Source organism: Musca vetustissima, unplaced genomic scaffold (genome assembly GCF_032173495.1).
Source record: "Musca vetustissima isolate MV318-11 ecotype Yass unplaced genomic scaffold, APGP_CSIRO_Mvet_v1 utg2124, whole genome shotgun sequence".
Lineage (NCBI taxonomy): Eukaryota > Metazoa > Arthropoda > Insecta > Diptera > Muscidae > Musca > Musca vetustissima.
In genome coordinates, this window is record NW_026873524.1 from 17333 (window position 1) to 89421 (window position 72089).

The window sequence follows — 72089 nt, forward strand, 5'->3', positions numbered from 1 at the left end:
TTTTTTGTGAACTCCCAACATTTGTCCGATTGAGACAAAATTTTGCACACCGCACTGAATCAGGTTCAGATTGACGTCTGCGAAGTTTTGTTAAAACCGCTTCAGATTTAGATATAGCTCTCACATATAATTTCGTCCGATTTTTAGTGAATGATGCACCAAACTCCCAATATTTGTCCTATTGAGACAAAATTTTGCATAGCGAATGTTGAAATCGGTTCCGATTTTGATATAGGTCGTATATATATTTTCGCTATTTTCGCTATGTTTGTTCCATTTACACGAAATTTGGCATTAGGTCCATACATAAGCTAAAGCTAGAATCTTGAAATTTTATGTGAGGGTCATTCTTGTTCCAAATGCGGCAGATAAGGCTGGAGTTTTGAAAATTCGGACTAGAACAGTACGAAAAGTACAAAAAAGTACTAAATGTGGTATCATTTGTATTTGGCGAAAAAGTATTTAAATGTACTAAATTTGGTACAATTTCGTAGCATGTGAATGGAAAGAGCTTAAAACTTGAAAGTTGGAATGTGAATTATGGTTGAGAAGTAGGGACGATATAAGGAGATGGGTTTTTAAAGCGAAGTGTACTCATGTGTACGAAAAGTACTATATGGTACTATATTTGGTACAAATTTGATTTGGAGTTACAAATCGAGTTGGAATCCTGAAAATTGAAATAAACATTACAGTCGGAGTGTAAGATTGGGATATGTACGTAGTTTTGGATTTTTTTTTTTTACTTACGTGTACGAAAAGTACTAAATTTATAGTACAATTTCATTTGGTACAATTTGGATTTGGGTTAACCGATAGAGTTGGAACAATGAATCTAGAGTCAGCATCACTGTTGGGGTGTAGAATTGGGGTCATGACTCATTTTAAGAAATTAATACTTAGGTGTACTAAATGGTACTAAATTTGGTACAATTTGGAATTTAGGTGAACCAATAGAACTGAAACAATGTAATTTAGAGTCAGGATTCAGTTTAAGAAATTAATACATGTGGGTACTAAATGGTACTAAATTTGGTACAATTTGAATTTTAGCTGGAATCATGAAATTTTGAGAGTCAGGAATTTTTAGAAATTTGTGCTAATGTGTACTAAATTTGGTACAATTTCGATAGATTTGGAATCCTAAAACTTGGATTTAGGATCACTGTAGAGGTGTAGGATTGGTGTATGTAGGAAGTTTTGGAAATTGGTACTACTGCGTACCAAATTTGGCACAATTTGAATTGTGGGTGAACAGATAGAGTTGGAATCCTGAAACTTGGACTTAGGATCACTGTGGATGTGTAGGTTTGGGGTAAGTAAGAGGTTTCGGAAATTCGGGTACAATTTGAATTGTGGCTGAACTGAAAGAGTTGGAATACTGAAACTTGGACTTACTGTGGGGTGTAGGATTGGTGTAGTAGGAAGTTTTGGAAATTCGTACTACTGTGTACTAATTTTGGTACAATTAAAATTGTGAGTGAAGCGATAGAGTTGGAATCCTGAAACTTGGATTTAGGATCACTGTGGATGTGTAGGTTTGGAGTAAGTAAGAAGATTCGGAAATTCGTACTACTGCGTATGTGCTATACAACTTGAATTTTGGGTGAACCGACAGAGTTAGAATCCTGAAATTTGAATTTGGTATCATTGTGGGGGTGTAGGTTCGGGGAATGCTGGATGTTTTGTTGCGTAGTTAAGGTGGGTACTTATATGTTAATACATCTTTAAATATTTCCCATATTCACTAACGAAGTAGCGGACACTTCGCTAGTTACAATATAAATCGTCCTCAGGCGACTTCCATCATGCTTTCATTTTCCAGCTGCTGATTTTTTTATTTTTGATTTTAATATTTTTAATCTCATCATTAATGTCAACAATAATTGCATAATTATATTTTAAGTATTTCAAAAACAACAACATTTATGTCATTCTCCAATTGCCGATTATTTATTTTTTATATCGACCTGTTTTTTTTAATGAAGCTTTATTTATTACTACACCTCTGTACGGATTTTTTTCTGTTTGTTTTTTTTTTTTTTTTTTTTGATTCCAATTTGTTGACAATTTAAGTAATGATTATTTAATGATAATCTCTCTCCGTCTGTCAAACATTGAACATTGACGGGGTAACTGGTTTGAGAATTGTCTGGGACGCAAAACTCTTTCTAAACTGCTCTCTTTGCTCCCTTTCTCTTCACAAAAAATACATTTGAAAATCATTGAAAATAAAATTCCACAAGGGAAAAAACGTCTGGGTCGAATTTTATATACCATCCACCAGCTGAGATAGACATTGACAATATTTAAAATTAATCCGAAGTTTTGTGAATTTCGGTCGAGGAAAACAAATGAAATAAAAAAACTACGGGTTGGGAAAATTTGGCATTAAACAAAAATCGGATTAAATGTAAAATCGAACGAATACATATGAATATGTGGGAGCTATATCGATCTGAACCGATTTCCACGAAACTTAACACACATCATTCTAGACCTATTTCAGTACGGTACGCCAAATTTCGTGCAAATCGAAAGATATATAGGGACTTTACATTTACATAAAATCGGACGAAAATATATATGGGAGCTATATATAAATCTGAACCGATTTTCACGAAACTTTGCACACATCATTCTAGACTTAATTCAGTACGCTATGTCTAATTTCGTGCAAATCGAATGATATATAGGGACATTGGTAGACCATTTACATAAAATCGGACGAAAACATATACGGGAGCTATATCTAAATCTGGATCGATTTTCACGAAACTTTGCAGACATCAATCTAAACCTAATTCAAAAGTCTGGGCAAAATTTTGCCTCGATCGGACAAAGATTGGGAGTTTGGTTTATCATTCACCAAAAATCGGACGAAACTATATATGGGATCTATATCCAAATCTGATGCGATTTTAACAAAACTTCGCAGACATCAGTCTGAACAGTACGCTGTACAAAATATTGTCTCAATCGGACAAATATTGGGAGTTTGGTGCATCATTTACATAAAATCGGACGAAAATATATATGGGAGCTATATCTAAATCTGAACCGATTTTCAGGAAACTTAACACACATCATTCTACACCTAATTCATTACGCTGTGCCAAAATTTGTGCAAATCCAGAGATATATAGGGACTTTGGTGCACCATTTACAAAAAATCGGAGGAAAATATATATGTGAGCTATATCGAAATCTGAACCGTTTTTCCCGAATCTTATAACTCATCATTCTACACTCAATTCATTACGCTATGCCAAATTTCGTGTAAATCGAAGGATATAAAGGTGCACTATTTACCTAAAATCGGATGAAAATATACATGGGAGCTATATCTAATTCTGAACCGATTTTCACACACATCATTCAACTTTAACACACATCATTCAACCCTTGATTCAGTACGCTGTGCAAAATTTCGTGCAAATCCAGGGTTATATAGGGACTTTGGTGCATCATTTACATAAAATCGGAGAACATATATATGGGAGTTATATCTAAATCTGAAGCGATTTTTCCCAATTTTAATAGGTTTGTCCTTGGGTCAAATAAATTACCTATGCCAAATTTCATCCAAATCGGATCATAAATGCGGCCGGTAGTTTGTTCACAAAAATACATGGACGGACAGACGAACATGCGTAAATCGACTCAGAATGTTGTGCGTCAGAATTCTAAGCATATTCTCAAAAGGAAACATCAGTCTATCTCGTTTCCTTTTGCCTGTTACAAACATATGCACAAAGACATAATACCCTGTACCACAGTGTGGTAAAGAGTATAAAATTTTAAGTTTTTAGAAGAACCTTGAAAAAAATATTTTTATAAAATCAATGCCTTTGTAGGAGCCATAAAAAAATAAAAATCTACGCCTTTGTAGGACCCATGAAAAAAATCTACGCCTTTGTAGGACACATGAAAACAAAAATTATAAAATCTACGCCTTGTTTTAGTCCTTTAAAATTTACGCACCGTTTAGTCCTTAAAAAATCTACTCCTCATTTAAATCCTTAAAAAATCTACGCCTTGTTTTAGTAATTTTAAAATCTACGCCTTTGTAGGACACATGAAAAAAAAAAATTATAAAATCTACGCCTTGTTTTAGTCGTTTAAAATTTACGCGTTGTTTTAGTCCTTAAAAAATCTACTCCTTATTTAAATCGTTAAAAAATCTACGCCTTGTCTTGTACCTTAATCTGTTTTGGGCCTTAAAAAATATTTTAGAAAACAACTACGCCTTGTCATGGACCTTAAAAAATATTTTTAAAAAATCTATGGCTTGTTTTGGACTATAAATATATTTTTTAACATAAAAAGTAACATATTTTTTTTAAATTACTTTTTAAATCTACTTTTCAACCTTGTGATTATTTCGTACAAATTGAGACATTAATGCCTAATAGCAACTAATTATGTAAATATTTTGTTTTTTTTTTTTTAATTCGTTTGATTTCAATAAATAAATGTAAAAAATCACTACAATTTTTGAGATGAGATAAAGATAACACAACGACATCAGCAACAACAAAACGTATGAGTAATTTTTCTGTGTGTGTTGTTTTTGGCTCCAAATGAAGTTTTAAATACTCATACGCCCACATGAATATTTCTGACAACACATGATTTTGTTTTCTGGTGTTGTTGTTGTCATTTCAAATAGAAATTAAATAACTTGTTTTATTTTGTTGTGGTTGTAGTTGTTTTTTTTTTTCTTTTCCAAATGTCAATAGAAAACGAAACGAACACACACACACACACACACCGACACAACACATAATTTCAACCTTAAATGGTTAAGACAACCAGACAACACAAGACCACAGAGGCAGAGCAGACATTGTGACCGCCAAACACACAGACACAAGTTTAGAAAAAAAAAACAAATTGAATACACACACGCACAAGTGAGGGTATTAAAAAAATATTAATTTTAAAATACAAATTATTATTTATATTCATTTAAGAATAAATCAATGAGATAATTTCATAGTTGCCCTAAAAGATCTGCCAATTGTTATTGGAGAAAATGGGTTCTGATATATACATATATATATATATATAGTTTCATCCGATTTTATTTAAATGATGCCTCAAACTCCCAATATTTGTCCGATTGAGACAACATTTTGCACAGAGTACTGAATTAGGTCCATACTTATGTATGCGAAGTATTGTTAAAATCGGTTCAGATTTAGGTATAGCTCCCATATATAGTTTCATCCGATTTTATGTGAATGATGCACCAAGCTCCCAATATTTATTCGATAGGGACAAAATTTAGCACAGAGTACTGAATTAGGTCCAGACTAACGTCTGCGAAGTTTTGTTAAAATCGGTTCAGATTTAGATATAGCTCCCATATATAGTTTCGTCCGATTTTATGTAAATGATGCACCAAACTCCCAATATTTGTCCGATTGTGACAAAATTTTGCATAGCGCACTGAATCAAGTTCATTCTTATGTATGCGAAGTTTTGTTGGAATCGGTTTAGATTTAAATATAGCTCCCATACACCAAACTCCCTATATTTGTCCGATTGAGACAAAATTTTGCTCAGACTTTTGAATTAGGTTCAGATTGATGTCTGCGAAGTTTTGTTAAAATCGGTTCAGATTTGGATATAGCTCTCACATATAGTTTCGTCCGATTTTACGTAAATGGTGCACCAAACTCCAAATATTTGTCCGATTGTGACAAAATTTTGCATAGCGCACTGAATCAGGTCCATTCTTATGTATGCGAAGTTTTGTTGGAATCGGTTTAGATTTAGATATAGCTCCCATATATAGTTTCATCGATTTTATGTGAATATTTGTCCGATTGAGATAACATTTTGCACAGATTGATGTCTGCGAAGTTTTGTTAAAATCGGTTCAGATTTAGATAAAGCTCCCATATATAGTTTCTTCCGATTTTTTGGGATGATACACCAAACTTCCAATATTTGTTTGCCCGTTTGACATACAATTTTTCATTGATTACAGAATGGTATGTGTTTGGGTTTTGTGCAATAGTTTCAAATATCTATCTAGATAGCTTATTTAATTTCGCCCGATTGCATCTCAATGGTCTTCCTAAGATTCTATGTCTATTCCATCTACAGGATCTACAATATTAACATCTTTGTATGTTCCCAAAGTGGTGAAGGATATCATATGGTCGGAGCCCCGTCCGATATTTGAACTTTCCTTACAGGGTTTCTTCAAAAAGAAGCTCTAATTTTTCAGTAAAACCAATTTTTAAAATGCAAAAAATTTGTAATTTGAAAAAACGTCAATCCCTCACATAACCTTCAAAGCTTAAAATGCCTATTTTTTACATTACGTATTGAAAATCTGAACAGCAATACCATACCAATTTAAGAATAAAATATGTATTCAAAAAGCCTCCAAATAATTCAATTCATAATGTATACGTGCTGAAAACAATCATACGCCACTAAATCAAAATATAATTAATTTTTATTGTTAATGGTATTTTCACACATATCTGCGATTTTTCTTAAAATTTTAAAATATTACTAAAAAAATTTCAATTTTTACTCACCATTTTTCTTGGTTAATTAGTGCTACTCTGCTCACAAAAAATATATCCTTTTGATGGCGATGGGTATCCTCTGCTGCACGGATTTGTTGGGCTTTGATTTGCAAAAAAATTATTGCAATTCTTCTTTTATTTTATTTTTTTTTTCAATTCGCCACAAATTGCGTTTTTATAGTTTTCTTTTTTTTAATAAATCTCACAAATTTCTCTTCTTTATTAATTCGCTAACACAATTTTTTTCAAAATTCATTAATTTCTGTACATCTAATATGGAATAGAAAATTTTATTAAATGAAAAAATTCTTTTCAAAAATTTCAATTTTTTAATTGAAAAAAAAAATATTTTAATGACAAGTTTTTCTTTCGTTTCGTGTTTTTTTTCAGAACACCAATGAAAATCCCTTGGATACTGAGGCAATTGTTGAGGCTTTTCAAAACAAAGTATTTAACGCAATGGATGCCGAAAAACAACTGAATGCCGCCGACAACCACAACAGCGGCAACAACAAGTGTTTGGGGGAACCAAACCATTATATTAACAACAGCAACAACAACACGAATAATAATAACAACAACAACAGCGGCTTCCATGGTAAGTAAACAGAGAGTCTTGAAACGAGCAAAACCGAGCAAAAATACCACCAACAATCGTATAACCACAACCACAAAATGTAACCGCACTCTTTGTTAACACAAAAAACAACAATCCCCATACACAATAACAAAAACAACAACAATAAAAATCCCTCCCATGGGCAACGCTGCGCCACCCAATCTCTGTAACCCTGAGACAGGGGAGAATTACAATAATAACAATAATTGTTAGTAAGGTCATGTTTACATTATGGCGCTCTATTGTCCACATTACACACGCACACACACTTGCTTTCTCTCTCTGCTTAACAGAGTCTGAGCCTCTTCACATTACAGTTGGTTGTTGATAGTTTGCATGCATGTGTGTATGCATGCATGCAAACCCCAAATTAATGTCAAAGGGGGTGTTAAATTGGGTGCAGTTATGTCTCTCATGATGGCTGTGGCTCATCTCTCTCTCTCTCTCCCTTTATATTCCCTCTATCTCTCGGAGTGTTTGTGGTTAACCGCTTTTATGCAATTTACATTTCATTTCATTCACTGTTTAGTTGTTATTGTTGTTTCTTATTTTTATGTTATAGTTTTTGTTGTTTTCTGTTCTTAACAAGGTTATGGTTTTTTGTATTTCGTCTGGAAAAACGCGTAATAAACTGATATTTGTCACCCCACAATAAAGAGAGGAGAACCCCTCTTCTTCCTAAAAAGTAGAGATAAAAGAAAACAAGCCGCCTTACACTGTTGTTGTGTGTGCATAACGGTGAGAGATGTAAGAGATAGAGTGTGAGGGCGCGTGAAATTGTCTGTGTGTGCATTTTATTATTGTAATAGTCAAAGGAGTGTTCTTCCTCTGTGCTTCCGTTATATCAACAATTATTTTTGTTTTTTTTTCTATATTTCCCATAAAGGTAAGACGTAAAGTCATCTGTGGATATTCACGAGCAAATCCCTTGGGAAATTAACAAGAATAAAAAAATAGACTAAAACAACAACACCAACAAATTACAGCTGTAAACTGCAAAAGGTCATTGCGAAATTATAACCTTGAAGAGAGAATTATTTTGGGAGAGGAAAACTTTAATTTAATTTTTTTTAAATAAATTAAAAATGGAAAGATAAATGGCAAAATATGATAACATTGAAGAGGGGAATTTCGTTAATTTATAAATATTCAATGAAAAATTTTTTTCAAAAATTGAATATTCGATGGAAAATATTTTTAAAAATCCAAAAATATTCCATAAAAAATAGCTTTAAAAATCCAAAAATATTCGATAAAAATATTTTTAAACCAGTAAGGAAAGGTCAAAAGTCGTACGGAGCCGACTATATGATACCCTTCAACACTTTGAATACATACAAGATATGCTAATATATACAATATCCTGTAGATAGAACAGACATATAATCTTTGGAGGACCATTGAAATGGAATGGGGTGAAACTAAATGTGTGATCTATATAGATATTTGGACCAATCAATCTGAAATCTATGAAAAATTGTATGTCAATCGGATTCTTTTGTGTAACATTTGTATGAAATAGAGGAAAATAATGTATGTGGAGCTATATGCAAATCTGGACCTAGTCTCGTATATATGGGACAGACGTAGGCTCGTCGGTGCACCATTTACCAAAAATCGCACGAAACTATATATGGGAGCTCTATCTAAATCTGAAACGATTTTCACAAAACGTCGTTTACATTAATATGGACCTATCTCAATATGCTGTGCCAAATTTTGTATTAATCGGATAATCCGTTTGGTGTACCATTTACCTAAAAATTGGTATAGACGAGCTATATCCAAATCTAAACCGATTTTCCCAAAACTTCATATACATCAATGTGGACCTATTTTAATACGCTCTGCAAAATTTTGCTTCAATCTGAATAATATTGGAAGTTTGGTGCACCATCGGACGAAACTATATATGGGAGCTATATCTAAATCTGAAACGATTTCAACAAAACTTTACATATATCAATCAGGACCTAATTTAGTACGCTATGCAAAAATTTTGTCTCAATGTAGAAAATCGGACGAAAATATATATGGGAGCTATATGTAAATCAGAACCGATTTTCATGAAACTTGGCACACATCACTCCTGGCGCAATTAGTACGTTATGCAAAATTTCGTGCGAATCGAAATATATATAGGTACTTTGGTGCACCATTTACCTTAAATTGGACGAAAATATATATGGGAGCTATATCTAAATCTGAACCGATTTTCACGAAACCTAGCACACATCACTCTGGACTTAATTCCGTACGCTATGCAAAATTTCGTGCAAATCGAAAGATATATAGGTACTTTGGTGCACCATTTACCATAAATCGGACGAAAATATATATGGGAGCTATATCTAAATCTGAACCGATTTTTTCCCAATTTCAATAGGGTTCGTCCTTGGGCCAAACAGCTGAGCTGTACCAAATTTCATCCAAATCGGATTACCTGTACTTTGTTTACAATTTAACACCAACAGACGGACGGACATGCATAAATCGACTCAGAAAGTTTTTCTATGCATATTATCAAAAGGAACCATTGGTCTATCGAGTTTCAATTACAATAAATTTTTTAATGAATATTTTTCTACTTAAAGACTAATTTTCCAAAGGCCAGACAAGGCGTGGATTTTTTAAAGAATATTTTTTTCAAATTTTTTTTTTTTTTTTAAAGCCCCAAAATACTAAATGTTGTTTGCTTTATAGATTGATAAAGAGTGTGTACTAAAATAGATTGAACAATAAAAAATGACGTTATCTCACCTTGACTTTCAAAATGCAATTGTCCAGCAACAAATGAAAAAAAAATTCAACCCAACCATTGGAATTTCTATACACAATATCGACAAATTCTATAGACAAACGAGCTTGCACTTAAAGATAAAAATACAACAACAAATTTTATTAACCAATTAGACCGGACACGGCTGTCTGACTGACATACCTATGTAGCCCTCAATATGGGGGGAAAAAATAATAAAAACTTTAGAATGAAAAATTGAAGAGTTAACGACTTTAGTATGCAGGTGATTGTAATCATTGTGAGAAAAAATATTGAAAATTCCAAAAGTAGACTTTGAGTTTTTTAAATCTACTAAAATACGAAAATTTTTTGGGGTTGATATCAATGGCGAAAATATTGTCATAGTAATCATTGATAGAAAAAATATTGAAAATTCAAAAATTAACGCCTAGGGTAGGCTTTGAATTTTTTAATATTTGCCGAAATTTTTTTGGGGTTGATATCAGTGCGAAAATATTCTTGATTAAATTTCGCTATGGGTCTCCTGATGTTAAAACTTTGTATTTTTATTATTTGTGGCATACCCCTAATGATGGCATAGCCCAGTAGCCATGCCACGAATTAGGTCCATTAAAAATTGTCATTTTACAATTCACCAATAAATTATATATTTTATTGTTGTTGTTTTTTTTTAATTTTTTATTACTGTAATTATCAATATTGTTTACATATGGATTTTGCATCTGTCCCGCATTAAGTTAATATACGGCATTGTAATCTTTTTTCTATTTATTTTTATGTCTTCAGAATTATTTCTTTTTTTCGATGACAATTGTCGGATGAATTAGAATCGAGTGAGAGGGAAGAAACAGAAACAACAAATAATCCATTCCAATGATTATTTTCAATGAAATTAAAATGTTCTGACATTGCTTTGTCGTGCAGTGCAGAAATGAAATTAACCTCAAAAAAATAAAATAACAGATAATTTAATAAGAATAATAATAACAACAACAATAACAAAAATAAGCAAGAAACAACATCAACAACTGAAAAAAAGTATAATTGTGGAAAAAAAGACGAAATGTCTATACATTTTCAAATAGAATAAAGAAAAGCTGGCGAAAAAGTAGCACACACGCCGGCTGGCTGGCTGGCTGGCTGTTGGATGTCTGTCTGTCTTTCATCGTCGTGGTTTGCTGTCTGGCCATCACCACCATCATCCACATCTGGATGAAAGGCGGACGATCGCAACAATGATGTTTGCTGTGGATAAGCGTGATGATTGTCATAAGCCATGACGACAATTGGCGTGGGGGGGAGATAACTACGATCAACTTGATCATGATAATGATGGATAAAGATTTTTTGGATCTGTTTAGTATCCAAAAATTTGCCCAAGAGCCAAAAAATAGTCTTTAAAAAATCTACGCCTTGGGTAGGACTTGAAAAATTAGTCTTTAAAAAATCCACGCCTTGGGTAGCCTTTGAAAAATTAGTCTTTAAAAAATCCACGCCTTGGGTAGGACTTGAAATATTAGTCTTTAAAAAATCCACGCCTTGTTTGGCCTTTGAAAAATTAGTCTTTAAAAAATCCACGCCTTGTTTGGCCTTTGAAAAATTAGTCTTTAAAAAATCCACGCCTTGGGTAGCCTTTGAAAAATTAGTCTTTAAAAAATCCACGCCTTGGGTAGCCTTTGAAAAATTAGTCTTTAAAAAATCCACGCCTTGGGTAGGACTTGAAAAATTAGTCTTTATAAAATCCACGCCTTGTATAGACCATGAAAAATTAGTCTTTAAAAAATCCACGCCTTGGGTAGACCTTGAAAAAAAAATATTTAAAAAATCCACGCCTGGTGACAGATACAGAAGGAGCATTTTGAAGAACTTCTGGTATCAAATAGTAGCGGTGAAGAGGATACCCCAGAACCAATACTAGATGACGGTATAGGGTGTATACCACCTAGCCAAAATGAAGTCAGAATATCAATCAATCGGCTGAAGAATAATAAAGCAGCAGGTGCCGATGGGTTACAAGCCGAACTATTCAAGACTGATGGTCAGATGCTGGTAAGGAGCATGCACTAGCGGATAAGTACAATTTGGTTAGAAGAATGCATGCCCAATGATTGGAACCTCAGCATCCTTTGTCCCGTGTACAAATAACGGAGACAAGACGATATGTGCCAACTATTGAGGAATAAGTCTTCTAACCATCGCATATGAAGTGCTATTCAGCGTGCTGTGTGAACGACTGAAGCCAATGGTCAATGACATTATTGGACCATACCAATGCGGCCTGGCAATCTTTTTTAAAGCTCAGCTTATGGAACGAAAGTTCTATCACAAGCCAGCTAACACAACAAACAAACGCCTTGTATAGGCCTTGAAAAAAAAAATATTAAAAAAATCCACGTCTTGGTTAGCCTTTGAAAAATTAGTCTTTAAAAAATCCACGCCTTCTATAGGCCTTGAAAGAGTTTTTGTGGAAAAAACGTATCAAATTTTAAAATACTTTTTTAACAAAGCTACATTTTGGGGCAAATTTTTACCAGAATTCAATTTCGAAAAAATTGCAACCTAGATCAGTGATAAAATAATTATGATTTTTTATTAATTATTTAAAAAGGTGGCGCGGTTGATTAAATATTTGGGAGATTTATTTTAAAAAGCCATAAAAATTCCCAAGGAAAATCATTTAATTATTTCAAATTTTTTTCTATAAAGAAAAGCACTTGAAAATATTGAAAAAAACTGTCATTAAAATATTTTTTCTGTGATTTTTTTAAATACACATTTTTTTTGTAAGTAGATTTTGTTAATATCAATAATTATTTTTTTAATTCACTTTAGTTGTTTATGTATTAAAAAATTATATATAGTTAATAATAAATCGTATTAAAAAATTATATATATTTTTTAAAAGTTCACATTAATTTTTGTTTATTTTTTTATTGTTTAAAAACAAGTTTTTTTATTAATAATAAATCTCATTAAATTTTTTCCTACACTTCATTTAATTTTTTTTTTTTTTTTATTTTAGTTCATTAAAATGTTTTTTTTTCGTTTTTTATTTTGTTTTATTCACATTATTTCATTTAATATTAAATTTAAATCAACTTCATTTCATTACTTTATTTTATTTTTATTTCGTTCTTAATTTTTCAAACAGCTGAATTATTCAATGGTTATTCTAACTTGGACGATAATAATATTTCGACGTGTAAACCGTTGAAAGCCGCGACAACAACTAAAACGCAGCGCCAGCAAAACGAGCAACGACGACATGAAGAAACACGAACAGCAACAACGGTAGCAGTAGTAGCAGCAGCAGCAGCGCCAACAATAACACCAACTGCCATACGACATAAAACCAAAGCTGTTGTTTGTAAAGAAAACGACGGCGATGCCGGCAACATGAACAAACACAACAATCACGTTAATAATAATGATGATGACGACAGCCCCAACAATAACAATAATACTAATAACAACAACAATAACAATAGCAACCATATAAAGAGCAACAATACCACCAACACTCTTCGTCAGAGTAACAGTAAACACCAGTCAATACGACGAAATCAAACGAGGAGAATCAATGTTGTTGACAATAGCAACAACAACAACACCAACTACCACACGAATAATAGTCATAGCAATGGTAATGGTATTGGTAAACAACATCATCATCGGCAACAACAACAACACAGGGGGAGCAGCAATAACTCTCAAAAGAAAATTGCTGACTCAACTTCAACAATAGAAGAGAGAGAAACCTCAGAGAGAATAACCCAGAGAGCAGAGTACACAAAAATAAACAAATCAAATAAACATTTAATGAATGAAGTTAACATTGGAGATGAAGATCGACAAATTGAAGATAAAAAGGTGCAACAACAAGAAAATTGGCAAGAGCAACAACAGAAAAGACAAACAAACAAAAACTTTCAACATCGTAATGATGATGACAACTCATCATATTCTGTTATCGGCAATCGTTATATGATTAACATTTCACCATCCAGCTCGGATAGTGAGGCTGGTCATAATCCAAAATTGAAAACTAATCCCTCCTATTATCTGCAACCCAGACCCAGCAATAGGAGTAAGAAATCCTCCTCCTTATGCTCTCGAAGTTGTACAACACAAACAACACCAACTAGGCCACCCCCACCATTACCAAAATTGAGGAGCCGTAAAAAACGTCAACCCCTAACACCACCTGCTCCCTCAGTAACACCATCATCATCTCTTGGTCATTTGTCACAATCGCGGTGTCACATACCCCTGGAGGAATTGCAAATCCCCTTGACAGCCAATGCTTCGGATTTGCAGTCGATGCAAAACTATGAAACTTTTGAGCCACCCTTTATTGAGGATGATAGTGAAAATGGTTCAGAAATGGAATGCAATGACCGGGATGTTGTTAGTCAGGAGCGCCGACGAAGTGAGAGATCAGTAGCTACGTCGAAGAATTATGTGGATTTCCCACAGAAAAGGTAAGTGTGTGGAGAGAATTTTGTGTCTTAGACTAGAGCTGTTTAAAGAGTAAATGAAATAACTTATAAATAGAGAACGCAGAGAACGAGCTTATTATTGTTTATAAACAAAATTGTCATGGAATGAACCATGAGTTGTACCATCTATTCTCGGACATTGGCATTGTGAGACGTATTGAGCTGCAGCGAGGCATATAAACGCGAGCCAATTGATCGCTCACGCAGAAGGGAAGGGCCACGAATTAGATGGAATTATCAAGTGGAAGAGTACATTTCGGAAGACGGTCTTTCGAATTGGAAGAGCTTCACGCAAGACCGACCGAGCCTGGAAATCTTTTTTAAGCTCGTCTTATGGGACAAACGTTCTTTCACAAGCCAGCTAAGAATGTAAAAGATATCTAAATGTAAAAGCTATCTAGAGCTTCCATTCTGGTTGCTAAATTTCTGAACTGAACTATAGCATTTAGTAGTCCTCGCAGCATGGCAGATTGATAGGGTATGCGCTCTGAATTCCCCAGTATGCGTCCGTCGTGTGGATACTAGACCCACCTTTGCCGCTCTCAGTCGATAGATTCTCCTTTAACATTGGGTTCGTTTAGCTTTCTCTTTTTAGCTTTGCGGATTTGATATTCTCTTCTGGAGACCAAATCTTTTCTCCGCTTCCGAGAAAGTGGAGGGAAGGTCAGGCTTATTCTTATGGACGTTGATATGCTATGCGATCTGCATTTCCAGGATGCATCTGTCTTGTGGATATTAGAGCCACCTTTGCCACCCTAAGTCCATAGATTCTCGTGACAGTCTCCTTTAACTTTGATTCAGCGTTCTCTTGGTAGCGTAGAATTGGTAGCTAGTTTTTGTCTTAGCGGATTTTTTAACCTAATTGTCTTCTCCGAGAAAGTTGAATGAAGGTCAGGCGAATTCTTATGAACATCCGTCTGATGTATTTCTCTTGTTAATCCTGAACAGATAGTCGGGTCTTTCTTTTCGTGAGTTTGATAATGTCCTTGCTTACTTGCTCCACCATCTTATGAGCTTCCACCGGCGGTGACGGTTGGTCTATCATCGGTTGGTCGTTTCTCCGTTTCATCATGGTTTGTTTTCACCTTTGAGACCCAGATAGTTCCTTCTTTCTTGTCGTGAGCTCAACAAGGATATTGTCAATCCTTGTTGAGTTCTTCCGTCATCTTATGAGCATCCTCTGGCATTCTATGACTTTTGTGTTGGTCTAGCTTTAGTTACCCAACTCGGAATTTGTGTTCGTTTCATCGTGGTCAGTTTGCGCCTCTGAGCCCCCAGATAGCTGCATAAATTATTATGAAGATTTAATTATCCGCTCTCCAAGTACTGCAGGCTAAGGTCTTGAGACCTTATTCCTGTTCCTGACCTTATCGCAGGTGCGGAAGACATACAAATAATGTGACATCAAGAACATTTGCGGTTGGAATTATGGGTCCATTGACCTGTCTATGTGATAAACAGACCGTTGTCTTTGTATAGGATATTTTCATATTTTTCGCATCTGCTAGGTCATTGAGGTTTCGAGGCCGAATTATCCATAGTTTTCCTGATTCCTTATATCGTTCTCGATCTTTGTCAGCGGAGTCCAGTTTGCTTCGGCAAATGAATGAGCCCTATCTCGCAATATGTTCATGATTTGTCGGCTGGTAATTCTGGGGATCAGAATTAGGAGCATTTTGAAAAGCTTTTGGTATGAAATATTGGCGGTGGAGAAGATACCCCAGAATCAATAGTAGAAGGAAAAATTAAGTGAAAGTCGGTCTTGTGCGCATCTCATCCAATTTGAAAGACGATTTTCCGACATGTTCTCTTCTACTTGATATTTCCATCGGATTCGTGGCATTTTCCTTCTGTGTGAACCATCACTTTGCTCGCTTTTATATGCCTTATGAGCTGGGACATCTCCATCCATTATCTATCCGACTGACTATGTCGATGTCCGAGAATATATGGTACAACTCATGGTTCATTCGACGGCGTTATTCACCGTCGTCGCAGATCATCGGCCCATAGATCTTTCGGAGAAATTTTCTCTCAAACCCTCCATGAGCTGCCTCATCTGTTTGCGCGAGTATCCATGCTTCAGATCCATACAACAGCACGGATAATATCAGCGTCTTGTAGATTGTGCGTTTGGTCTTTCGAAAAGTGGCCTTGCTTTAGAGTTACTTACTAAGACCATAGTGGCATCTGTTGCCAAACACTATTCTCCTCCGGATTTCAAAGCTGATGTTATTAGTTTTGTTTATGGCGGTACTGAGGTATATAAAATCTTTCACTACCTCGAAGCTGTAGTTTTCAAGTTCCACAATTGGTCCAAGTCTACTAGACGTATTGCGCGTTGATACCATCAGCTTTGTCTTTTCGCCATTGCCAGTCCCACTTTGACAGACACATTCTCAAATCGTTCAAAGGTGGCTGTTACCGCCCGCAATGTTCGACCCATTATGTCGATGCCGTCGGCGTAGGAGACCTTTTCCATCAGGATGTTAAACCGGCCATACGCGCTTTATGTGGGTTAGCAAAATCTAACGTGTATTATAGGGATAAGTAAATCGACTTTTTTGTATTGAAAAGTCCATGGCCTATAAATAAGGTCACCAAGGGAGACCAGCTGATAATCGAAATGCATTATTGTGAATTGACTTCCATTATGAAAACGTAAACAAAGTCGAAATTTTTGACATTCGACTTGAGAAAAAACAGCTGTTTTCCGATTTCGATTGCTATATTGGTGACCTTATTAATAGATCTTGGAAAAGTCCATATAAAAAATTTAATTATTTGTTGATTTTCAAGATCGACTTTCGATTTTCTTCATAAATACTTGTTTTATTATTCTCACAAAGCGCTATTTGCTCAAAAATTACACATTCCAAAACTATATTTTATCTGGTGACAATAATTCATATAAAAAATCAATCTTTTAGCCGATTTTGCATCGGTCGCTAAAAGTTGAAAATCGATATTGGACAGGTTTGAAAAAATCGAAAGTTCGAAAAGTCGACTTTTTAGTAAAAGGCAAAAGCCGAAAGGTATAAAAGTCGACTTTTGCCATCGACTACGTATCCCTAGGGATACTCCAAACACAATAGACCTACAGATTGGTATCCGGAGACTTTGCTGAGTCCTGTTGGAATGTCCAATATATGCGGCCAAAATGTTTGCGTGCCCAAGCTTTAAAATACACCGGCTCGACAACGAATGTTTTCACATCGGAGAAAACCAAATTCGGCAGTTCACCACTTTCGACCAAGCGAAGCAACTCTTTAGATCTTTTGAGTTTATTTTCTTTCTGTTCCGGTGTAAGTTCTTGCAGAGATTTTCTCACAATATAAAAATTCAAATCTGCTAGCCGTAAAATTTACGCACACGTCTCTTTAGGGTTCGGTCTATCCAAAAATCATATGTCCAACTGGGGAACTTCTCCAATACACCGGCTATGTATGTAAATCATCCGACATATCTACAGTTCTGTCATAAAGTCAAAAAAATATTTGCAAAAATATTCGCATTTGCCGGCTGGCTATAAATTTGCACTGGCTGCTGCTGCCGGTAAAGGTGCTATTGATTAATAGTTGGTGTTGTTGTTGCTGTTATTGTTGGTAAGAGCTGGATCGGTTTTTTAGCTACATACATATATACACAAGCATACGACGTTTGCTCACCGTTTCTTTCCAGTTCAAAGTGTCGATGACATCATTTGAATTTTTTTGCTGTTGTTGATTTTTTTTTTATAATTTTTTTGCCAGCGTCTTTTTTTTTTTTTTTTTTTTTTGGAGTAGCAGCTGATTTTTTTCTTTGGTTTTGTGTTTGTTGCTATCGCTGCTGAAACGTTTTTGGTGTTTTAGTTTATTTATTATTAGTTATTATTTTTTTTTAATTTTTATTTGTTAATAATGACTGAAGTGGAGAAATAGAAAACTTTTTTTTTAATTTTGTGTACGAAGTTTGGTGGCGATTACTGTTGGTATTTTTGTTGTTGCTTTGTGGAATAATTTTTTGTTTGGGGAAAACAAAATATTTACTTGAAATTAGCAAAGTGCCAAAACGAGGAAACAACAACAACAATTGCAAATCCATTAATATTTATTTTATTTATTTAATTTTTTTAATATTTGTAGAAGATCGGCAATTTAATTGCCTAGTATTTAACAGTAGCTGCTGAGATACACACAAAAATATATAGTTCGTTATGTTTAGTAAATTCTCCTTAAAAATATCGCGACAAAACACCAAGCCAAAAAATTAAATTTCCAACATTTACGTTGGGCGCCATTTTTTCCAAAGTGTTTTAATTTGTGGAAAATACCACAAATAAATAAAGAAATCCAGCTTGAAAAATAATTAATATCTTCATTGCAAAGTGCAAAATCATCACAAATTAACAATTTGTCATCCGCTAATCGTTTTGATTGTAAAATAAAAATAATATATTTCCTTTCAACTATTAATTAATTGCACAAATAGTTGATTAATTAAAGTCGTGACCGTACACAGCCGAGGAATGACAAGCTAATTGAGGGGCAAAACAAAGTTGTTAATTACAACTGGAAGAATTACAAAAATGTCATAGGAAGCGACATACTCCTCCAAATCGAACAGATTAGATGTGGGAAAATTGGTACTGGCAGATGTCCACGATTATATAGTGATTAATATTGAAATTCAATCTAGGATGTAATAAAAAAAATACCTACCACATTGGGCGCCATTTATTTTTCACTTGAAGGGTGTATGAAACTATATAGACAATTTTGAAAAAACCGTACAAAATATTACACATAAATTGAGCTCTTGTCGTGTTCATGTGGCGAACATAGATTTTCGTATAATATATTTAGCAAATGTTTTGCACAAAATCGCTTGCGTAAAGGTGTTCGAAATATGTTCGAACAGATCTTATTTTTAGTTTTATTTGGTTTCATTATCTCTTCCACTTGATTTTTCCATCGGATTCGTGGCCTTCTCCTTCTGCGTGAACCATCACTTGGCTCGCTTTTATATACCTTTTGAGCTGGGGCATCTTCATCCATTATTACAACATAGCCTAGCCAACGTAGTCGCTGCAGCTCGATACGTCTGACTATGTCGATGTCCGAGAATAGATGTTACAACTCATGGTTCAATCGATGGCGATATTCACCGTCAACGCAGATCGGCCCATATATCTTACTTACTTACTTAGCTGGCTTGTGACAGAACTTACGTTCCATAAGCAAAGCTTAGAAAAGATTTCCAGGTGCGTCGGTCTTTTGCGCAGTTTTTCCAATTTGAAAGACAATTTTCGGGTATATTGCCTTCGACTTGATCTTTCCAACGTATTCTTGGCCTTCCCCTTCTGCGTGAACCATCACTTGGTTCGCTTTTATATGCCTTTTAAACTGGGTCATCTTCATCCATCCTCAGAACATGGCCTAGCCAAACGTAGTAGCTGCAGCCCGATATATCTGACAATGCCGATGTCCGAGAATATATGGTATAGCTCATGGTTCATTCGACGACGATATTCACCGTCAACGCAGATCTCCCCGTAGATCTTTCGGAGAATTTTTCTCTCAAACACTCCAAGAGCAGCCTCACCCTCATGCGCAAGTACCCATCCTTCAGATCCATACAACAGCACGGGTAATATCAGTGTCTTGTAGAGTGTGAATTTTGTCTGACGGGTGGTTGGCCTTGTTTCAAAACTGCTTACGTAGACCATTGTAGCATCTGTTGGCCAACACTCCGAATTTCAAAACTGATGTCATTAGTTTTATTTATGCCGGTACCAAGGTATATAAAATCTTTGACTGTCTCGAAGCTGTAGTTTTCAAGTTCCACAGTTGGTCCGAGTCTACTGAACGTCTTGTGCGTTTATACCATCAGCTTGGTCTTCTGTTTCCACTTTGCCAGGCTCCTTCTCAATTTCTTCAAAGGTGGATGTTACCGCTCTCAGTGTTCGACCCATTATGTCGATGTCATCGGCGTAGGCGAGTAACATGTGTTGTTTGGTGTACAGAGGTCCATTTCTGTTCACTTTTGCCCCTCGTATGACCTTTTCCAGCAGGATGTAAAAAAGATCACACGACAAACTATCACCTTGTCTGAATCCTCGTTCGGTATTGAAAGGCTCCGATAGGACCATTCCGACTTTAACTGCTGATCTTGTGCCAGTTAAAGTTATCCTGCATAGACGTTGATGAGATGACTCCTGATCTCATCACTTGGTGACCGTTTCCATTTTCCTCAGTCTCCGTCTGAATCGTCCCTAATCCTTCAACTTTCTTAACATATGCGTCTATATTTCCTACTTCTTTATCTAAAATTTGAAAACAAATTTTAAGAAAATGAAACCTTCTTGCGAGCTTGCTATTCGCAGGAAATTTTACTAGATATTCTAGATACCTAGTCTCTATTTCAAGAAATCTGAATATGCAAACTCTCGCATTGCTAAGAATAGCATTCTGTATATCTTCCTCCAACTCACACAATGAACGATCTAGTGTACTAACTAGCTCGTCTATTCTCATTGTCGATAGGAGGATTATGTCCTTAGTTTGACATATCTCTAATGAACTTAAACTGTTCAACGTAGCTACTTCTACTAGTTGTGGAGCCTCTAAGGGGACAAATATACCCCTCTTCCACAGACCTAATTCTATTTCGTCGAATGCATATCGTACTCCTAAACCGAATACGATATGTTCGTATGAAACTTTTCCCATACGATGGAGCTTCACCTCATTATCTAAAAATTCCCTCTTTGCTTCTATGAAGGAATCTGCTAATCTTACACAATTCTCTAAAAATTCTCCTGCCACACGTTTTTGAGCAATTTTGCTCAGTTTTAAATGAATAGAGACGATATATTCGCCCAACATTCTTTGATGTTGAATGAATTGCTCAAAATTCATTTTTACGACTATATGTCTGCCTTCTTTTGAAAAGAATCTATGATCACGAGATAAAAACAGTCTTTCTTCGACTGCCTATTCCCTTATAACTATTTTGTCGGGTAAACCTTACGCAGTACCTTTCACTACGCATTTACCTCGACTAAGAAAGGAAAACGACTACCACTGCCTTTGCTTCAGCAGTGCGCCTATTCCAAAACAATACGTGTAGACTTAGCACGGTTTGCCTTCACCTGCATATCTAACACGTTACTAGCACTTCACAATAGACCTCCCAATAGACCTAACGCAGTTCTTTCTTTACTACGCATCTATTGTTTTGCTTCGCGATAAACTAAACGTATTTTTCCTCTTATACGCGCCTATCACGTCCCTAACACTGTGTGACAAAACCGATTTTATTTTTTTTCTTTACGGCCTATCACTTCACTAAATACTACGCGATAACCAACGTAGTTTGTCCTTTACTACGCGCCTACCACGTCTTTTATTACGCGCCTATCACGTCTTTTATTACGCGCCTATCACGTCAGGGTCACCAAATGATGAGATGACTCCTGATCTCATCACAAATGTGCGACAGGAGAAATTGGAGAAAAAAGAAACGCACGGTGTTGACGGTTCCGTGGTTCGAGGTGAACTCATTTTATTTCTAATATTTTCTTAACTCTAAACCTACATTTTAATACATAGAAGTACAATGCATTTCAAATACATACATTGAATGTGTAAATAGATTTGGGTTTGGACACATTTATGGTCTTTATTTACGATCACCCAAAAATACACACAGACAACAAATTATGTAAAATGCATTCTTATGCGCGCCGTGTGCAGCAATCTTATCTCTATTTACCAACGCACTATTGACGTTCCACTTGAGACCTGCACACACACCATGCGTGAGAGTCATAAATAGCATATTTTATGATCTACATTATAAATAGAATCTTAGAAAACAACTATTTCCATTTGACTACCTGACTCCAAAATGACGTACAGTTCACTAAACTGTACAGACGTATTAATTTTGCAGGAATGCCGAACGCAGACATAGCTTTAAACTCCTCTGAACGGATAGGGCTGTCGAATGCGGCTTTATAGTCGACGAATAGATGGAATGTGTCGATGTGTTTTTCGTGGTTTTTTCCAGGGCAGAGTGAAAATCTGGTCAATGGCGGATTTGCCAGGTCTGAAGCCGCATTGGTATGGTCCAATAATTTCATTGACCATTGGCTTCAGTCGTTCACACAGTACGCTGGATAGCACTTTATATGCGATGGAAAGAAGACTTATTCCTCTATAGTTGGCACATATTATTCCTCTATAGTTGGCACATACCGGATACACTTGTCTCCTTTTTTGTGCACGGGACACAGGATGCTGATTCCTCTAGCCAAATTGCACTAATCATACATGCTCCTGACCATCATCTGTCCACCAATCTTGAAAAGTTCGGTTTGTTACCCATCTGTACCTGCTGCTTTATTATTCTTCAGCCGATTAATTGCTATTCTGATCTCATCTTGGCCAGTTGATATACACTCTATACCATCATCTCTTATTGGTTTGGAATATCTTCTTCACCGCTACTATATGATACCAGATAATTTTCAAAATGCTCCCTCCAGATCCTCAGCACGCTGTCTGTATCTGTCACCAGGTTTCCTACTTCATCTCTACAGGAGGATGTGCCTGCCTTCGGTTTGGTGTTTTACCCGTTGGTAGAATTTTCGGACTTCATTACATCTCGATTTGCTTACGTTCACGTTTTTCTTGTTCTATTTTCTGAAAATACGTTTATCCTCTCTCATTTTCTCCATCGCATTACGTGTTGCTACTCCATCGCATTACGTGTTGATACTTTACACGACCTATTATCTTTACCAAGCCTAGATCTAGTTCGAAGGTAGGACCCATTGGTCCACTCCTTCTGGCACCTCCCCCAAAAAGGGTCAAAATTTATAAATTCATTATCATACAAATAGAATGTCTGCTTTGAACCAAACTTTGCACAACAATTTATCTTTACCAAACCTAGATCAAATCCGAAAGTAAAACCCGTCGGCTCTCTCCTTCTGGTACCTCCCCCACAAAGGGTAAATATTTTCTAAACTATTAATTTTAATTTGAAGCTAATTGACTAACCGATTTTATCAAAGTTTACATCCGAAACCTATTTGGTTATATGTCTTTATATGAAGCGAACAGTGAAACCTGTGCTTAATTTCGTAGATCTCCGCAAACTATAGACTGAGGGATTCACTACGTTCCGCAACGTTTTTCGCATTAATAATTCCAAATTTATTGAGGTTACACTCTTTATTCATGCTTTATAGTTTACTATTTCATGCGCCTAAATATAGGCAATAAATAAAAATTATCTTTTCTCTGGTATTTTCCAAACAATTGTCTATTTTCGCAAAATTTGCATTACTATGGTGATGTGCAAAAAATAACGTGACTGATGGAACTAAAAATCTCCTACACTCAACAGAAATCCGTTTTCTCGAATACGAAATATCCAAAGAATAATCCAATAAAAATATAACCACAAAAAAATTTATGTTTTTACTGGGTGTCATGATAAAGTGATTTATTTCCTACCATTTTTATTTGTAAATTTTATTCGAAATATGCCAAATCACACAATTTTCAAAATATTTAATTGTTTTATCCTTGCAAAATTATCTTCTTTGTTTTTTCTCAATTTTTTAATGCAAAACATGAATCAAAATTAATGTTCCATAATCGATTATTTTCGATAGGTTTCTCCATTTGGCATAGACTAAGTTTGATCAATAAAAATGTAATTTTATGCCTTTACTTTTAATGAACTTGTTATCCCCCACCTTCAATGCCTTTTTGCACTTTAGAAAAAATAACATGTGTAAACCTCACATAACTCACACTATTGTAACGGAGAAAATAAATTACAACACCTCACACTCTTCATCTTGCATTCTCTCTCTCTCCTACTCACCCTATCGCCATGATGTTTCAAAATAACGCCAAATGACAACAGTTTTCTATTTCCGTTCATTGTGATTTAAATTTTATACTCATGTAATTTCCTCTCTCTCTCCCTCTCCCACTCTCACTTTTGTAACAGTTAACCGGGTTATTGGGCGATTCAAAAATGTTTTTTTGTTTGTATGTGTCTGACAATGAATGTTGTGTCACATTAACCTTGTATATGTTTCAAATAAAATATTTTCAAAAGTTCTGTTTCTATGCCATATACTGGGAGAAATTTTGTTAAAATATTATTTTCAAATTTTAAAAAACAATACAAAAAATGGATGAGAACATATAAAGATATATTTGCCCCACGCTATGTTTGTTATCCTCTTCATTGGCTGCCGTTTTTATTTGTATGTTTTTATTTTTTGGTTGTCAAAGGCTATGTTTGTTATCCTCTTCATTGGCTGCCGTTTTTATTATTTTTTGGTTGTCAAAGGGGTCCTCATCATTTAAATTAGAACATATTTTTAATTCAACGAAATTTATTATTTAAATTTTATTTCAAGGACATTTTTTTGATAGAGATTCCAACATGGATAAACATTGTGTGGCATTATCATACAGCTATTAATAGCACAATATAATGATAAATATGCGTATAATCCGAGGCAATTTTTTGTGTGAGGTTTTTTTGCATGAAATGTCACGCAACTATTTTTTGCGCCATTTGTGTCTGCTGGTGACATGATGTGATATCACTGCCTGGCACTGCAATGTAAAACATTGACAAAGAGAGAGAGAGAGTGTGTGTGTGTGTCAAAGAATAAATGATGTTGTGTGTTAATGAAATTCATGAACAAAACTAAAGCATACTTTTAGGCGTTTTTAAAACATGAGGGAATTATTTGCAGGGAAATGAATTATTATTTGCCAAAATTAAAGGGAAATTCCATAATAATATGACATTAGAATGATTCGAAAAAATTTCATTGCTAAAAATATAGTTTATTATTAGTTTAGATCGAAAGAAATATTATCGCAAAAATTTGTTTCAAAAGTGCACGCTTATTATGATGGTTTGAAATAAAGATCATTGTAGAAAATATTGCTTTAAAATCCACGGATATTAAGAGGGGTCGAAAAAATATAGTTGCAAAAAATCCACACTTATTGTGGTGGACCGAAAAAATAGCTTCAGAAATATTCTATTAATTATTCACATTAATAGGATGGATACAAAAATTAGCTTCAAAATTTTTCTTTTAAAAATTCACGCGTATAGGGGTGGATCGAAAAAAATGCCTTCAAAAATATTATTTTGAAAAAAGAGTATTTGGATTTGAATTGGATCGAACAAATTAGATTCAAAAATATTAAAATTTAAAAATCCACGCATATTAGGATGGGACGAACAAAATTATTCCTTATAAAAAATATTTTTCAAAAACTCCATTCATATTGGAATGGGTCGAAAAAATTATGTTTGTAGAAAAAATATATTTCGAAAAAAATATTATTCTATGATAAACACATTTTAAAATTAAAAAAAAAAAATCAACGCTTTTTGGCGTGGGTCGAAACGAAATATTATTGTAAAAATTATTGTTGAAAAAATCCATTTTTATTAGGGTGGACTGAAACAAATTTTATCAAAAATATATATTTACAAAAAAATCTTAATAGGATGGATCGAAAAAATATTCTTTTAAAAAATATTGTTTCAAAAAATTACGCTTATTAAGATGGTTAGAAAAATAGATTATATTGTTTGAAATATATATTGTTCAAAACCCCATGCCGAAAAGGCCGAAAATAAATATATTTAAAAAAACTCGCCTATTGGGATGGGTCGAAAATAAAATTAGGATGGGCATTAGGATGGATCAACAAATATTGTTAAAAAAACAAAGGCCCAAAAAAGGCTTTAAAAATTAATTCATTAGGATGGATCGGAAAAAAGTTCCTTGCATTAAATATTTTTTATACACGATTATTAGGATGGTTCGTAAAAAATTGTCCTGTAGTAAATACGTTTCAAAGAAGTCTAAGTTTATTTGGGTGGATTGAGACAGTGTATTGACTTATGGTCGAGACAAAAACAAAGGTTTTTGTTGTGATACATAACATTATTATTGCATCATGAACGTACCCATGGCACAATGAATGCAGCTGATGTCTTGAATAACTGTCAAAGTGGGTAATTTCTACTTGAATTCGGTGTGCAGTGTTGCCAACCATTTGAAATATTATATGGAAAATTTTGACAGATAATCGAGACAAAAACGAATGATGTCTTGATTAACTGTCAAAGTTAATCTACTTGAATTCGATGTGCAATGCTGCCAACTTTTTGAAATATTATAAGGAAAACTTTGACAGATACTCGAGACAAAAACAAATGTTTTTGTTTTGATACATCACCTTATTATTGCATCATTTACACCGAACATGTTTTACAGAAATCGTCATTTATTTGATGACCTTTAATGCTGATTTATAATCATCGGTGTAAATGCGACCTAAGATTTAAAGAGTTGCTGTGAAAATACCCGAAATTTTATTTTGGTTGAAAATTTAAGAAACAGCTGATTTTTCTGCTTTTCATTTTCGAAGGGTATATTTTTTGTAAACAAACAACAGCTGACATCCATTTATATCAACTGGAAGTAAATATAAATCATTGAGATTTATTTCTAGGTTTAGTAAAGAACGATTGCATGTTAACCTGTTTTATTTTATACGTTGTCAATTCCATTGTATACATGCCAAATAAATCCTCATAGAGTAGATTAATCCGGTAAAAAGTTCTAATGTAAATGCCGCTTTAAAATTAAACATATTTGGATTTTTTAAAATTGTTGTTTATATAACGTAATTAATTAAAATAATTTAAATCTTAAATCTTCATTTTTTTCTAGTTTTATTGAAAATAACCTAATATCGCTGTTTCTACATTTTTTAATTTCAGTTCCATACCGCTCTACCTAAATAAATCACCCTACACCACATCTGACAATACTCCGCGACGTTTGCGACCCGTACCAGCAAAAGAATTACAAAAATTACAACCAAAACCATCGCCCAAATTGATAACGGAACAGCTAGCCCAATCAATTTCATTCAAAGAGAATCAATCTCCAGCGACAGAGAGAAACGCCAAAGCGAATGATTCAAAAATTGATCATCGTTACGAAAAATGTATACAAAAACGAAATGAATTTTTAAAATCATGTGAGAAAAATCGTTTCTATAAAAATCCCAATTTCAGCGAACCATGGAAGGTTTTCGCAACGTAAGTACTTATGTATGATTAAATATTAAAAACCGATATTACCCGTTTTATGAAAATACGTAATTTATTTAACTTAGAATCAAAGGAATTGACAATATAAATTACGTGTTTTGTTAAAAGCATTATAGTTTAAGGAATACGGTTATTTGACTTATTAAGACATCAGTACAGAGTTGCATTTTTCATGTTTACTCCAACTTATTCCACCTCTTTTATTATATAATTCTAATTTCGTTTTCTTTTCAGAATATCGGAACGTTTATTAGATGAAGCCCTTCATGATATTGAAAATGATTTCACTGCGGGTGTTACGAAATTTGTTGATGATTTTTTGGAATTGGAGATTAAAAGCTGAACTTTTACATTCACCATTGCAGTATATATACATAAGATATTTTAATAATTTTATATATTTTTTATAAAACATTTTTCTTTTTGAAAATAATAATAAAAAATTATTAACGAAATTCTGTATAAATATGATATTTATAGACATAACGCATATGCCATGTTTACAAGGTACAGGGTATTTTATAAATATATATCTGACCATCGAGTAATTTAATTTACGACTACAGAATTGATTTCGACAATATTTCGGTGCTTTGCAGTGATCTTCGACTTATAGATAATTCATAAGACGACTTATATACGCCTATGATCGTCTTCTTCTTAAAACATATATAAATATGTATTTATAAAGTAAATCTAATCAATTCTATTAAATATTACTAGAAAAACATGATATTTTACTTGATTACTACGTTCAAATGCATGGATGTTCAATGTGAACTAACTTGAACTAGTTCCCTCCGTTCATTTTAGTGAATCCGAAATATGATCAACTGTAGTTCATTTCTGCCATTTCTCTTTCTATACATTGTTATTCTTGGACCTCATACATCACATACTCATTCGTAAACAACATATGATTATCGGCCATTTTGTTTCGTGCTAATCATTCTCTGCCGTGTCTGCCTATTCTTGTCTTCGCTTGGCTTGGCATTGTCGGCGCATTTACATTTGTCAACTCAATCAAGCAGCGGCGTTTCAAGTTTTTTCTTTTAAAAAATACCGAATTAAATAAATAAAATAAACAAAATACTGACGAATTTAACATAGAAATCGAATAAATAATGTCTGAAGATGGAGAATATGAGGCACACGAAGATAATACAAATTACAAAGCCATCAGGTAAGTCTGTGAATCTGGCAAAGCCTCTCCAAAGATTGTGAAATATTCCCGCTTATTTTGTTGTTGTTTTTCCATATTTTTAGTTGTGAAAAAATCCCCGAACTTTTTCTCGATAAACTGGTGGCCAAGAAATATTTCAGTAAATTTGGTAAAATCAGCCGTTTTATATTGAAGCCCAAACGTCTCAGCTGCACGGTGGAATATGAAACTGAAGAAGATGCGGAAAAGGCCTACATGGAAGCCGGTGAATTTAATGGCATTGAATTTGAGGTCAATTATGCCGAAAACAAGCCACCCCAGGTCCAGAGCACTGAAGAATGGGTAGATCCTGATGTTCAGTCTGAGTTAGATGCCATGAATCCTAGCCATCGTGGATTTGGCAGCTCGACAGCAAGTGGTAGCAGCAGTGGCTCAGGTGTTGCAAGATCAATTTTCAGTTTACCATCAGCAGCAGGAGCAGCTGCTGGGAAAGTATCATCGCTACCCCGCCAAATAAAACCACCAGCAACAAGTAGCATAACATTACCTCTGGCTAAGCCATTGAAAATGTCCGCAAATCGTACGGATTCTCCACAACCGGAGTTGCCAAAAATTGACGCCTCAGTTCGTAGTGAACTGGAAGCAATACTAAGACGACCGGCCTTTACCGATGAAGACAAATATCGTGTGTTGGATGCTCGCGATAAACTAATACGTTTGACAACTGTCCGCCAGACAGATTATAAAAAGGCCGTTGCAACGAAGGGTACCTGCCCGGATATGTGTCCCGAAAAGGAGCGTCTGATGAGAGAGTTTCAGAGACAGGTGAGGTTGACATATATTTTTTTAATTAAAGGCCTTTAAAGAATCCTCTGTAAGGTCTTCTTTTTATAGAAGGGCTTTAAAGGTCTTCTGTCTATAGAAGGAATTCTTCCTAGAGAAAGGTCTTCTTTCTATAGAAGGCCTCTTAAAGGCCTTTTTTTTAGAGAAGACCTTTAATAGTTCCTCTGTCTATAGAAAGCTTTGAGAGTATTTTTGCTAGCCTCAACAAAGATTTGTATTTTTTTAAATATTGTTTTAAGGTCCTAAGAAGTTCTTGTATATCTAAGAAAATGTTTTAAGGGACTATTTATTATTTTATTTTTACCTTTTCAGGTTTCCACATTCGAAATGACTGAAGACGAGAGTTCACAATCAACCATCTGCCACAAAAAAGCAATTAAGGAATATTCCCGCAGTAGTGCCGATCAAGAAGTACCCCTCTCGCATGAATTACGTTCCGAGTCGGTGCTACAAATGACCATGTTATATCTGATGCATCGTATAATGGATCTCTGTGATGATCCACAAACTTCACTCGGTGATTGGTTTCATTTTGTATGGGATCGTACACGTTCGATACGTAAAGATATAACACAACAAGAACTGTGTTCCCTGGGTGCGGTCCAGTTGGTAGAACAATGTGCCCGTTTTCATATACATTGTGCTGCCCGCCTGGTAGCCGAAGATCCTTCAGTATTCGATAAGAAAATTAATGCTGAAAATCTAACCAAATGTTTGCAGACATTAAAATATATGTATCATGATTTACGTATCAAAGGTGTTGCGTGTCCACGTGAAGCGGAATTTCGTTCGTATATTATTCTGCTAAATTTGGGTGATTCGAATTTCTTGTGGGAATTGAAACAACTGCCCGAGGCAATACAACAATCAGCGGAAATTAAGCGAGCAATTTCATTTTATAATGCCCTACAGAATAATAATTATGTGAGATTTTTCTCAATGATACGTTCGGAGCGCACATCATATTTAGAGGCATGTATCCTCTTGGGTTATTTTAATCGATTGCGTCTAAGGGCCATGGAGGTTATAATCAAATCACACAATTGGCGTAAGAATGATGTCTTTTTGCCTTTGTCGTATTTGTCTCAAGTCTTGGGATTTGATGATGAGGCAGCAGCCATAAATTTCTTTGGTTATCATGGTCTGCAATGTGATGAGTCTGATGATCGTGTGCTATTGGAGCGGCTGCAAATGCCCGATATGGAATATTCCATGGAAAGGGCTTTGAAGGTGGGTAGATATTTGAATACCTTATTTTTTTGTAATTCTAATAAATTTTGCTTTCCCTTTAGCTCGTGGAATCCAAACGTTTGGTCTCGGTGGGTGAATGTATCTGCGGTGAACCTTTGCCTTCGGCCAAGACCTTTGAAAATCATCAAACCCACAGCAGTTTCGATGCCAATGGTCTATTGCGCACTGATGCCTGGTCAGCCATGGATCAGTTGCGCGGTGAAGAGGCCCAAAAGAAATTGGAAGAAAGGCAACAAACTAAGCAAGCAATATCTATAAACACTACCACGGTAGCATCATCAGGATTCCTCAAACCTTCAGATAACATTTTCAAAATGCCTCAAGCTTCTCCTCCCATTTCGCCCAAGCAAGTCTTAAGGAAACCCACACAGGAAGCAGCAGAACCACCCCCAGCCACAAAATCAATTTTTGCCTCTGTGGTTAACAATGAAGATAGTCGCAGCTCCTCACCTGGAGGTTTTAAATTTGGTGGTAATATTTTTGGCAACACTGCCCCAGTCACAACTACTTCAACAACGGCCACAAGTTTTAGGCCAGTGCAAGAATCATCTACATCGATTTTCAAATTACCCTCTAGCTCCTCAACAGCTCCGCAAGGCTCTACAAATTTATTTCAATCAAATATATTTAAGCCGGCTGCCGAAAAAACTACTGCTGTGGCGGGAAATATTTTTGGTGGTTTTAAGGCCACAACGGACAACAAGAAACCTTTGATATCCTCCGTATCATCATCTGCAGGTGCAAGTATTTTTGGTAGTGCTGCCAAAGAGACAGCCAATATTTTCCAGCAACAACAACCTCCCAAAAATGCAACTCCCTTTCAAACGGATAACGTTTTTCAACATTTCCAAAGTAAACCACAAATGTCAATATTTGGCGAAGCTTCTGCGAATACCTTTAAGGACTCCTCATCATTTGTGGCACAAAAACCATCCCTCCTCTCCACCACCAGCACATCAGCCGCCCAAGAAATGGAACAACGTAAATTACAACTTGAACGTGAACATGAATTAAAACAAAAACAATTGGAAGAGGAGCGACGAAAACTAAAAGAACTCGAAGAGAAACGTTTGCGGGAAAAACAAGAAAAAGAACAACAGCGACAAAGGGAATTGGAAAGACAACGTCGGGAACAGTTACGGCAAACTTGTCTACAAAAAGCCAATGAAGATTGCCACACCCTTATTGCCGAGGTGTTACAAGAAGAATTGGAGGAACTTGCTCGCAACGAATTACATAAATATCAAACGGTACAAAAGGCCTCACAGCTACAATTGGAGAACCTCCTGGGAGATGTTGTACAATCCCTGGTGGAGGACATTGCCCATGAAGAATATGCGGTGATGTGTTATGATCAATTGTTGCTAAATCGTTATTTCAATCGCTGGCTAATGCATTTACGCAAAAAGCGGGAGCAACGTAAACTTATGGAAAGTACTCCAATATGGGTGACCACCAATACCCGATCCCAATTTGCAAATGCCTTGGAACATCCATGTAAAGAAACCAACTTGGAAATGATAAAACGTTATCGTTTGGGTCAGCCGTGTGATTTCAAGCAGCTTATGCGTTTGGGTGACCAGGCACCAATGGCTGAGGTGCATCACAGCAAACCGCTGTGTTTATTCACCCTGGTTGGGCGGCATTTGTTGTCGAAGCAAAATGTCACCCCTGCTGGGTTGGTGCAGCAAAGGCAATATTTTAAATTTTTAATAAGTATACCCTCAGACAAAGAGGAACTGCCAGGCTTCGAGGCCTTTTGCAATAAATGGCTATTCAAGCACATACGAAAGGCCCAACTGGAGACGGGACCATTTGTACATGGCCTGGAGAACAATATGGCCTTGTGTGTACGCAAATTAAGTGGCATATATCCACACAATGAACAGGGAGATGAAATGCGTACGGAAGGTGATCACAGTGATGGCGTGGTGTTCATTATTAGCGGTGAAGAGTTCAACTCAAGGGCACGCAGACGCCTCTATAATTTACTTAAGAATTCGAAGAATTACAAAAAGATACCCCTCGCCATAATTGCCTACAATTGCCTCATGAAAAAGGAGTTGGTGGCGGAAATGTTAGATCTCGAAACCCTGGAGGATGAGGATATGGTGTGTAAATACAAAATCATTGGACATGGAGTGTCTCGAAAGGATTTCAGTTTTCGCAAAGCCATAAAGGATGCCATAGATTTCATTACCGTAGAAAGTTATAAGGAGAATTGTCAAGATACCCAAGCCTTGGCCATGGAAAATGTACTCAGTTTCTTGGATGCCTCACTGGGGGAGGAAATATTCTATCGATGGCAGGAATCGGCCAGAAATAATCCAGTATTTCAAAAAATCTGTCAGCAACCCCAACATGTTGAGGGCATTTATCACAAGGCCCTGGAGCAATTGATACAAATTACCCAAGAAGATTTCAGTGAAATGCCAGAATTTCCCGAAGAACTAAAAGAATTTGTGCCACAACATAATCACATAAACATACCATTGGGTTTGGAATTCTTTCCCAGCAATTGGAAAGAGGACAATGCGAAGAAAATTCTATATAATTTTTTGAAAAAATTACAATTACCCCCGCTAAAGAAAATAGCACCCCAGCCACCCTCAAATCTAGAAGATTTGGAATTGTGGATATTAAATTATGCCTCCTTGTGTTTGCCACAGGATGATATCATGGCCACCAAAGTTGCCCATGAATCCATTTCAAATGTCATACAACAGCTGAGGCAATTGGCCATACCCCTAACCACGGACGAAAGATTAAAGTACCTTAACTATTTGACCATTATGAAACCCATAGTATTTGCCTATATCAATCAGAAGCTAAAAGAGTTCTGTGAAGAATTAAAATCCATTCCTGTCATTTACGTCCGAAGAGACCTCTACAATTATCAAACACAACCCTGGTGGCTTAATTATCAACCCTTGGATATGGTCAGTTATGATCACAACTGCCAAGAAGCAAATGATCTACAAGCGGAGAAGGATTCCCCACAAGATGATCACAAAGAAAATCAATTAACCACCCAACAGCTGGATGAAATTATAGCACGAGCTGAAAATGCTTCACGTAAAGTTGAAAATAATTTACTCAACGCCATTAAGGATCAGACGAAGAAAAAGAAAATCGCCAAACCGCCAGCGAAAAATCAAGAAAATCTACAGCTAAAACGTAACCTCGATGAGTCGTTGTACAAATTTGAATTGTCCAAGAAAATTGGTCAATACGACACCAGTTATATTGATAATTTGACACAGGACATTGACAATTCAATACATGAAGTTTTACACAGTGGTGGTGGCGATGATGATCAGGAGAATTCCTCACCTGAAGGTCCCAGAAAACGTAAACGTTTATCACCGCTGAAGAATCAAAATTGCAATTCGTCGATGGGCAAAGTTGATGATGTCATTGCCCGCGCCATGCAGTTAATACAAAAAGTTGATGCCATAGAAGATCGCCGCAAAAAAATTAATGTCTCACAAAAATTTCGTTGTGGAATTTAATTTACTTTATTGACTCTCTGGAAGGATTTTTGTTAAGTATCGATCGAATGCATTTGTGTGTTTTGTTTTCTTTATATATATTTTTTTATTTGTTGTATTATAGATTTTTTTCACTCGACGAAAATAAATGTAATTATATAAATTTTTTTGCAAAAAAAATATTATTGTTAAGAAGAAAAAAAACAATGTGTATTAATTTTAGTGATCGCAAACTTAAAAAACTCTCTGATTAGGAAAATGTGAGGCATATGAAAAGTGTTCCTTTACGGGCGACCTTAAAAGTGTCTAAATATGGTACTTAACTCTATGTTTCCGAAGTAGACGAATTGGGAAAAATTCAATATGAAAACATAAACAAAATTGAGTGGAATCACAAACATGTGGGACTCTGAGATTGGGATCAGAGAGGCATATAAAAAATATTCTTTCTCGGATTACAAAATGATTATACAGAGGCCATACACCTTTTGGAAAAAAGTTCAACGTAAGGGGTGCTGAACTCATTGGTTACTATGGGATATTTTCAGTACAGGGTTGTTGTAACAGTTCGGTTTGTGTGATGATGGGATATGGGTATTTTTGGTTATGATGGCGTGTGGGTTATTGGGCTATGTGTGTGTATGTGTAGATATTAGGATATATATGAATATATTATGTAGGAAGCTACAAAAATTGGGCCACTTCCACTGGTCTAACCCAGAGATCCACAGGGCGCAAATCTGTGGGCCTAACTGGGCAAGAAAATAGATGATTTGTGTCATGAGGAGTGCTGTGACAATTTGGGCACTGATCGCATATGCTGGAAATAATTCGTGATTGGTATTTATTTGGAATGGTGATCCAGCCAGATCTAAGTTGAGCTAGAGTTGTTCTAGTGGAACTGGGGAGGCGCTTTTCGGAGTCACTGATTGCTGGAAGATGTTTCTTAAGGACTTTATTTAGGCAATATCCGTCGTCGGCTTGATTCACCGCTCGAGTGTGCAGCTGTTTCAGACCTGACGCTATTGACAATCTGTTGAGGTCGGATGGTATGACGTCTTGGATGTCTGGGCGGAAGTGTCCTTCCGGATGTGTCGTGATGTACTGGCAGTATCCTTGTCTCCTCATGAAGATGATCCACGCTTGGCATCTTAACACATCCGGTAGCAATCCGTAGAGTACTATTTTGGTTCGTTTGAAGTTTGCGCCATTGGATGTCGCTGAGGAATGAAGTCCAAGCAGGGGCGGCATAGCTCAGTACAGAGCAGCTTTGTACGTCATGATGAGCGTCTCTTTATCCTTTATCCCAGGAGGTACCTGTCAGAGCTTTCAGGACTTTGTTTTTGCTTAGGACTTTTCCTTTGACATAGGCGCTGTTCAAACCATCAGTACAGGATATTATGTCATTGTGGATATGTTTGTAACAGCGAAAGGAAATGAGAATATGAATAGAATCACTTTTTGAGTCGATTTATGCATGTCCTTCCGTCCATCAGTTGATGTTAAATTATAGAGAAAGTACTGGTCGCATTTTATTTATTTTTATTTATTTTATTTATTTATATTTTATTTTGTAAAGAAAAGCCTAAAGGCCAATAAGATTTACAATATGCATGAACTTATAGTACCTACTCCAGATTATGACAATATTAATTTACATAGATATATTTACCATATAATTACAATTAAAAATATATAATAATAATAATTAATTTTTTGTAGATAATAAATAATTTTATAAAGCAGAAAAAAATTAGTTCTCAGTTTAATTGAAGATTCCGCAAAATGCGCTTCCGAAAGGTTGAAATAGATGTGCAAAAAGTTTTTAAGTTATTGGGAAGGGCATTAAAGAGACGGGAAACCCTAACCCGAAATGACTTATCCATCCTTCCAACTAAACGAGGTATTAGAAGGCTTGTAGTCCGAGTAGAACGTGCAAATGTAAACGAATTAACAAGAAAGTTAGGACATTGGAATTTAACAATTTTATAAAAAAGTAAGAGGCATCGAATATTAACAAATTCATCAAATGTGCATCCCAAAAAGTCTCTTGTTAGAGGCGTAATATGAGAGAAGCGTTTGGAAGAATAGAGGTAACGCATTGCGTTGTTGAACGCCTTGTGAACGAGCTTCATTCTCGTCATAGTTGTGCCAGAAAAGATTTCAATGCCGTAGAGTATGTTTGGCATAACTAATGAATGAATTAATAACTTTTTAATATGATTTGGTAAGCATTTATAATCCGATTTTGATGAAATTTAGTGCAGTTCATTTATTTGGTCCAAGGACGAACCTTATAATTTCGCCGATTTAAAAGAAATGGTGCGCCAAAGTCCCTATATATCTTTCGATTTGCACGAAATTTGGCATGTCGTACTGAATTGAGTGTAGAATGATGTGTGTTGAGTTTAGTGAAAATCGGTTCAGATTTAGATATAGCTCCCATATATATTTTCGTCCGATTTAAGGTAAATGTTGTACCAAAATCCCTATATATCTTTCGATTTGCACGAAATTTGGCATGGCGTACTGAATTGAGTGTAGAATGATGTGTGTTGAGTTTAGGGAAAATCGGTTCAGATTTAGATATAGCTCCCACATATATTTTCGTCCGATTTAAGGTAAATGTTGTACCAAAATCCATATATATCTTTCGATTTGCACGAAATTTGGCATAGCGAACTGAATTGGGTCTAAAATTATGTACGTTAAGTTTTAAGAATATCGGTTTAGATTTAGATATAGATATATTTTCGTCCGATTTAATGTAAATGGTGCATCAATGTCCCTTTATATTTTCGATTTGCACGAAATTTGGCATATCGTACTGAATTGAGTCTAGAATGATGTGTGTTACATGCGTGGATTTTTTAAAAATAAATTGTACAATAAAGACCAGTGACCTATCCATTGTTTCCTTAATAGCTACACGCCTCGGGTAATTCCTGAACGATCGCTAAATGTATTTACTCTAGAGAACTTTAAATTTCATCATATCATTAAAAGCCCATCAAAAAATAATCACTTCAAGAGGTTCGAAAAAAATCTATTTTTACTTTTCAATCGAATTTATCACAACAAATCACTCCGAAGATAATTTCATTAGATATGAGTCACTGTGAAAATCACAAATCGTATAACGCAATTTTTTGTCACAATAATAATAAAATGTGCAAAATTGTTGTTGTTTATCAGCATTAATTTGAAAAACATGTTTACAAATAAAGTGTGCCGTATGCATTTTTAATTAGAACAACAACAAATTGTTTGTGGTGGTCACGAGACAATTTTTGTTCTGTTACACACAGTGAGCGACTACAAAGAATTTTGCAGCACACTCTATGAATAATTTTTTAAACAATAAAATAGCAAAATATCTCTCTCAATAATAGAGATCGGGAGATCAAAGTCCAAAATACGAATTTAAAAATGCGTCACAAGTTGAATCACCTTAAGCGTATTTTTTGTATTTTATTTCTTTTGCAATTTGTCAAATGCAATGATGAAGAGAATCCTGACCCATTGATGAAAATAAAAAGAAGAAAATTGTATTTTGTTTGTTTTTTTTTTTTTTGGCAGATAACAACAGTGGATCGTCATCATGATGGATTGTGATGAAATTTTTGTAATGATATTTCAATGCAAAACATCACACCACATTAGCCTCCATTCTCTGATTTGTTTGGCACTCAAGTCAATATAATAAAAATCTGACTATTAACGGAATTTTCTCGCAATATCTTCAACTTTCCCAATGACTACGGATAGATGTTTGTTTGTGTGTGTTTGACCACTGTTGTTATCCTCTTTGTTTTATTTTCGTTTTGTTTTTGTTGTTATTTACAATATATAAATTTTCATTCTTTTCATTTCATGACAAAGAACAAAAAAAATTACAGATTTTTTTTTTTTTGGAAAATTAAAACAAAGGTTGTACACATTATTAACTACTAAAAAAAATTATCGTAAAAAAGCAGAGATGAAAAATAAAAAAATAAAATTTGTTTAACTAAAAAAAAAATAAAATATTTTTTTTTCAACAATAAAAATGTTAAAATTTAAATTATACACATCTATATATATATATTTTGTTTAATAATGATGAAGAAATTAAAACATTTCAATTCATAATTTAATGTATATCCTGAGGAACGCTGTATACAGATGGGAATGGTTAAATTCCCCCAAAATTGTTTTTTTCAGATTTCAAACCACATTTTAAATATGATGTTGAGCCTTGCATTGACGTAGCGCCTCATTGAAGCCTTCGCACAAAGTCAAATCCGATTGTCCCTGGGCACATTGCAAAAATTGTTTAATTTCCCAGCTGCAGGGTCCTTGTGGTTCATTGGGTTGAGCAGCACCACCATAGTATTGTTGTTGAGCTGGTGCAGCAGCAGCTGGAGCGGGAGCTGCAGCTTCTTTGTCACCACTGCCACTGAAGAGACTGGTAATACCATGACCTACGGCGTGGCCAACAGCTGAACCGACAGCAACACCACCAGCGGTAGCGGCCATCTGTTGGAACATAGAGGGTTGTTGGGGTGCACCTACAGCGGTGGGTGCAGCCTGCACGGGTGCTGGTGGCTGGGCTGGGGGAGCAGCACGGGCTGGCACATTTTGGGAGGGTGCAGGAGCGGGTGCACTTCTGTAATAAAGTAAAAAAGAAAATAATTATTAGTAAAGTTTTTAAAGACAGAATCAGAGGGAGAGATAATTCAAAGCTGATGGAATTGCGGTGTGGATATTTTATTATATTTCCAAAGGCCTAACAAAGGCGTGGATTTTTTTAAAGAATATTTTTCAAGGGTCTAACAAAGGCGTGGATTTTTTAAAGAATATTTTTTCAAGGGTTTAACAAAGGCGTGGAAAAAATACAAAATATTTGTTAAGGGTCTAACAAAGGCCTGGATTTTTTTAAGAATATTTTTTTCAAGGGTCTAACAAAGACGTAGATTTTTTAAAGGGCTCCTTCAAAGAGCAACCAATGACTATCACTGATCCTGCCATGAGGATCAGATTTGTCAATGATTGCCGCTAGAAGGACTTCTTCAGCGGCTACCTTGATCAATCTGTCATATGGCTTACGCTGTCTTTGGCTACGAACTTTGGAGTTCGCCTTTCCAGAGGAGGTTACTGCCTTCCCTGTACTTAGCTGTTTCTCCGCCGTTTGTTGTCCAGCGACAGCCGCATATGAGGTAGAAGAATCTGCCAGATGAGAAGTTATCGTCTTCTTGGGTGAGGGTTGCGGACCTTCTAAAGAGCGGATGCGCTTCACAGATTTGTTCTGTAGGGCGACATTTACTCCCCCAGAAGACGATGGTTCCTTGACTGACTTCCCCTTCTTCCTATTTCGACCACTAGTGGATCCACCCAAAGCATTAGCTTCACCTTTGTCGTTAGGCGCAGAATCACTCTTTGAGGCAGAGCCCTCCACACGTTGATCACCCTTATGGGTGATTCTTACTCGGGTTCGGCTTCGAACTGGGCTTCAGGTCAGAAGTCGGCTTAGCACCTTTGCCAGAGAAAGTGGGTTTCGCCGATTCTACCACTTTTTGCGAGTAGTAGGATTCGGGAGGGAGATCCTGTTCATCTCGAGTTCACGATGGAGAGCGTGCGGATAGATTCTTACCCTTGATGAGGTGTACCTCCCTCTCCGAGATCAAATTCGCGTCTCGCCCCATCAGCCAGAGACTGATTTTCATCAGTCTGGGCTGACAGGACTGTAGGTTTAGGACCTATGCCCATATCTCGCGAAGTATGAACTTCCCTCATCATACACTTTCAAATGCCCATATTTGGACAAAATAGAACTGTCGCAAGGCAAAATGCAATTAAGGGCTCAATTAGAATTGGGTCCAATGAAGAAGGACAGGAAAATACATTCCATAAATCATGGATCAAGACTTGAAATTGGCTGATTAAAATGTTCATTCACATTCCGATTTGTAGCAATTGAAATGTAAGAGACACATTATGGTTGGCAGGGGCGAATATGTAAACATTACCCCAAGAAGAAGGGTTGAAATAAAAGGGGGGTTTTCACAGAACATTCTTCAAAGTCCCACTAATTGATATATATTTTTTATAAGATTACAGTTGCTGTTTTCAGCACTAAATTTGATTATCATCATATCATGACCCCTTTCACTTCTCTCCGCCTCCTCTCACACAATAACAAAATGGTCAAACACAATCATGCAAAAAATAAAAGGTTATGTAACCCTCACCACACAATGGAAAATTTCATCATTTTTTGCAAATTATTTTCATTGGAAAATCTATGTTTAAGAACAGCACACATTTTCCGAACAATTGTTTTTGTCAACACACAAATCACGCCACTTGGAATTAATCCAAAAAATGCAATTCTAGCAGCTTCCTAGTTGTACTCCTCCACTGACGACATTTCACGGCATGTTTGATAATTTTCACAATTTTGCGTTTATCTTTTCTCCTCGAACTTACCTTCTTGAAGCTGGTGGGGGGCTTGCAGAACGTCCACGTCTAACCATTTTTGTTGAAATTTATTACTTCTTGGATTTATGGAAAACAATTAATTTTTTCTTTCTTTGATTCACTTGTTATCGCTTCACAGGTATTTTGTCGTTTGAATTCTTGCTTTGGTTTGTTGTTTCTAATTGGCAACACTCGTCGCTCTCGTGTTTATATAAAAGAAATTCGTTAATGTATTCTAATTGGCAACGCGCACACTCTCAATTTTACGAGAAAATTCCAATTGTAGATGCCAAAGTAATGGTGAAGATAATTTACGGCGTTGCAACTGTCAGTTGGTGTTGTAGTTATAGGCAACGTAACGTAAGGAAAATGTTATTGAGTAACTGTGATATTAAGGGATGTTATTAAGAGGCAGGTCCTCCTCCAGCTAGTCCACTTTCTATTAGAATAGAAGGTATAGGACCATACACCATATGAACGAGATTTTCTTATATTTTTCGTTTAGATCGATAAACACGTGGCAAGTTAAGCGAACACTTAACACAGCGCCATTTTGAAATTTGCTAGGCGTGATTAAATCTTTAAATGCGTTTTTCTTACGAGCCGTCCGAAGACGAACTGGTTCCTATCGTTGTAATACATTTATCTTGTGTTGTATTGCTTCCACTAGCTTGAGACCATGACACAATGAATAGGTAGTCCATTTTGAGCAGCTGATGTCTCGATTAACTGTCAAAGTGCGTAATTTCTACTTGAATCCAATGTGCAATGTTACCAACCATGTGAAATATTATAACGAAAATTTTGATAAATAGTCGAGACAAAAACTAAGGTTCTTGTTAAGGTGATTTATCAACCTTATTATTGCATCATGCTTGAGACTTAACTTTCAAGCAGAGGTCATGGTAATTTTCTAATAGAGGTGATGGCAGAGTGTCATGAAGAACCAAAGTAATACAACAGAATTCAGACATGCCAGAATGAGTGCGAAGATAATATCCATACATGTCATTGGGTGACTAATGTACAACAAACCGTTATGGTGGCTCGTATATATAATTTAGATTCAGTAAATAGAAGACTCCATATTACCAAAATTTATGACATTGGACCATTTACACAGTGTAATCCCCGCAAACGATCACCGGTCATGATTGACCACGCACGTTAGTATGATCATCTTCAGATGACGGTCGAGTAGTAACCAATGAATTTCACTGATCTAGCCATCTGGTACCATCTGTCGAGTTGTCGTTTCAGTCGTGACAGATTTCGAAATTTGCTGTGAGGGCTTACCACTACGCCCGACTTTTGTTTACCCCGTTTATTTCCTTGGACCATATTCACGGTGTAAATTCAGCAAACTGGTCATGATTAACCACGCGCATTATGATTATATTCTTCAGATGACGGCCAAGTTGTGACCAATGAATTTCACTGATCTGACCACTTGGTACCATCTGTCGAGTTGTCGTTTCAGTCGTGGCCGACTTCTAAATTTGCTGTGAGGGCTTACCACTACGTCCGACTTTGGGTTTCCCCGTGATAGCCTTTTGAGAAGATCCAGAAAGTTCCTACGAAGAGTCGTCAATAGGTACTACTTTCGTCTTCCCAATGACGGCCTTCCCATTATCCTTTTTTGCTACTACTTTCGATTAGTAAATGTTTCCTCGTAGCCGGTTGCAATTCCACTGTCAATCTCATCATTTTTATTGTCAAAGGCGTGGAGAATTGGATCTTGATCGGAACAGTATCCACATTAGTTGCTGATGCTGCCGCTGGCCCAACTTCTGCCTTCGGCCTCGTGTTTGTCACATGCTTCGATTTCCCTCTGTTGTCGACTTGGTGGAAATGCCGACAGAGGTAGACAGCGCACGGGTGGTAAAAATTCGGTGGGTCGGAAGTTCCCTACAGGCCTTATGGGCATAGTCCCTTTCTTACTCCCTCACGACCTTTAGGTGATTCTTGATCCAGATAAATTCTAACCATTTGTTTGCTTAGATATAGGGGCGCCAAAACTTTCCTTTGTATGTCCAGATCATTGGCGCTCGCTCGTTTAATCCCAACCTTTAGACCCGCTGACTATCTGCGACTGCTAATTTTATTCAAATTACCCAATTTTCTTCCACACTTTGATTTAGACCCGTTCTGTATCATATATGGTGGGCTATGCGCAACTGTACACCGACTGCCTCATCTGTCGATGGGCAGGAAAAGCTCCTTTCGTGTCAGCGGGTCGTCATGTTAATATGCTTGCCAGTGTGTCGAACAATTTCCATAGAGGCGCTACTTGGCGCCGCGCCGCTTGATCTTGAAGTGAGATGAAGGGCTATCATGTATAAGCTTAAGCGTGGCTTGCAGTTGGATGAGGATGATTGGCCTTTCTGATCTGGTGGATGGGGAGAGTAGGCGGTACAGCACTATCCTTTGAGAGTGTTTTGTTTATAGGTGGAGGACAAGGTGGATGAACGGTGACAAAGGTAGGGTGACGTACGAATTTATTCGTGACGCAATGTTCGTAGTGGACCGGCCAGACATTCGCTTCGGCTTAAGTACTGGTTGCTTACTGACGGAACATGGTCCCCTCAATGCGTTTCTGCATAAAAGAGGCCTGTCCCAGACGGATTTATGTGGGTGAGGGATGACTGAGGACAGGAGGCATATACTGACGGAATGCTGTTACTATGATGACTTTAGAGATTTAGCAAGTATGGGTATATCGAGGAGCGGGGTGGGATTTCAGTAGGGCTGTTGAAGACGATCGGACCATTAGCTGTTTAAGTAGTTTTGCTCGTGAAGCATTTAGGAGAAGGACTGCACTTAGTAGACCCCTTGTAGGTGGGCTCAGTCGATTGCACCCGGTGGCGGTGGATGTTGGTGCGGTTGTTGGTGGTGAGTGTGTTGTGGGTTGGTGCACCCGGCGGCGGTGGATGTTGGTGCGGTTGTTGGTGGTGAGTGTGTTGCCTGCGGTTGTTTTGCATCGTGGGTGGTTCGCGATTTCTGCTCCATGAGGACTGCACTTAGTAGATGTGGTCCTCGTGCATAGCCCCCTTGTAGGTGGGCTCAGTCGATTGCACCCGTTGGCGGTGGGTGTTGGTGATGAGTGTGTTGCCTGCGGTTGTTTTGCATCGTGGGTGGTTCGCGATTTCTGCTCCATGAGGTTCACTCGTCTTGTGGATGTCCGATGCCGCGGTCCTTTGGCCATTAAGGGTCCATTGTAGTAAAAAATTGTACATTTTTGCAAAATCTTGAACAGGATGCGTCTTAATTACTCCTGGTTTGTGTAAACTTATGTAAAAAACACACGCCGTTAAGGACTAAACAGAATGTTCGCGTTGAGCGTTTTTTGTTATCGCGTTAACGCACGCAAAAAGTTAAAATATATTTAACTCCGAAGCGCAGCGCACATCAATTTCGAGCGTTTGTGTTATCGTTTCCTTGTGGTTGTTGTATTTTCGATAACACATAACGCAACGGATGTCTCAACGCGAGCATTCTGCTTAGCCCTTTACAGTTGACTGCGTTGTAATTGCCCGACTTTGTCGCTCTCCAAACAAAACTGACACGACGTTTGTTAAACGGGGTTGTGATAGATACCGGATAATACAAAAAAACCCATATTGTTAAATAAAATCCTTTCCAATTATTGGTTTAAATGGTTTAAACAGTTATTTGAATTGGATTTAATTTTTTCATGTGTAATCATTTCTCCTGCCTTGTGTAAACCTATGTAAAAGAACCTCTGCCGTTAGCATTGGTAATTGACTGCGTTGATATTACCTTATGACTGACTTTGTCGCTCTCCATCAATATGTAAACAAAACTGACACGACGTTTGTCAAACGTGGTGGTGGTAGTGGCTCGTTCAGACGTTCGTCGTGATGCAATGATTGGTTGTTATTGTTTTTTTTTTATCATCTGATATGAAGAGAATTTAAAATGTGTGAAAAATAGTAACAATACAATAGTGAAAGTGTAAAGATAAAAAATTTATAATTTATACTTCTTTGTGATATCAGAATAATCCAATTGAAATCAATGCAGAGACAAAAAACAAAGAAGAAAAATAACAGGAAGAAGAAAAAATATAACCCAACAAAAACAACAATTGAAAGTGCGTTCGTTCGTTGGTGACGGCCGGGAAATTTTACAATGAAAAACAAAATTAACGTCAACAGAGTTTAATTGTGGGGAAAAATAGATACATGCGAACAACAACAACAACAAAAATAATCAAGCTACAACAAAAAGGTTAATAAACGGCCATTAAACCAAATAACAAAAAAATCATTCGATTTTATCTGCCAATGATCAGCGGCGCAGTTCAGTTTGACACAATATAACCTCCAAAACAAAAGAAAAAAACAGTGATTTTTTCAGGAATATTGAGGAAAAAATGTAGAATTCTTGAATGAACTTTTCACACACACGTCCATCTTCATTGATAACTGAAAAAAAAATTAACAACAAAATTGTGCTGCAGTTGCGGCGGACACCAAACGTTGGATAATCATTGCTTATAAGGAAACCAAACAACCATAATGTTGGGTTGTTCTCTTCCGGCCAAATGGTCGGACATACGTATCTTCCCCGTCCGTATGTCCACCACACAAAAGGTAAGTGCAGTCAAATGTCAAAAGTTTTTCATTTTTTTTATTCATTGTTTTTGTTTTTCTATTAAAGGTAATTGAATTGATTGATGAAATGTTTTGGGGGCACGTCCAATTTTTGTTTGTGACGTAAGAGAAAAGAACCATGTAAACGATAAAACAGAAAATTGTCCACGTTTTTCTTATTCTGCTTGGTATACCCGCCAAATCGACAAGTAGTTTTCTTATCAAACCGTCCTCTTCATAGCGTAGCCATTGTGTTAAAATAAACAAATTAGAGCTGCAGCCATTGGGCAACAACAAAAATCAAAATTTCCATAATAACAAAATGCAGAACCTGTTTGGTTTTTTTTTCATGGTGGTATTTTCAATGCAAACAAATGTTAGGGAGTATTTTGTATACAATGGAATTTTTTGTTTAAATTCAAGTTTTGGAAAAAAACATGTCATGTCCACAACAATCACCATTAGATGAAGAGATTCAAGTCATATGCATTGCATTATCACTATTGAATATGGAGTATCAATAACAAAGGTCAATAAGAGATCTAAAGGGAAACTCCTAGCAATGATATAAATGTGTACAAAATATGTTCGTTGTAATGTCAATCATTATGTCGTGATATTCGGAAGCTTCGGAATATTTCCATCGCAATATAAATTCCAAGCAGCTATGGTCTACATTAAGAATTTATCTGGTTCCAAAGGAAATAAAAATCTCCCTGACATTTCCTTCAATAACATCCGGCATTTAGATGCCAAAAAGCTGATATAATATAACTGCAATATAAATTCCAAGCAGTTATGGTCTACAATTAAGAGTCTTATTTGGTTCCAAAAGAAATAAAAATATCCGTGACTTTTACTTAAAAAAAAATTCCAAACGGCTATGGTCTACAATTAAGAGCCTATATGGTCCCAAAAGAAATAAAAATCTCCCTGCTATTACCTTCAATAACATTCAGAGAAAAAAATGTGCATTGCAGTTCTGGTCCATGATAGTAAAGATAATTTCTATCAGAAAAGATTCGAAACTTATTGCAAATTTCCACTTCTCAAATTTAGTACGAAATTTCTGGTGTTGGAGGCCAGAAACTGACTTCCGGAAAGGAGTGTGAATTATTACCCAAAGTAGTCAAATCTCTTCATTCTATCAGTTTTGATATCGATTTAGTTGATGCATCTTTTAATAAGTTATATCATTTCGATCTTATTTTGCGCAATGCTTTTGAAAGATTTATAAACCTAGAAGGTATTAAAAATAATATATGTAGCAATGCATCTGTTTATAACACAATTTTCGGCTGGGTTCTAAGTGGCCTCATACAAGTTCATTCGATCTCGAATAGACGAATCTAAAAATATTTTAATAAGCAAATTTTTCATGAACAAATTTTGGGAACAAGAAGATGCCGCAATCTCATATTAATTTTTTTTTAAAGAATTTTACAAAAAAAAGGACTACTGATGGTCGTTATATAGTCCGATCGTGCTTTAAGGTACACAACCTTAGACGGATAGACGACAAACGAATATTTGTCATTAGATCACATTGAAGAAACGAGACGTACAGCCCCCTATCATTCATCCAAACGCCTTGATCCAGACGGCATTTCCATGTTCATGTTAAAGAAGCTTAGGGCTTAGGGTTATCTGACCAAGATCCTCAAAGTTTCACAGTCGGTAACTCCTAAAAATTGGAAAGTTGAGAGGATTATTCCCAGTCTAAAACCAGATAAATCCGCCGGATTTCACTTCATTGACCAGTTTTTAAGAGTCACTATTGCTTCCATGCCTGAAACAGCATTTCGTTCGATGCAAATGGGAGTACCGCATGGCGATGTTCTATATACCAGTTTGTTCAATATTTATATTGCGGAAATCCCCATTCCTCCAACAGATGTTTCAGTGGTGTTGTAAGCCAAATTCCACCCTTCCGAGTGATATCAAACCTTAATGGCCGGCAATCCTTCGTTGAGTTCCGTTGGCTGTATCCTATCTCCCATTTTCCCTTGGCGGAACTCCCCCATTCCCTCATAAGAGTGGTGTCGTACGTCGATGACTTTACAATTATTTCGTCCGTGTAAGTGCAAAACAATTCCAATTTCTTGCGGGAGCGCAATCTAAAATTATCTGGTGGTCTTCGATAATCTCTCGCATTTCACCTCGCATTTCAACTACGTCAAGCGGAATGTGAGAGTTAAAAATAAAGTTCTCAAGATCTTTGGCAGCCATCTGAGGGCAAAGATAAATAAACGTTGGTAACCTACAAGGCCATCGATCTCTCCATCCTGTTATTATGCTGCTACGGTCCTTGCAAACTACTTAAAATAATGCCCTCCAAATTGCAACTGTGTGTGTCCAGATGATGAGCGTCGATCACCTCCATGAAGAGACCAGAATGCTGTCAGTCAAGCAACATAATGTGTTTATGACTAGACAATTTCTTCTGGCATATTGATCCACCTCCGTGACACATCCTAGGGCTTCAGGCGCTATCCTGAAGACATCCAAGGCGCCATTCCGTCGGATATCACTGTCGATAGCGAACGCGAAGAAATAGATGCATCAACAGGTGGTCTCAGAAGCCATAAATGGTTACATATGCAATAAAATCCTACTCCAACATCCTCCTGCAATTTGGGGTAGTGAGACCCCTATTCCTAGGCAAACCCCTTGAATTCTGGCACAATCAATGCTTCTGGCAAAACAAAATATAACGGTACTCTTTAATATTCGGTATTTAGGGAATTTTTGATTGTAAGTTGGTACTTTGAGCCATCATTGGGTAGCAAATCTACCCACTCAAGAACGATGGATATGGGTCCATTTTAATGATAGCCCGAATGTATAGGAACTCTCCATTATTTAAGTATTTTGGGGGGTATGGGAACATTGACCAATAAATTTGGCTATGATTTGGTATTTTGACTTTTCATTGGGGGACACATCTTCCTACCAAAGCTTGTCAATATATGTAGGTCAACTATTTACGATAGTCCCCATATAACGGTACTCCACTTTTCTCGATATTTTGAGAATTTTTTCAACTTTTTGCAACGTATTGTAAATTCTCATGGGATATAAAAATCATGGTCCATTTTATAGGATAGCTCCGATATAATAATCCCTCTCAAATTTCGTTATTTTGGGGTGTATGGGCACGTTTTTAAACTGTATAAGCAGTGATATGGTATTTAGAATTCACGATAGGTGGCAAATATTCCTGCCAAAAATGATCAATATTGACCCATTTTGTTGGATAGCTCCTAAAATAACATTATTTGGTATTTTAGGGGTTATGGATATGTTTTTTTTCTGATTTTCAATTAAAAAATATATATACTTTTTTATTCCTTCCAGGTGGTCATAATCTCAATAGCAGCCGGTGTGGCCCTACTTGGCGTGATGTCACGCTTTCTACGCCGACGAAAACCGCCACGTCCACCACGCAGAGCACGTAAATATACCAGCCGGAGGCAGCGTAACAGCATGCGTAGCCCCAACGATATGATATCGGTGGCGGGTTCCAAAGCCTCGGCACGTTCTGGCAGTCCTGTAGCCTCTACCGTTGCCTATTCACAATCTGATCGTATGTCAATGGCCAGTGGATCAGTCGGAGCTGGTATGGGTGGTGGACCCTTGGTCATGTCAAATCAATCACAAACCGGTGGTATTATTACCACACAATTAACAGCCCAACAACTTGGTGTTATGGGCATGGAAGCTCTCGATACTGTCATTAATTTCTGGGAAGATGCTTTGGCTGCTCACTATTCACCTGGAGGTGTACCAGCCCTACTCACCACCGCTGAAGAATCCGAATTCTGTCGTGAAATACAAAATTTACTTGATATGGCATACGCTTTGCAGGAACAAAGTGAGCTGCTATTTCTTGATCAACGTTCAGTGCTATTTCGCGATGAACCATCAATCGATGAAGCTGAAGAAGATCAATGGGCTGCCTTAGAAGATGTCGGTGGTAGTGGTGCGGGCACGGATGATGATAGACATTCACATCGTTCGACAAGTATGAGTCGTACTGGTTCAGATCCAAATTTCGATTCAGCCGAATCATTTGCATCGGCATTGGATCAGGTTGCGGATATGCGTGAATTTGAAAGTTTTGCTGAAACGGAATTCGAAGAATATCCTCTATATCAGACGGCATTGAAACAGCATGAGGAGACAGCGATACCCTATCGTACATTGCGTACCGAATTGGTACACTGTAGTAATGATACTGAGTATTTGGCGAAATTGCATTGTGTTCGTTTGGCTTTTCAATATTTATTTAAGGTGAGTAGATTTTATAAATTGGAGTGTGTGTTAATGTTCGAAATAATCGTCGGAGCCCAAGTTTCGGGTCTTAGGTTTCCCAAAATTTTCTTCTTTTGGGGGGCTTGGGCAAGTTTTTCAATCGAATTGGCTCAATTTTGGTAATTTGCGTTTTGATTGGTTAGCAAACCTTCATATCAAAAATTATTAAAATTGGCATAAGTTTCGGGGTAGCTCCCACATAAAGGTACCCCTAATATTTAGTATTTTGGAGATTTTAGGCAGGGGTTTCAATCGAATTGGTTCTAATTTGATATTTTGGGTTCTCTCTGCGTAGCAAATTTGTCTACCAAAAATGATCACTATAGATCCACGTGTTGATATAGCACTCCTATAAGGGTACACCGTATATTCGGTACTTTGTGGAACACTTTTCAACCGAATTGCCTGTAATTTAGCATTTTGGGTTCTCATTAGCTCTCAAATCTTCCAACCAAATATTATCGATATTGGTTCACTTTTAGGGTTCCCCCAAATTTTGCTGGGGGGATTGGTCAAGTTTCAAGTTTTTTGAGTAGCAAATTTGTCTACCAAAAATTATCGATATAGGTCCATGTTTGGATATAGCCTCCATATAACGACACCCTCAATATTCGGCCATTTTGGGGATTTTGTGGCACATTTTTCAACCGATTTGGCTGTAATTTAGTATTTTGGGTTCTCATAAGGTCTCAAATTTTCCAAGCAAAAATTATCGATATTAGTTCACTTTTAGGGTTCCCCCTAAATTTTGCTCTTCTGAGGGGATTGGGCAAGTTTTTCAATCGAATTTGCTATAATTTGGTAATTTGGGTTCTCTTTGCATTAAGAAATCTTCCTACCAAAAATTATTAACATTGGTCCATGTTTCGGGGTAGCTCCCCATACCCCTAAAATTTAGTATTTTGGAGATTTTAGGCAGAGTTTTTCAATCGAATTGGCTCTAATCTGGTAATTTGGCTTCTCAAGAGGTAGAAAATCTTTCTATCAAAAATTATCAATATTGCCCCCAGTTTCATGGTAGTTCCCTTATAGCAGTGCCTCCCTTCGATTCCGTATTTTGTGGATTGCGGCCACGTTTTTGAACCAAATTGGCTCTAATTTGATTTTCAAGGTTCTCAGTGGGTGCCAAATCTTTCTGCCAAAAATCAATCAATATCGGTCCATGCTATAGTAGCTCCCATATAATATATACAGTCCCTATATAGGTATGTTGATGGTCCAAGGCGCATTATCCACAGGAAGCGTCTGTAAGCTGGCATTCTATGTTCTTGGAGAGCAATGGACTTATTCGAAAATAATTTTGAATGGAGGTCAATGTTTTGGCATTGCTTAGGTCCCGCTATTGTTGGTATTTTCTTGGTCGTAGTCTCATGACCCACAAGAATTTTTTTGATATTTTTATTTTTTTAATTTTATTTTTGTTTAATTTTTTTTCTCTTTTTCAGGATCCAGCTATTGGCCAATGGGTAATTGATACTGGCCGACAAATCCTTACCGATTTACTCTGCTTGGGTGACAAAGATACCAAAGAATTCTTGGTGGGATATGAAGATATGATCAATTATCTGCAAAATCCCAATAATTGGGATGAAATCCAAAAGGAATTGGAATCACGCAATGTCAAGGCCATGACATTTTATGACATCTGTTTGGATTTCATAATACTCGATTCATTTCGGGATTTAGATACCCCACCGGCCAGTGTTATTGCGGTGGTGCAGAATCGTTTCCTATCAAATGGTTTTAAGGAGACGGTAAGTTCCAAATTTTGAAAAAAGAATAATTCGATTATAATGAAATGTTATTTTATTCCCTTGTAGGCCCTTACAACCGCCGTGTGGTCAGTGCTGAAGGCCAAAAAACGCATGCTAAAATTCCCTGAGGGTTTTATGGCCCATTTCTATGTGATTTCCGAGCAATTATCACCCCTCATGGCATGGGGTTTCTTTGGTCCCGATGAAAATCTCAAAGATATCTGCCATTACTTTAGAGATCAGCTAATGGGCTTTTTGGCGGATATATTTAGTTTTCAAAAAAGTCGTTATACCACATTGGAAGATTTTGCCCATGATGTTTTGGATCATATGAAGACACGGGTTAATAATATAAGCATTAAATTTAGTCAATAGATATATTAGGCCAAACCACACAGAATACAGAGATAAACATTTACTTCCTCCTCCTTACCCTCACACATAACTAAAGGACTCTGGATAACTAATAACATTCTTTGGTTTAGAACCAACCAACCATCATGAAAAAGAATATTCCAAGATTGGTGGCCAATGGAACAACAAGTGGATGTGTTCATCGTAAAAAAATTAAATTTAAGCTCAGTGTAGGTGATAGATACAAAAAAACATGAAACTAATCCCATTTTTTCTTTTATTTTTGTTTAATTACTCAATGGCATTTAAACATTAACAACAGCAGCAGAAAAATAGTCTCTTATTTGGTGCTTCGATCACTAACAACTCACAACAACAAAAATAAAAAAAATATTACAACAATATTGATAGCTTTAAACAATGCAACTGCAAATACACTCATAACAATCACACACACCACGCATACATACTCTCCTATTTTTTTATACGTACGATATATTATTTGCTTTTAAGTTGTTGTTGTATCATATTGATTACGAATACAAACAAACAAAAATCTACATTTTAAGATTCATTATTTTTTCAATACTATTTTTCCTTTTTTTTCTTCTCCTCCTCTTTTTTTATTAATTACAAAACTCTAAATAATGTATTTTTTATAACAATATTAACCAAAAAAAAAAAAGATTGTTGACTAGTGTTGTACAAAAAAAATGGAACTAGGAAATATATATGTAAACATGTTGAATATATTTTTACATACTACTTTATTTCAACTCAACACATATATTGTTGTTTTTGTAATATGGATTAATTAATTTTTTTAAGGCAACTCATCCTTGATTAGCTTTAAAATTTAATTTGCCTTATGGGTTTTGTTATATGCATATTACACATTTTTATCTTTATTAACAGCCAATTACTTAATGAATTCAATATAAAAATATAAATTAAAAACAAGAGAAAGATAAAAAAATAATAAATTACCATACAAATATGTTTTGTATATAAAAAATAAAATTTGTGATTTATATTTTATGTTTTAAAGAACCCTATCAGTAATAAATGAGGGGTTTCAGGTTACAAGGAAGATCTTTCTAAACAATATTTTTTGATTGACCGGTAGGTAGGGATTTTTTCAAAATAAAAATTTTTAAGAAATGAAAATATATATGAAAACCAGTGAGCGGAGCAGTATAGTCGGACGGGGCCGACCATACGATACCCTACACAACTACCACGGAACTCAAATTTTCTGCGGATGTTTATTCCGAGCCTGGGCAATATTTCGTGATATTGGCATCCTCTTGCCCGATTACAGGTAAACAGCACCTCTTCCTCACACTGACATATTTTCCGAATATTACGAGTATTCAGTACAGCTATTGTCCAGATTCCCTTCACCGTGGGTTGTGTTGTGATGTTCGGCTTTCATTTGTGGTATATATATCGACTCGAAAATAACACAAAAAATTAAGTTTTCGGTCCACGTCATTCACAAAATTATTATCTGATCATCACCGAAAATTATAGGCGTTGTCCTTGACTATAACTGGAACCTTATGGAACATTTCAAAGCGATAAGCGCTATAGTTCCGCGCTCTAGAGTGATAATGGGTTACTAAATAATATACGGATACGGAGATACCTGCAAATATTTAGGTGTAACTCCCACATCCGAGCACATACAACGTTATAATGGGTATTAATTTAAAGGTCAACCACTCCTCTTGGATATAATATCAACTTCTCGGGTCTATGTCATTCAGGGGTAAATATATACGCTATAGAATACAAATTTTGTCATTTTTCACACAAAAGTCAGGGTCCATTTGACCCCCTAAATATTGACCAATCTTTATCAAAAGAGGCATGCTTATTCTTTGGCCCGATCCCCTTCTCCATGCAAAATTTCACGATGTTCGGGTCATTATTGCGGCCTCTGGAGCGACCAGAAAAACCGACAAAAATTTAGTATTTGGTCCATTTCATCCCCTAAATATTAACCGATCTTTCCCAAAAACAATAGGGGTCTTCATTGGCCAGAAACCATCCTACATGCAAAATTTCGTGAAGATTGGTCCATAACTGTGGCCTGTATCGTGTTTACAAATTATAATGGACAGACGGACGGACGGACGGACACACATGTCTAGATCGACTCAGCTAGTCGAGATATGACGATCGGTATACTTAAAGGTGGGTCTAGGACCAATATTTCGCGTCGTTACAAACTCTTGGGGCTGCACAAAGCTATAATACCCTGACAACATAGTTGTGTAGGGTATAAATATCAGATACCAACAATATTTGGTAATTTTGTCTGTAATAAGTCAGGAGCATGCACCAGCTGATTAGTACAATTTGGCTAGAGGAAATTATGCCCAATAATTGGAATCTCAGCATCCTGTGTCCCGTGCACAAAGAAAGGAGACAAGACGATATGTGCCAACTATAGAGGAATAAGTCTCCTTCCCATCTTATGTAAAGTGCTATCCAGCCTGCTATGTGAACGACTGAAGCCAATGGTCAATACATTATTGGACCATACCAATGCGGCTTCAGACCTGGCAAATCCACCATTGACCAGATTTTCACTCTGCGCCTAATCATGGAAAAAACCCACGAAAAATACATCGACACATTCCACCGATTCGTCGACTATAAAGCCGCATTCGACAGCCCTATCCGTTCAGAGGTGTTTAAAGCCATGTCTACGTTCGGCATTCCTGCAAAATTAATACGGCTATGCAGGATAACTTTAAGTGGCACAAGGTCAGCAGTGAAAGTCGGAAAGGACCTACCGGAGCCCTTCAATGTCGAACGAGAATTCAGACAAGGTGACAGTTTGTCGTGTGATCTTTTTAACATCCTGCTGGAAAATGTCGTACGAGACGCAAAGATGAACAGAAATGGCACTCTGTACACCAAACAACACCAGCTACTCGCCTACGCCGATGACATCGACATAATGGGTCGAACATTGAGAGCGGTAACAGCCACCTTTGAACAAATTGAGAAGGAGTCTGCCAAAGTGGGTCTGGTAGTAAACGGCGAGAAGTCCAAGCTGATGGTATCAACGAGCAAGACGTCCGGTAGACTCGCACCAACTGTGGAACTTGAGAACTACTATTATATGGATTTGAAGCATGGATACTTACGCATGCAGATGAGGCAGCTCTTGGAGTGTTTGAGAGAAAAATTCTCCGAAAGATCTGTGGGCCGATCTGCGTTGACGGTCAATATCGCCGTCGAATAAACCATGAGCTGTACCAGCTATTCTCGGACGACGTATTGAACTGCAGCGACTACGTAGGCTAGGTCATGTTTTGAGATTATGATGCCCCAGCCCAAAAGGCATATATAAGCGAACCTGTAGATGGTTCACGCAGAAGGGGAAGGCCACGAATAAAATGGAAAGATCAAGTGGAAGACAACATTGCCGAATATGATCTTTCAAACTAGAAAAACTGTGCAAAATACCGACACGCCTGGAAATCTTTTTTAAGCTCGGCTTATGGAATGAATGTTCTGTCACAAGCTAGCTAAGTAAGAAAGTAACTATTTCTCAAGGCCGGCTGGGCGATGATTTAAAAAAAAAAATATTTTTTGAATTATTAAAAAAATTTTTTCAAGCAGAAATAGGTCAGGAATATTTCAAGCACAAATAGGCTAGGATTATAGAAATATTTTTTCAAGGATGGATAGTCAAGCATTTAAAAAAATATACATATACATATATACATATATTAAAAAATATTATTTTAAGCACAAATAATTATTTAAAAATACTTTTATAAGGACGAATAGCCGAAGATTATTTTAAATACCTTTACTTAAGTACAGATAAACGTGGATTATTTCAAAAAATATTTTATGCAAGCACAAATTTGCATAAAATACAATTCACACTTGGAGTCCTTTGAAAATTATTTTGTTTTAAATTATATACCTAGAGGTTTTTGGGAAAATTGATGTTTTAAAAATCGGCGCCTACAGGTTCTGAAAAACAATTTTATTAAAAATTCAGTTTTGTTTATTTTTTATTTCCTTCCCCTGGCAGCAATATAAAATCCATATGAATTTGCTATTATTGCAATGCATATGAGGGTATATACAGCTAACTGGACATAGCCCAACATAAGGAAACTGGCCGTATTATAATATTGAATGTAATGAGTTTTATGTTTGCATGTTATCGAATAATTGGACCAAACATGATAATGCACCCACAACAGGGACATCAGATATGCCAACCACAAGACAATGGATATTGAACAGATCTGAAATAAAAAAAAAATCTTTAAATACATCAATAAAGAAAAACATGTAATCTTTACCAAATAAATCCATAGCTGAACTCTTATACGAATGGGTTTAATGCTAAGGCATATAAGAGCAATGAAATAGAGCGCACACAATATCAATAGAATTTTATAGGTTAGAATCTCTTTGGTATTTGTTAGCCGCAAATTTGTTTCAAATAGGATAATTGTCAATACTGAAAGGATCTGGTAATATTTGTAAGGAGTGAAATATTATTTTCGATATTTGATTCGCTTACCAAACAAATCAGGTTTAATATAAGCAAAAGTATGTCCTTGGGCGAAACCATTTCTTTGAAATATAGAATCAAGGCCTATATAGGCCTTGTATTGAATATTTAAAATCTGAATAGTTTGAAAGTTAATATTTTCAATATAAATATTTTAGATATTAGAATTTTTAGAATTTTTAAGAACCTATTGAGGTGGATAGACCTCTACCTCAATAGGTTCTTAAAAATACACGAAGCCTATTGGTCCTGCAAAAATTTATTTATTTATTTTTTTGAAATAATCCTTGTCTAGATGTCTTTGAAAAAATATTATTTTTATAATAATGCATTTAAAGCTTTATATGACATCCAGAAGTTTGTAACTCCGAAAAAATTTTGTGATATCTTGACTAGGACATGTGATTCCGTCTCTCCATCTGCTCTTATAATTTGTAAACCTGATACAGGCCACAGTTATAGACCAATCGTCACGAAATTATACATGTCGGACGGGTTCTGGCCAAAAAAAAGACCCCAATTTTTTTTTGGTTAAGATTGATGAATATTTTGGAGGATGCTCAAACACCGCGAAATTTTTCACAAGGAAGAGAATCTGACCAAATAATAAGCATGACTGTTTTGATGAAGATCGGTCAATATTTATCTCGGGTCAAATATACCCAGACTATTGTGTCAAAAATGACAAAAATTGTATTACATGGCCGAGAAGTATTATCATAGGATGCATAGAGCAACTTTCTGAGTCGATTTATGCATGTCCGTCCTTCTGTCTGTCCATGTTACATTGTAAACAAAGTACAGGTCGCATTTATGATACGAATTGAAATTTGACACAGCTCATTTATTTGGCCCCGAGACGAACCTGATTGAAATTGGAAAAAATCGGTTCCGATTTATATATAGCTCCCCTATATATTTTCGTCCGATTTCAATTAAATGGTGCACCAAACTCCCTATATATCGTTAGATTTTCACGAAATTTAGCATAGCGTACTGAATTAAGTCTAGAATGATGTGTGTTAAGTGGCCCCCATATATATTTTCGTCCAATTTCAATTAAATGGTGCACCAAAGTCCCTATATATCATTCGATTTGCACGAAAATTGGCATAGCGTACTGAATTAAGTCTACAATGATGTGTGCTAAGTTTCGTAAAAATTGGTCTGATTTGGATATAGCTCCCACATATATTTTCGTCCGATTTTAATTAAAAGGTGCATCAAAGACAAAAGGAGTGTGTTGAGTTTCGTGAAAATCGGTTCAGATTTAGATATAGCAATCGGTTTATATTTAGATATAGCTCCCCTATATATTTTCGTCCGATTTAATGTAAATGGTGAACCAAAGTCCTTATATATCTTTCGATTTGAACGAAATTTGGTTCCGATTTAGATATCCAACCATAGAAAACACATTTTTTTCTTTTCGAAGAGAGAAAAAAACAGTTTATTCACTACAAAAATACAAATACTTAAAATTGTTGCAATGGTGGTTTTTGTTGTTTTTGTTGTTACTCATTTCTTAAAACAGACAATATTTAAAAAAATAATAATAGAAAAAAACATAAATTATATAAAAAAAATATTTTATATATATTTTTAATAAATACATTTAGATTCTTTGATTGCTATACATACATATATAGCTATGTATGTACATGTGTATATAATTTATTATTTCAAATTTCTTTGGATTTTTTTTTATAAATTGCGGTTTTTGTATTCGGTTACCAAAGAAAACCCCCTCTAGTTTAGGGGTTATTATATTTAATTTTTTGATTTTCAATTGTGGCTTTGGATGTTTTGTTGTTGTTGTTTTTGTTGTTATTCCTATTTATATTATGCATTTAAATGCCACGATAAGATCGGTGGGCCAAGAAGGCACTGATAAAGTACAAAACGGCATTTACCAAACCCATAATACCGGCAGCAAAATAGGCATCACGTTGTGCATAGCCTCTTCGGGTGTCTGACAAGGTGATAACAACTTGCAGGGAACAGCAGAGCAGTAAAATGGCAGCAACACTGTGATAAATTAATTCCTGGAAGAAAATAACAAATATATAAAAAATTGATAAATTATATTATTTAAAAAAAAATATTTTTTTAATTATTTAAAAAATATTTTTTTAATTATTTAAAAATAATTTTTTTATTTATTTTAAAAAATCCCCAATTTTGTAACACTTACATAAATTGTTTTCGATATAATACCGCCAGTACTGAGTGACGTCAGACACGACAGCAGCAAACAGAATGTTCCAATCATAAATGTCACCGACATTAGGAAGGCAAAGACGATTCCCTCCATGTTGTAGAAACAGGCGCCATTCTTTTGGTAGTAGGCAAAGATGCCAACCATGGCAGCACCAATTAGCTAGAAATTACAAAAAAAAAGAATTCAAAATTTATTTTGAAAATAAAATTATAGAAATATTCATTCTCAATATTTACTCACCAATTCAGCCAATTTGAGTAGGCCACTGAAACTCTTCAAATAGCCGGTGTTCAGGACAATGTATGAAGTGTTGGTGGTGCTGGTGGTGGTGCGAGTAATGGTCACAGAGTGAGACATTTTGTTGGGAGTTTTGTTGTTTTTTTATGGGAAGACTAGAAAAAAATAAACCAAGAAGGTGGGTGTGTTCGGATTGGATGGGAGTTAGCTGGAAAAGAAAAAAAGGGGAATATTAATAAAAAAATATTGTTCATAATAAATTAATTAAAAGAAAGCGGAAATGTAATGAAAGTTCTGATATTCCTCTACGATTTTCTTTTTGAAAAAAAAAATCGATTGCTATAAAAATGTTTTAAAACCCCAACGATCCTTAAAAAAATATAATTTGTATACCCTTCACCACATTGTGGTACAGGGTATTATGTCTTTGTGCATATGTTTGTAACAGGCAAAAGGAAACGAGATAGACACATGGTTCCTTTTGAGTATATGCATAGAGTCACTTTCTGAGTCGATTTATGCATGTACGTCCGTCTATCCGTCCGTCTGTTGATATTAAATTGTAAACAAAGTACAGGTCGCATTTATGATCCGATTTGGATGAAATTTGACACAGCTCTTTTATTTGGCCCAAGGACGAACCCTATTGAAATTGAGAAAAATCGATTCGGATTTAGATATAGCTCCCATATATATTTTCATCCGATTTTAGGTAAATAGTGCACCAATGTCCCTATATATCCTTCGAATTGCACGAAATTTGGCATAGCGTACTGAAATAAGTCTATAACGTTGTGTGTTAAATTTCGTGAAAATCGGTTCACATTTAGATATAGCTCCCATATATATTTTCGTCCGATTTAAGGTAAATGGTGTAACAAAGTACCTATATATCATTCGATTTGAACGAAATTTGGCATAGCGTACCTTATTATATCTAGAACGATGTATGTTAAATTTCGTGAAAATCGCCTCAGATTTAGATATAGCTCCGATATATATTTTTGTCCGATTTTAGGTGAATTGTGCCTTTATATCCTCCGATTTGCACGAAGTTTGGCATAGCGTACCTAATTATATCTGGAATGATGTGTGTTAAATTTCGTGAAAATCGGTTCACATTTAGATATAGCTCCCATATATATTTTCGTCCGATTTTAGGTAAATTACGTACCAAAGTACCTATACATCTTTCGATTTGCACGAAATTTGGCATAACGTACCTTTTTATATCTAGAATGATGTGTGCTAAGTTTCGTGAAAATCGTTTTAGATTTCGATATAGCTCCCATATATATTTTCGTTCGATTTTAGGTAAATGGTGTCTTTATATCCTCCGATTTGCACGAAATTTGGCATAGCGTACCTAATTATATCTAGAATGATGTGTGTTAAATTTCGTGAAAATCGGTTCATATTTAGATATAGCTGCTATATATATTTTCATCCGATTTTAGGTAAATAGTGCACCACAGTCTCCTTATATCCTTCGATTTGCAAGAAATTTGGCATAGCGTACTGAAATAAGTCTATAACGATGTGTGTTAAATTTCGTGAAAATCGGGTCAGATTTAGATATAGCTCCCATATATATTTTCGTACGATTTAATGTAAATGGTGCACCAAAGCCCCTTTATATTCTTCGATTGACACGAAATTTGGCATAGCGTACTGAAATAAGTCTATAACGATGTGTGTTAAATTTAGTGAAACTCGGTTCAGATTTAGATATAGCTCCCATATATATTTTCGTACGATTTAATGTAAATGGTGCACCAAAGCCCCTCTATATTCTTCGATTGACACGAAATTTGGCATAGCGTACTGAAATAAGTCTATAACGATGTGTGTTAAATTTAGTGAAAATCGGTTTAGATTTAGATATAGATCCCTTATATATTTTCGTCCGATTTTAGGTAAATGGTGCTTCAAAGTCCCTTTATATTCTTCGATTTGCACGAAATTTGGCATAACGTACTGGAATAAGTCTAGAATGATGTGTGCTAAGTTTTGTGAAAATCGGTTCACATTTAGATATAGCTCCCATATACATTTTCTTCCGATTTTATGTAAATTGTGCTTCAAAGTCCCTTTATATTCTTCGATTTGCACGGAATTAGTCTAAAATGAAGTGTGTTAAATTTCGTGAAAATCGGTTTAGATTTAGATATAGCTCCTATATATGTTTCCTTCCGATTTTAGGTAAATAGTGCACCAAAGTCTCTGTATATCCATCGAGTTACACGAAATTTGGCATAGCGTACGTAATTGAGTCTGATATGATGAGTGGTATGTAGCGGGAAAATCGGTTCAGATTTCGAACGGGTGTCTGATTGAGTTTAAATCATTACCCAAAACAAAAGAGATCTTCTTTGGTCAGAACCTGTCCTACATGGAAAATTTCGTGATGATTGGTCCATAAATGTAGGCTGTATCATGTTTCCAAAAAAAATCCATTTTCCTTAGTAACAAAAAATGTTCAATTTATTTTTAATTTTTTTTAATTCCTTGAATTTTCCAAAATTTCGCGGAAATTGCGTAAAATAAACCAGTTCCACCATATCTCGAGTAAACATATTTATGTTTACATGCTGACCTCCATGAGTATTCTTCATATTCCCACATGTGGCAGCTGAGACCCACAGCAAATGTAAACATTAACTGTGGCAAGCAAACACAAACACACTCATTAATTAATTATGCCTACTCTGGTAAAACTCGGAATTGTCATAAACAAGTCAACACCTTGCGAATCAAAAACAAAAAAATAAATAAATTTCATATCGAATTGAATTTTGAAAAAAAAAATTAACTAAAGTCCATGGAACTCAGGCAGTGTGACCTCAATGAAAAACATAAATGACGTCACTGTGAAAACACATACATACACACTACACCCATATGTCTGTTTCACTTTATAAATCACTATTTGAGAGTGTGTGTGTGTGTGTGTTTTCTCGCGGAAAACGAATATTATTGAAAATGCCATTTATTTGCTCTTTTCAAAATGAAAAGTTAATTTTAGTAAATGCCAAAAAAAAAACAATTTCTATTTTTTCTAAAAACGATCACAAAGAGTACGGAGCGATGGAAAAGCGAAAAACAAGAGCAAAACGTAATGGGAGAATCGTTTTTTTTAACAAATGTTTTCCATCAAAATTTGTGTGATTTTTTTTTTTTTTTTTTTGCAAAAAAAAAAAAAAAAAAAAAAAAAATGTGAAAAAGGCGTTTTAAATTTCGAAACAGGTTTATTCGTGCTTTTTGCAAACAACAAATGCATGAAAATCATAAAAATAAATTCAATATTTTAATGAATGTCTCGCGTAATGAATAGTTTAGTTGTTTGTCTTATTTTGTAATGCAACAACGCATCTCCTACTCGCTGCATTGCTGGCTGGCCTTGCTTGGAGGTCAGCTGTTGTGTTTCGGAAAAACATATTACCTGTTGTTTTTTTTTTTTCATAAATTTGTGGATGCGAATATACGGAGGAGAAACCGGCTTTTTGGGAACGAAGGAAATTCATCAAGGGACAATAGTCGGATCGGGGATACCCTACACTATTTTGGGTATACACACGATTATTTTTGTAACCTAGAATGTTACTTTCTCATGATTTTGCTAGCAGGTGTATCGAAGATATCGGACTCTTGATATGAAATCGAACCGGATTCGTATTCAAGCAATCCCTACAGGGGACATTCTGTAATCTATACAACATCTCACCTCAATCGGTGGATAGGCTTAGGGTCTTTGGATTATCATTCACATATATAAAACCAGTTAGGAAAGTAGTAAAGTCGGATTGGGTCGACTATATAATACCCTTCAACACTTTGAGTGTATTGAACTGAGGTATCCTGAGAGGCGGCCTTTTCGAAGAAACATTGACATAAAATTGGACGAATTTAAATATGTAAATCGACTAACATCAATCCATACACTTGCCATTCTGCAACCTATATTAAATTTCATTACATTCGGGCAGATTTAGAGAGTCCGTACAATGGGAGATATTTTTGTAAATCGATTTCAGGTGAACTTGGTACAAGATATTCGGTATGCCGCACTGTTACAAATGTAATCTCAATCAGACACCCTTTGACACCATTTACATTAAATCGGACACAATTTTCATTAAATCGGACGAAAATATATATGAACCGAAACTTGAAACGATGTTCAGGAAACATAAAACACATCATTCTAGACCTATTTCATTACGCTATGCCAAATTTTGTGGAAATCGAAAGATATATAGACACTGTGGTGCACCATTTACCTTAAAATCGGACAAAAATATGTATGGGAGCTATATCTAAATCTGAACCGATTTTCACGAAACTTAACGCACATGATTTTAGACTTAATTCAGTACGCTGTAGCAAATTTCGTGCAAATCGAAGGATATGTAAGGACTTCGGTGCACCATTTACATTAAATCGGACGAAACTATATGTGGGAGCTATATCTAAATCTGAACCAATTTTCTCGGAACTTAACATACATCATTCTAGACTTAGTTTAGTACGACATGCCAAATTTCGTGCAAATTAACACACATCATTCTAGGCTTAATTCAGTACTCTGTGCCAAATTTCGTGCAAATCGAACGAAACTATATATGGGAGCTATATCTAAATCTGAACCGATTTTTCCCAATTTCAATAGGATTCGTCCTTGGGCCAAATAAATGAGCTCTACCAAATTTCATCCAAATCGGATCATAAATGTGACCTGTACTTTGTTTACAATATAACATGGATAGACGGGCAGACATGCATAAATCGATTCAGAAAGTGATTCTGTGCATATTCTCCAATGGAACCCTGTGTCTATCTCGTTTCCTTTTGCCTGTTACAAACATATGCACAAATACAAAATACACTGTGGTGAAGGGTATAACAATATACGGAGCAGTATAGTAGGACGGGGCCGATACCCTACATAATTACACCGAGCTCTGATTTTTTGCGGATCTATATTCCGAGCCTCGGAAAAATTTCGCAATACTGTATTCTGCATATATCTTGGTACCGCTATAAATAAAACGAATGACATCAGTTTTGAAATTCGGAGAAGGATAGTGATGGCCAACAAATGCTACTATAGTTTGAGCAAACAATTCAAAAGCAAGGCCACCTCCCGCCAGACCAAACTCACACTCTACAAGGCGCTGATACTACCTGTGTTGTTATGTATCAAAAGCATGGGTACTAGCGCAAGCAGATGAGACAGCTTTAGGAATGTTTGAGAAAATTTTTTTCCGAAAGATCTATGGGCCGATCTGAGTTGACGGTAAATAACGCCGTCGAATGAACCATGAGTTGTACCAGCTATTCTCGGACATCGACATTGTTAGACGTATTGTGAGAATGGATGAAGATGCCCCAGCCCAGAAGGCATATAATAGCGAACCAGCTGATGGTTCACGCAGAAGGGGAAGGTCACAAATAAGATGGAAAGACCAAGTGGAAGACAACATTGCCGAATATGGTATTTCAAATTGGAAAAACTGCGCAAAATACCGACACGCCTGGAAATCTTTTTTAAGCTCGGCTTTTGGAACGAAAGTTCTGCCAGCTAAGTAAGTAAGTAAGGAAAACCAGACAAAAAATAAAGTTATCGGTCCATATTTTATCGCCGAATATAGGAGGAGGTGGGTATAAACATTCGCGTCGTATTTGAATTTCTTTTGGTCATTGAACAATTGGAATGCAGTGTTTAACCAGTTGTTTGCTTATATTAATTGTCTTCCCCTCCAAAAAAGAAAAAAAATTGTCAACAACATTTTCAAATATTATGGTCAAATGACTTAATACTAATTGCCAAAAATAAAAATATTTTTTGAATATTTAATTTTAATTATGTTTTTGTTTTTATTGTTGGTGGCAAGACACGATTGATTTTTAGAATATTAATTTGTTTGATTAGCTAAAAATGTGATTCAGAATTTATTCAGTTTGTATTGAAAGCATGTCAGCGATAAGATAACAGGTGGAGGAGGAATTCAGATGTGGTTGCAATTCACTTTAAAAATAGTTGGATGACACATATTACTCATGACAAGAAATGGGTTTTGAGCTATTCAATTTGATGTTTCTTCTTAGAAATAAGAAAAAAAACAGATATTTTTGAAAATTTTATCTTAAAAAAAACATATCTAGGTCATGGGTTTGGTAACATATGTTCAGAATTGAACATGGGCATCATTATGATAACTTTTAGTTTAGTACTTTACTTTTTATAAATAAAAATAGAATGCTATTTTATAGTACGTTTACATTTAACCGGATTTCGTTAACCCAGTGGGTTTCAATTATCAATTCCTTTGCATATATATAGTAAAATAAATCCTCTAATATCCAATCTAAATGCCGTTTTATATTCATTACTTGGTCTGTTCCCGTACTGCAAGAATCTACTAATTTTTGCTATTTTTTCTGATATCATAAAGGAAAAAATTATTATCGTAGTAACATATTTTAAATTCTTGCAGGTTCTGCAACATACTAGCTATATCCGCTACCGTTGGATCGCTTCAGATACTAGTTCCGGTTCTTTTGTTCATCTAGTTCATGGGAAATGAATAGGTAGTCCATTTATCGCAGCTGATATCTTGATTAACTGTCAAAGTGGGTAATTTCTACTTGAATTCGATGTACAGTGTTGCCAACCAATTGAAATAATATGGAAAATTTTGACAGATAATCGAGACAAAAACAAAGGTTTTTGTTGTGATACATCTCCTTATTATTGCATCATGATCTAGTTCCTATTGATCCAATCGTTTATTTAGATCTTCTTGCTCATACCGATGAATGATGGAACTAGTAGCAACCATTGTACAATAATACAAGGTAGAGGATGATTTGGGGGAATAACAAAAAATCAACTCTGTAGGTAGTGGCTTCTAATGTCAAAAAGAAACTAAAAACGCAATAGGCTTTTGTGTATCTCTAGACCAAATTCATACTCTACAAGACGCTGATACTACCCCTGCTGTTGTATGGATCTGAAGCATGGGTACTTGCACAAGCAGATGAACCACCTCTTGGAGTGTTTGAGAGAAAAATTCTCCTGCTTCGATGGTGAATATCGCCATCGAATGAACCATGAGTTCTATCATCTATTCTCCGACATCGACATAGTCAGACGAATCGAGCTGCAGCGACTAGGTTGGCTAGGTCAGGATGTTTAAGCTCAAAAGGCATATAAAAGCTAGCCTTCTGATGGCCCACGAAGAAAAGGGAAGGCACGAATTAAATGGAAAGAGCAAGTGGAAGAGAACATTTCAAAACTTGGTATTTCAAATTGGAAGAGCTGAGCGCAAGACCGACGCGCACCGAAACCCCTGCTGTTGTATGGATCTGAAGCATGGGTATTCGGACAAGCAGATGAGACAATTCTTGGAGTGTTTATGAGAAAAATTCTCCTGCTTCGGTTGTGAATATCGCCATCGAATGGACCATGAGTTGTATCATCTATTCTCCAACATCGACATAGTCAGACGAATCGAGCTGCAGCGACTAGATTGGCTAGGTCAGGATGTATCAGCTCAAAAGGCATATAAAAGCGAGCCTACTGATGGCCCACGAAGAAAAGGAAGGCCACGAATTAAATGGAAAGATCAAGTGGAAGAGAACATTTCAAACCTTGGTATTTCAAATTGGAAAGCTGAGCGCAAGACCGACGCGCATCGAAACCTTTAAGCTCGACTCGGAACAAACATTCTGTCACAGGCTAGACTAAGAAGAAGATGTGTGTTTGAAATTGGGTTAATTGGAGATTCTTTTAAGTAGTTCTTAAAGAATAATATTTGACAATAAAATAAGAATTTAAATAGAGAAAAAAATAAAACAACTCGTGCTGTTGTATCGATCTGAAGCATGGGTACTTGAGCAAGCAGATGAGGCAGCTCTTGGAGTGTTTGAGAGAAAAATTCTCCGAAAGATATATGGACCGATGTGTGTCGATGGTGAATATCTCCGTCGAATAAACCATTAGTTATACCATATATTCTCAGACATCGAAATAAGCTGCAGGTTGCCTATGTCATGTTTGTGAGAATGGATGAAGATGCCCCAGCTCAAAAGGCATATAAAAGAGAGCCAACTGATGGTTTACGCAGAAGGGCAAGGCCACGAATCCGATGGAAAGATCAAGTAGAAGACAACATCTCGGAAAATGGTCTTTCAAATTGGAAGAGCTGCAAGACCGATGCGCCTGGAAATCTTAAGTTTGGCGTATGGAACAAAGGTTCTGTCACAGGCTAGACTAAGAAGAAGAGGAAATGTGTTTGAAATTGGGCCAAGTGAGATTAGTTTAAGTAGTTCTTAAGGAATAACATTTGGCAATCAAATAATAATTTAAATAGCAATCGATGTGAAAGGTTGGCGGCAAAGAGAAAAAATAAAACAACTCGTGCTGTTGTATGAATCCGAAGCATGGGTAATTGCTCAAGCAGGTGAAGCAGCTCTTGGAGTGTTTGAGAGAAAAATTCTCTGGAAGATCTATGTGTCGATCTGCGTCAATGCAATTTCATATTCTCTATGCATTTATCAAATTGAAATATCTTCAGGTTGAGATCATCATCATTACCCTGATGATCGTAAAAATATTTTTTACAAGTAAATTTTTGTATCTTTTTTCCACATTCATAAAACTCAAAATAACATGAAATAATTTATTATTTACATGTTGTTGTTTTTTTTACGATCGATTTGTTTGCCATTTTACTCATCATAAGAGGCGTCTTTTTCGAATTATTTATAAATTCAATGAATGAAACTTCTTTATTACATCAGATATGATGTCATATGCATGTTGTGCTTCCATACATGTTCTTCAAAAATAGTGTTTTTTGTTATGTTTTTTTATTTCAATTCAATTTCAAGTTCACAAAAAAATATTCCCAACTATTTGGTGTGTTATGTTAATGAAATGCCAATGCCTTGTTCTGTGTATTTGAGAGGGTGGGGTTCCTCGGTTTTTATCGCATTGAAATACATTTCAATTTGGGCAATTTCCTGTGATGTTTTTGTTTTGGATTGAAATTTGTTGAACATAGCAAATATATATTAAAAAATATCAAAAATACATAAATAGGTTCAGAAATTTTTCAATCCTGCTGATTTCGTGAAAGGTACAGAATTGATTTTAAGTTTTTATTGTAGCATCACTATTTCAGCTACAATCGGGGAAAATAGACCTTCTGTTATATTTGTGTATATCATAATTTCATTCAATTTTGCTTCTATTATTTCTAGTCCATACGGGATAATGGACATATTTGAAAGAATCGAATCAAAACCAGGAAGCTTGGGAAATATTGGTATCGGTTGTCTTTTATATAGAGCTTTAGAGTACTTAAAAATTGGCTGGTTGTCATATTATTTTATTCCTTAATCTGCCTACTCCACTCAATTTACCCACTTGCTTGACGAAAGCACTCCTTGTCCCGATAATAATATAGAAGCCCAATGGCAAAGAATTTCCATTCAATTTCCTTACAAACTGCAGCAAAAGCAACACTTGGGTACCAAAAACCACCATCAAGCAACCCATGATACGATCAGGAGTGTAGTAATTCTACTAATGTGATTCTACTGATATAGAGCAACACATAACGAATTTTCAGAAAAAAAGAACAAGGAAAACGTGAGCGTGACCAAATCGAGATGTACAGGAGTCAGAATGAAGTCCGGATATTTTACCAACGAGTAAAACACCAGGCACATTCTCCTGTAGAGATGAAGATAGAAACCTGGTGACAGATACATATAGTGTGTTGAGGATCCGGAAGGAGCATTTTGAAAAGCTTTTGGTATCAAAAAGTGGCGGTGAAGAAGATACCCCAGAACCAATCAGAATCGGCTGAAGAAAAATAAAGCAGCAGGTGCCAATGGATTACCAGACGAACTACTCAAGACCGTTGTTCAGATGCTTGTCAGGGGCATGCACCAGTTGATTAGTAAAATTTGGCTAGAGGAATGCATGTCCCATGATTGGAACCTCAGCATCATGTGTCCCGTGCACAAAAAAGGGGACAAGACGATATTTGCCAAGGAATAGTCTCCTTCTTGTCGCATATAAAGTGCTATCCAGCGTGCCAATGCGGCTTTAGACCTGGTAAATCCACCATTGGCCAGATTTTCACTCTGAGCCAAATCCTGGAAAAACCCACAAAAAACACATCGACACATCCCACGTATACGTCGACTATAAATCCACATTCGACAGACCTGTCCGTTCAGAGGTGTTTAAAGCTATGTCTACGTTTGGCTTTCCTGTAAAAGTAATGCGGCTATATAGGATAACTTTGATTGGCAAAAGGTCAGCGGTTAAATTCGGAAAGGACAAGGTGATTCAGATAAAGTGACATTTTGTCGTGTGACCTTTTTAACATCCTGCCGGAAATGGTCATACCATATGCAAATGTGAACGGAAATGGCACTCTGTACACCAAATCGCAAATTTTACTCCCCTACGCCGACAACATCGACATAATGGGTAGAACATTGTGAGCGGTAACAGCCACCTTTGAACGAATTGAAAAAGAATCAGTGGAAACCAAGCTGATGGTATCAACGCGCAAGACGTCCAGTAGCCTCGGACCAACTGTGGAACTTGAAAACTACAGCTTCGAGATAGTGAACGATTTTATATACCTCGGTACCGCCATAAATAAAACGAATGACTGCCGTTTTTAAATCAGTTTTGAATAGTGTTGGCCAACAGATGCTACTATGGTCTGGGTAAGAAATTCAGAAAGAAGGCCAGACCAAACTCACACTTTACAACACGCTGATACTACCCGTGCTGTTGTATGAAGCATGGGTACTTGCGCAAGCAGAAGAGACAGCTCTTGGAGTGTTTGAAAGAAAAATTATCCGGAAGATCTATGGGCCAATCTTCGTCGATGGTGAATATCGTCGTCGAATGAAACATGAGCTATATCATCGAACATCGACATAGTCAGACGGATCGAGCTGCAGCGACTATGTTGGCTAGGCCATGTTGTGAGAATGGATGAAGATGCCCCAGCTCAACTGGCATATAAAAGCGAGCCAAGTGATGGTTCACACAGAGAGAGAAGGCCACGAATCCGATGGAAAGATCAAGTAAAAAATAACATCTCGGGAAAGGGTCTTTCAAATTGGATGAGATGCGAACATAACCGACGCGCCTGGAAATCTTTTTTAAGCTCGATTTATGGAACAACCGTTTTGCCGTAAGCTAGCTATGTAATAAATAAGTAAGTATATCTTCGGTATTTAAGGATACTGAGTGTCAGAAACAAAGCCATGTTTCTATATTGCCCACCATACAAAATGTTGTTCAGGTCCAAGCTCAATTTTCCAAAGTTTTGTTTTTTTGATATTTCGTTGACAAGAATTTACGATTTTATATATCTTGAACGTCCACCTCATGGCAGAGACTATTCAATGTTTGGAAAGTACGAATTTAACGTCTTTTTTGCCTGTTTTGTATTCAATATTTCCCTTAAACCCATTTACAAAGATACCGGCACAGTTTTATTCGATTTCACTACTTGGCAATAGAACCCAAAACTATGATTCATTCCCTTTTAACAGCATGTTTAATAAAGTCTATTAGGATCCCAAAAAAAAAAAACTTGACATAAAACACTTCAAATAAAAAAAAAAAAATACAACGAATATTTGAATATTAGTCATGCGCAATCAAGTGATGGGCGAGCGCCAAATGCCAAGACTTTGAATATTTTCCAATATTCTGATTTTTTGTTTTCAATATTTACAATGTTAAGTAATGGAAAAAAATCAGAAAAAAATAAATCGCACAAATCTGTACACAATTTTGTATATATACATATGTACATATAAATGTGTATGTATATATTTTTATAAAAATGAGATCATCATTTTAAGGCGCCAATGTATGGATGGATGGCCCACATAAAAATAATACCAAAAAAATACTGGATGGCCTTTACTTTTTTCATTTCGTGGTGGAAGTGCTGCTCAAACATGATCGGTTGGAAAAAAACATTATTACGAAGGACATTGTGTGTTTGACCATGAACGAGAGATGTTACACTAAATGAGAAAAATTAATTTTAGATAAACATTTTTTTTTCAATATTTCACTAAATTTTTAAACGTTTTCTTTTTAGACGAAAATATTTTTAGATATTCTTAAAATACCACACCCACGTTCCGTTAATAAATGTTTTTTATTGTAAATAATTATTTTTCATTTTTAATCTAAATAATTATTTTTTTTCAATCCAAATAATTATTTTTCTTTTGTAATTTATATAATTATAATTTGTTTATTTTTTAATTTATTTTGCATCTTACTTTTGAACAACTAAAAATTCCGTTCTCAACGTTATTCGAATTGTTTGCCGGCGTAGTAGAGTTTCAATTTGAATTTTTTGGCACGTCTATGCACGCGTATGTTTCCTTTCAGACTGACTGATACCAAGTTCTAGACGAACGAAATCGAAACTTTTCGTTAACAAAAATTTTGTTGTTGTTGCTGTTATTATTCCTCAAGTAGCAGCAGAGGAGACAAACATTTGGAGGAGAAAAACACACATCAAATTGTTTTGGTTTTAACGTTGGTATGTGTGTTTGTGTATTTGCTCATTATTATTTTTTTGATGATTGTACCACCTTCTCTACAGTAAAAAAACAAAAACAACAACAAAACGATGGCGTCATAAGCAAAAGTAAAGAACTCACCCAAACAACAACAAGAACAAAAGCAATTCGTTTCCACGAAAGAGGGGTCTACAATGCAAAACGACTCGAGTCTTACTCGGCCAACGTCTGTCACATCGGTCAATTGTGTAAAAGCAATAGGGCAACAACAACAACAATAAAAACATCGTCAACAAGTAGCTCTAACACACAGTACTTTGTTGATACGCAAAAAAACGCAACAAATGTAAACAAATGTTTTACTCTAACGGAGCAGAGAGAGTGTGAGAGGGAGAATGGGAGCCACACACACTGAATGACAACAAACATGGAGAAGCCCCCCAAACAAAACCGCTATTGTTGCTTTATGCAAGCACAAGGCATGCATTATCAATTGTTTGTGTGTTTGCGCGCGCTCTCTCTCTCATTTGTCATTGAGAGTTAACCTTGCTGGGTTTTGTTTTTATTTCTGGAAGTACTCGTTCACTCTCTCTCGCTCATTTATTCGTTTACAAAGGAAGTAATGATGTCAACTGCATTTGTTGTTG

At 36.0% G+C, this 72089-nt stretch overlaps 5 protein-coding genes across 5 annotated transcripts; 3 read left to right on the forward strand and 2 right to left on the reverse strand.

Annotated features, from left to right (window-relative positions):
- Positions 1 to 6941: 6941 nt before the first annotated feature.
- On the forward strand, positions 6942 to 27940 carry LOC133325951 (GATA zinc finger domain-containing protein 14-like; the record flags this gene model as incomplete). The annotated part of the gene is made up of 5 exons (XM_061534646.1): positions 6942 to 7068; positions 13083 to 13348; positions 13463 to 14412; positions 27262 to 27585; positions 27832 to 27940. Coding segments are annotated over 5 exons (1776 nt in total), but the record flags the coding sequence as incomplete, so codon positions are not given.
- A 751-nt stretch (positions 27941 to 28691) lies between these two features.
- Positions 28692 to 34365, forward strand: LOC133325962 (protein xmas). Its single transcript, XM_061534657.1, has 4 exons — positions 28692 to 28780; positions 28864 to 29584; positions 29915 to 30832; positions 30895 to 34365. The coding sequence occupies exons 1-4, from the start codon at positions 28722 to 28724 to the stop codon at positions 34363 to 34365; spliced, it is 5169 nt and encodes a 1722-aa protein (XP_061390641.1). The 5' UTR covers positions 28692 to 28721.
- A 4197-nt stretch (positions 34366 to 38562) lies between these two features.
- On the reverse strand, positions 38563 to 40883 carry LOC133325937 (coiled-coil-helix-coiled-coil-helix domain-containing protein 2). Its single transcript, XM_061534638.1, has 2 exons — positions 40813 to 40883; positions 38563 to 38992 (listed from the first exon to the last, which is right to left on the reverse strand). The coding sequence occupies exons 1-2, from the start codon at positions 40857 to 40859 to the stop codon at positions 38563 to 38565; spliced, it is 477 nt and encodes a 158-aa protein (XP_061390622.1). The 5' UTR covers positions 40860 to 40883.
- Positions 40884 to 45344: 4461 nt separating this feature from the next.
- LOC133325999 (mitoguardin) lies at positions 45345 to 51863 on the forward strand. The gene is made up of 4 exons (XM_061534680.1): positions 45345 to 45419; positions 48777 to 49712; positions 51179 to 51487; positions 51554 to 51863. Exons 1-4 carry the CDS (start codon positions 45345 to 45347, stop codon positions 51860 to 51862), a joined length of 1629 nt encoding a protein of 542 aa, XP_061390664.1. The 3' UTR covers position 51863.
- A 6376-nt stretch (positions 51864 to 58239) lies between these two features.
- Positions 58240 to 58987, reverse strand: LOC133326010 (uncharacterized). The gene is made up of 3 exons (XM_061534692.1): positions 58858 to 58987; positions 58591 to 58776; positions 58240 to 58441 (listed from the first exon to the last, which is right to left on the reverse strand). Exons 1-3 carry the CDS (start codon positions 58972 to 58974, stop codon positions 58247 to 58249), a joined length of 498 nt encoding a protein of 165 aa, XP_061390676.1. The 5' UTR covers positions 58975 to 58987; the 3' UTR covers positions 58240 to 58246.
- Between the last annotated feature and the right edge of the window lie 13102 nt (positions 58988 to 72089).

Bases quoted from the DNA above. Each gene is read 5' to 3' on its own strand.
- LOC133325937 (XM_061534638.1), bottom strand. From the start codon at position 40,859: ATGGTTAGACGTGGACGTTCTGCAAGCCCCCCACCAGCTTCAAGAAG. The intron at 38,993-40,812 runs GTAAGTTCGAGG...ACTTTATTACAG, and splicing joins CCCCCACCAGCTTCAAGAAG to AAGTGCACCCGCTCCTGCAC.
- LOC133325962 (XM_061534657.1), top strand. From the start codon at position 28,722: ATGTCTGAAGATGGAGAATATGAGGCACACGAAGATAATACAAATTAC. The intron at 29,585-29,914 runs GTGAGGTTGACA...TTACCTTTTCAG, and splicing joins TGAGAGAGTTTCAGAGACAG to GTTTCCACATTCGAAATGAC. The intron at 30,833-30,894 runs GTGGGTAGATAT...CTTTCCCTTTAG, and splicing joins CCATGGAAAGGGCTTTGAAG to CTCGTGGAATCCAAACGTTT.
- LOC133325999 (XM_061534680.1), top strand. From the start codon at position 45,345: ATGTTGGGTTGTTCTCTTCCGGCCAAATGGTCGGACATACGTATCTTC. The intron at 45,420-48,776 runs GTAAGTGCAGTC...TATTCCTTCCAG, and splicing joins GTATGTCCACCACACAAAAG to GTGGTCATAATCTCAATAGC. The intron at 49,713-51,178 runs GTGAGTAGATTT...TCTCTTTTTCAG, and splicing joins CTTTTCAATATTTATTTAAG to GATCCAGCTATTGGCCAATG.
- LOC133326010 (XM_061534692.1), bottom strand. From the start codon at position 58,974: ATGTCTCACTCTGTGACCATTACTCGCACCACCACCAGCACCACCAAC. The intron at 58,777-58,857 runs GTGAGTAAATAT...TGTAATTTCTAG, and splicing joins TACTCAAATTGGCTGAATTG to CTAATTGGTGCTGCCATGGT. The intron at 58,442-58,590 runs GTAAGTGTTACA...ATTTTCTTCCAG, and splicing joins TTATATCGAAAACAATTTAT to GAATTAATTTATCACAGTGT.